The sequence below is a fragment of the Canis lupus genome, chromosome 26 (genome assembly GCF_011100685.1).
Source record: "Canis lupus familiaris isolate Mischka breed German Shepherd chromosome 26, alternate assembly UU_Cfam_GSD_1.0, whole genome shotgun sequence".
Taxonomy (NCBI): Eukaryota; Metazoa; Chordata; class Mammalia; order Carnivora; family Canidae; genus Canis; species Canis lupus.
This window is the reverse complement of record NC_049247.1, coordinates 18,652,082-18,711,465: the sequence shown is the minus strand read 5'-3', so window position 1 is coordinate 18,711,465 and position 59,384 is coordinate 18,652,082. Positions and strand designations below refer to the sequence as shown.

Here is a 59,384-nt window from a genome sequence, read left to right as displayed (position 1 = left end):
CTCACCCAGGTTCCCCTGGATGCAATACATTTTTTACAAACTAAATGTAGGCTAGAGCTGAGAAGCTGCTGCCCATTTTGGATAAGGCAGGTACTCTCACCTTCTCCACACTTCCCACCAACCCCTGTTGTCTCATAACCAGGCAATTTTACTCGTCAGTCGATGGTTCTGATGTAGCTTCTGGATTTGCTACCCATGGTTCTAAGCTCATTGAAGAGGTGACACTGGCATCTCAGAATATGGAAAGTGCCTTTATTGGTTTTTTAATTTTTAAAAAGATTTTTTAAATTTATTTGAGAGGAAGAGACAGAGAGCTAGCAGGAGCAGGTGGAGGGACAGAGGGAGAACAGGGAACCTGACACTGAGGCTCCATCCCAGGATCTTGAGATCATGACCTGAGCCAAAGGCAGATGCTTAACTGAGCCACCCAGGTGCCACTGTATGGTGCCTTTAGAAGCAGATGATGACATCACCTTATGCCTGGGAGGGGCAGAAGTCCACAAGCCCCATGATACCCAGTTCAGTGGGGTGACAGCTAATAAGAGGTAGCTACATTTGAACACATACCTGTCTGACCCCTGAGCCACACTGCTTTCTACTCCACTAACCATCTCTCATAATTAGCAGGTTGCATAGCAGGCCCTCCTCTGGGAAAAGTTTTTAGAACATTACTGCTTGAGTCATCAGAAGTGAAATTCACAGGACTTCAAGAGAACAATGTTTGAGACCTTTGTTCAAAAGACAGAAACAGAAGCCCCAGAAATAACCACTATCCTGATTTTGTTTCTTAAAAACACCATGATTTGTCCTGCTTCAGGTATTTATTTGAGTCAACAAAATTTCTTGAGCATTTACTGCGTGCCATTCTCCATGCCAAGGGCTGGGAGCTGGGGGAATGGGGAAGGGTTACAAGACACAAACAGGAAGCACAGCTAGCAAGGGCCAAAGCTGCTTGGTCCGTCCCCTTGCAATGCACCCTGGCCCCCATGGTGTCTTTTATGACAGCACACTTCTGGCTGTGGGTCAGCAGCTTGCCTAAACTGGTAGCAGATTAAGACCTATGAAAGGACGTGGAGTCTCTCCTCAGTGATTGGAGCCACCCCCAGGTCTGACAGTTTCTTCTGGGAATAACAGAAAGCAATGACTTTGTGTCTTGTCTAGGAATAAATGCAACAGCAGATATTTATCAAGTGTTTGCTTTGTGCGAGCCATGTTGGATCTCACTTTACCCTCACAGAAAACGCTATGAGGAGGAATCATCATCACTGTCCCCATTTTACAGAAAAGCAGACTGGACCAGTGAGATCAAGTCACTTGCTAAATGTAACTCAGTTTGCAAGTGGCAGAGCTGGTACTGGAACCCAGGGTTATGTGGCTCCAATGGTGACACCCACAACCTCTGCCTGACAGCAGCTCCCAGGGGGAATGTGTGTCACGGAGAAGGTCAGATCTTGAGGAGTCAGGCCTCAGTGGATCCTGAACTTGAGGCCAAAGGCATGGTAGGCTCTTTGTCCTCATTTTACAAATGGAAAATCTGAGACTTGGAGTAACTTGCCCAAGGTCACAGCTTAGATGACAAAGACTGAATTGAAGCCGGCGTCTCTCTGCCTCCAGAATCTATACGGCTAACATCTTGATGCTTAGCATTTCTGGGCACGTCCTGGATGTTAATTTTTTTTTAAGATTTTTATTTATTTATTCTTGAGAGAGACACAGAGAGAGGCAAGGGAGAAGCAGGCTCCCTGCAGGGAACCCAATGCGGGCCTCAATCCCAGGACCTGGGGATCACGACCTGAGCCAAAGGCAGATGCTTAACCGACTGAGCCACCCAGGTGCTCCCCGCCGCACCACCTAAGATTTTATTTATTTGAGAGAGAGAAAGGGAGCACAAGCAGGGAGAGGGGCAGAGAGGGAGAAGCAGGCACCGCACTGAGCGAGGAGCCCTACGCGGGACTCGATTCCAGGACCCCGAGATCATGACCTGAGCCAAAGGCAGATGCTTAACCAACTCAGCCCCCAGGCGCCCATGGATGTTGATTTTCAGTATCTGTGAACAAAGACGAGGCTTCAGCTCTCTGCTTCAAGGCAAAAATCCCAATCTCTCTGGGAAGCTAAATAAACCTGCCAGTTCCTCCTCGAGTGGATGCAAATTGAAAAGAGGAAAAGGTAAGGGGAGGTGCGAAAGGGGGCAGCTGGCTACCCTGGTACCCGGGGTCGAGGCTGGGGGCAGGTGCTCTGAGGTCAGACTACCAGGGCGGGGGGCACCCTCATTTACAGCTACGGAAACGCAGGCCCAGGCAGCGGCCCGGGACGCGGAGCAGGAGGCGGCGCTCCCAGGCAGGCGGACGGCGACCCCGGCCCCCGCGCGCGCTGCTCCCGCCTGCGGCCCCCGCCCCGGCCCCGGCCCCGCCCCCGGCTGCCTATTGGCTGCCGCCGGCACGAGGCCCACGCAGGAGCCAGCCAATGGGGGTGACCCACGGCGCGCCTTTCCCGGGGCGGCCGACCCAGACGCTAGAACCCGGAAGGGCGAGGGGCGGACGAGTCGGGGGAGCCAATCGGCCGCGACGAGGCTGGCCGGCCGGCCAATGGCGAGGGGGCGGGGGCGGGGCCAGAGGGCCGGCGGCGAGCGGGGCCTGGGAGCCGGCGGCTGCGGAGCCTCGGAGCGCCGGGAAGCCGCGGCGGGGTCGGGCCGCAGCGCGCGGTAGGAGGGGGCGAGCCCGGGCGCCTCGGAAGGAGCGAGCGGGGCAGGGGGCGGCGGGGAGGGGCGCCCTGGGCGGGATCCCGAGGGACCTCCGTCCAGCCGCTTCGCCCCGCGGGCCTCAGTTTCCCCCTTCCTAGGGGAGTAGGGGTGAGACGTTCGCATCTCTTGCCTGCCCCGCGCAGAGCCGGGTCCCTGGCGAGCTCCAGCCCTGCCGCGGATTCCGCCTCTCGGAGCCGCCCCGAGCACCGAGACGAGGCCGTGAACCCCCACAGCACGCCCAGCGTGCCCCGGTGAGAGCACAGGCCAGGCCGTTGCAGGTGTATCAAGGGGCCAGGCTCCCCGTTAGGCTGTAAGCCCTGGACCATCAGGAGCCTAATCAGCCCTGTCTGGGTCTTGGAGGCCCGGCACCAGAAGCAGGCCAGAGCACGGGCCCTGGTTGGAAATAAGGTAGAGATCGAGACCTGGGCACTCTTCCCAGATGCACTGGATTCACTCCTGATGCTTCTATCTACTCGCAGAGCCTTCTGGAGTTTGACTTACTCTCTCTGCTTCAGTTTCCCTTGCCTGTAAAATGAAGCCGGGGGTAGCTTTCCGTCATAGGGTGTTAGGGATTGAGATAAATGCATGGCTAGCACTCAGCCTAGTGCTCAGTACACCATAGTTGCTTAATAAATGCTTATTGTTAGCATAATGGTACTTGCACACCAGACCCCTCCATTCCCGCTGCCAGCCTGAAGCACATGCCCACTGCCAAGTGGAGGGTGAGTGGTCATCTACTCTGGCCCACAGCTTACGTTCCTCTTGAGATGCTTGGACTGCCCAGGCTCTAGGTGAGATCCTTGCTGCACAGGTAGGAAGGGAAGGCTGGAAGGGTAGCAGCACTGTGGCTAATACCAGGGTGTGGGCACAAAGAGGCGGGCACCCATGTGGCAGCAAATCAGGCCACCAAACAGTTGTGTGTATCAAAGAACAGACCTCAGAACCGCCTTGGCCAGTCTGGATATGCCTGTGGTCAGAGGTCTGTGGTCAAGGGGGGTGACTTTGGAGCCATGGGTTCCTGAATTCAAGTCCTAAGGCTGTCCCTTACTCAAAGGGCTTCATCTCTCTGAGCCTGTTTCCTCATCTGGAGAAGTGGGATGGACAGTAGCATCAGCTCCTGTTGAAGATTACAAGAGACAGTATGTGTGAGGTCTTTAGTGCTTAGCACAGGGCCTGGCACACAGTAAGCGCTCAATAAATGTTGAGTGCAGTGGCATTACTTTTCAGAGTTACAGTGCCTTTGAAGTGGTACCAGTCCTCCAGGATGGCCCCTTCCCATTTATATCCACTTCCTGCCTTGTCCACTCCCCCCTCTCCCTGAGTCATAGTGAAATAAGAGGTGTGGGGCCCTCCAAGCCCCAGCTGAACTCAGAAACCTATCCTGAATGTGTCCCCTTCCCCTGCTTCATCTACAACTCCTGTTTCCCTGCAGATCCTGCTCTCTGGCAACTGAGTATGTGTGGGGGGCCCACCCCGAAGTCCAGATGACACTCATGCCGATGGCTTCAGTGATGGCAGTGACTGAACCAAAGTGGGTGTCAGTCTGGGGTCGCTTCCTATGGGTGATACTGCTGAGCATGGTGTTGGGGTCCCTGCTGGCACTGCTGCTGCCGCTGGGGACCCTGGAAGAGCAGTGTTTGACCGTGCTTAAAGGCTTCTACCTGCTGAGGAGCAAGTTGGACAGGGTGCAGCATGCCGTCACCAAGTGCACCAGCCCATCCACAGAGCTCAGCGTCACCTCCAGGGATGCAGCACTGCGGGTGGTCAAGACCAGGGCCTCTCCAGGTAAGGCAGACTGGCCACCTCCCTTCAATCCTTAACTGGGTAGGTAATTAGATACCTACTGTGTCCCATGTGTCTGGTGAACAGGTCCGCCTTAAGCTCCCAGACTAGACAAGATGGCAAGTGGCTGATACAGCGTCACCAGTGTGGTGATGGGGAAGCAGGGGAGCATACCAGGCAGGCTCCCTGGAGGGAAGGCCTGAGCTGAGACCCCAGTGTAAATAGGAAAATGACCCAAAGGAAGAGGCATGAGGGGAAAGTGTACCAGGCAGAGAGCAGAGGGTAAGAGAGCCTGGGCATTTGAGAAAAAGAAGCCCACTGAGCTCCTTTTTCTCAGCAGGTGGAGGGGCTGGTGAGGGAGGGCTAGATCTAGAGCAGTTTCTTGCCCTCTGCACTGTCCGCTGTGGTGCATTGTAGGATACTGAGCAGCATCTCTGGGCTCTACCCACTGGATGCCAGTAGCACCGCCCCCCTCAACTGTGACAACTGCAACACGTCTTCAGGCACCACCAGCTCCCCCTGGGGGGCAAAATCACCCCTGACTGAGAACCACTGGGTTAAAAGATTGAAAGAACAGCCCAGGGAATGGGGAAGCCTCCAGAGTTAAGCACCAGGGGGGGCAGCTGTTAACAGCCTACGCCTAAAGGGACAGGGCTAGGGACCAGCATCACCAGGATTGATCCAGGATAGGAGAGAGCTGAGAATATAGGAAAACCAACCAACAGGAGCTGCGGCCACAGCCACTCACTTTGGTACTCAGAAGGCAGGGGGCCAGGGAGTCTAGGCAATACCTCCCAGGGGACACACAGACAATCACCAGCTGTGGGGCACAAATGTACCCATACATGTGAAGTGGTACCGTGAACAGAGTAGCCAAAATGAGCCCCCTGAAGGGTCAACACAGGGGATGGCTCCCCGAACATCCTCTGCCCTCTCTACCCTCTCTGCCAATGCTTCTCTGGCTCTTTTCTAGCTGGTAAGTTGGAAGCCAAAGCAGCTCTGAACCAGGCTCTGGAAATGAAACGCCAAGGCAAGCGGGAGAAAGCCCACAAGCTCTTCCTGCATGCCCTCAAAATGGACCCAGACTTTGTAGATGCACTCAACGAGTTCGGCATCTTTTCAGAAGAGGACAAGGACATCATCCAGGCAGATTACTTATACACCAGAGCGTTGACCATCTCGCCCTACCATGAGAAAGCGCTGGTCAACCGGGACCGGACACTGCCATTGGTAGAAGAGATCGACCAGAGGTATTTTAGCATCATCGACAGCAAAGTGAAGAAGGTCATGTCCATCCCCAAGGGCAACTCTGCGCTGCGCAGGGTCATGGAGGAAACCTACTACCATCACATCTACCACACGGTCGCAATCGAGGGCAACACCCTCACCCTCTCAGAAATCAGGCACATCCTCGAGACCCGCTATGCCGTGCCAGGGAAAAGCCTGGAGGAGCAGAACGAGGTCATTGGCATGCACGCAGCAATGACTTACATCAACACAACGCTAGTTTCCCGCATCGGGTCTGTCACCATCAGTGACGTGTTAGAGATCCACAGGCGGGTGCTGGGCTATGTGGATCCAGTGGAAGCTGGCAGGTTTCGGACGACACAGGTCCTTGTGGGACACCACATCCCTCCCCATCCTCAAGATGTTGAAAAGCAGATGCAGGAGTTCGTACAGTGGCTCAACTCTGAGGATGCCATGAATCTGCACCCAGTGGAGTTTGCAGCATTGGCCCATTATAAACTGGTTTACATTCACCCTTTCATCGATGGCAATGGAAGGACCTCACGCCTGCTGATGAACCTCATCCTGATGCAGGCGGGCTACCCGCCCATCACCATCCGCAAGGAGCAGAGGTCTGAGTACTACCATGTACTGGAAGTTGCCAACGAAGGCGATGTGAGGCCATTCATCCGCTTCATCGCCAAGTGTACAGAAACCACTCTGGACACTCTGCTCTTTGCCACAACGGAGTACCCGGTGGCACTGCCAGAGGCCAAACCCAACCACTCCGGGTTTAAGGAGACACTGCCTGTAAAGCCATAACCCTGGAAATCCTCCCTTGGTGACAAGGGTGTCCCGGAGAGAGGGAAATCTTAGCACTTCTAGAAACCGGACAGTCTCCCAAAGCAAAAGGAGACAGAAAAAGGACTTAAAACATTCTTTACCTCCAAATGTTTTAGTTAAAAAAAAGAGAAAACCTAAATTATTAAGCCCTATGTCTAAGGTAACTTATAATTCAGCCCAAGTTATTATTTATTTTCTCCTTTTGGGCTAGTAAATGTATGGTGTCCGTGCTGTCTGTGCTGGTGGCCCTAGGTAGGCTTTGGGGGCATCAGTGCTGTGTGTGTGACCAGAACACCGGTTCTGGAGCAGAATTTGCACTCACGTGGGGAGAGGCCAGAAGTGTGGAAGGAGGTCCAGAAGCCATAGGAGGAACTCCTCCAAGTGTTCTGTGATTTGACCTGAGAGGTCAGCACTCTTGGGGAGAACCTGGTTCCAGTTTTGAGAAATGACTGAAAGCTTGCTTTCTTAGAGAGTTTTGCTCTCCTACAAAGAGATTAGCGTTGTGACTAATTCTCATTAGTAGAGCAAACTTCTGAGAGGTGAAATAAACATGTTGACAACATTTCTAGTTAGATACCTTGCTTGTTTCAAGAAGTCCTGGAGTCATAGCTTGCACACCCTAGTACCAGAGGCTGTTATTTTTCCCTCATCAGACTATTTTTCTAATTAAGAATAGGGGAGTGGCCAGCTTGGTTTTCTCTGTATGCAATGTTTCTCACACTTCGTTTGCAGCAGCTCAGACCAGATGTTTTAGTCTGCAGATTCTCTGGGTTTGTCAACTGAATCCTACTGCAGATCAGGTACTGTGCGAGTGGCCAAGTTGGCCCTCACCCCTGACTCTTGAGTTGAACATCGTGTCGGTAGATATTCAAGAACACATCTGTAAAAACAGTTGCCACATCGACACCAAATAAGAATTTTTGATAATTAGATGAAGTTTCTACCAAACTATGAAAAACCTTTAAAAACAGCCAGGATGCGTCCCTTTTGTCATGCAGTTTTATCCACTTTCTGATTTGACCCCCACCTCCCACAGCCATGGTACTGTCCAGCATCCCATCGGGGAAGCAGAAGAGATTGCCTAGAGTAGCCTTATTTTTCTAGCAACTTGTAGAATGATAAAACATTCTATGTAATATGGCCAAGTTTCTAAGTCTTCGTTCTATGGAAGAATAATTTCCTGTACCGTTGATATATTGGCACAGGTGCCGATATGACTGCTGCTATGCTACTCAGAGTCCAAAGGGCCACGGGTTCCTCTCCCAGTGACACAGCCTGGGACATCTAACGCTGTCGTGCACTTTGTCAGGGTCAGAATGATGGTGAACACAAAGTGTGGTCTCTGACTTGGAAGTCACAGCCTGACAGTAAAGAGGTCACTGTTCTGAGGTAGCAGGTGCTTATAACTTACTTGTAGGATAGGCGCAGAGTCGCTTTCTGAAAGATTGAGAAAAAGATGTGTGAAGTGGCCCCAAGTGAGAATTATTCAAACCTTTATAAAAAATTATTTTCATACTTGTATGCTGCCATAAGGTATCTCTTCAACCTGAACTCTTCTGGCGTCTTGGTCTCAGCAGCACACCAAGGAAGCCTGACCAGAAGTGCGTAGTTTGTACTATATAGAGAAATGTGCACTTTAGCTTTATTGTGAAGGATGTTATTTTAACAGATTACTGACTCTAATAAAGTATTTTATTAATAAAGGCCTGAGACCTGCCGTCTTATTCAAGAGATGTTCCCATCTGTCATAAAGATGGAGGAGGAATTCTTTCAGAACTTTTAAGCCCTGTTTGTATAATGGCAGAAGAATAGATGCAAGATACTAATTTCAACAAGAAGGTGATACGGAACTATGTGGGTCAGCTACCTACCTGCACTGGCAGGGGTGATGTACTGGTTTTCCACTAACACGCCAGTAACTCAAATGGTGTTTCATGCTTCTGTTTACCATCAGTTCTTGATTTCCTGGGGAAAACACATAAACCCACTCACATGTTCCTGACACTCCATTTCTAGGACCATCGATACCCTGAGCTCAAGTCTGAGCAGCTCCAATTCCATGTTGACATGGGAAAGCACAAAGTGAGGGCAGAAGACTGGCCAACAGCAAGAGAGAATGGTGAGATGTGCAGCAACAGGAGTGAAGCCACATCAGCCTGGACTGGTCAGAAGATGCTCAGGGCTCTTCGGTGGCAGTCCCTGTGCAACCCCAGTCGCTTCCATGGGTGGGTGGCTGGGGTGGGGTGAGTGCCCATTCCAAAGAACACAGGAGGGACCAGCGTTACAGCACACGTTCTTCTGGCCACTATTTGAATTTAATTCACAAGTTAACACCTAACCAAAAATGTTTTGTGCAAAAGAGAAAGACATGGTAGAGAGGGACCTTCAGAGACTTCAGAGGTTTATTAACCAATCCTAACTTCCTAGGGGGTGGGGGGATGCACTTAAAAAACATCAGGAGAGCAACCCTGGTGGCTCAGCGGTTTAGCGTCCCCTTCAGCCCAGGGCCTGATCCTGGAGACCAGGGATTGAGTCCCACGTCGGGTTCACTGCGTGGAGCCTGCTTCTCCCTCTGCCTGTGTCTCTGCCTCCCCCCACCAAGAATAAATAAAATATTAAGAAAAAAAAAAAAAAAACCTCAGGAAACAGGGAATTTGGGCAGTTGAGGACACAAAAGCATTATTGCTAATGTTTCTAGGAGTAATGAAAAAACCGTGGCCCTCAGGGCCTGATCTCCTGGAGGCATGTGCTGCACTGTTACTGGGGCCGGGGGCTGAGTGGGGGTGTGTGGCAAAGATGAGGAACCCTGCTCTAGATGGGAATGCTTGCTGAAGCTCAAGAACAGGCGTGTAAGGAGTTCCTTTTGCTCTTCTGTCAACACTTCTGGATGGCGCTTCCAATTTCCCATTAAAAATGCAGTAAAGCCTGATGCACAAAAACTTAACAACCAGATAAAGTGGGCTGATTTCTCCCACACATGAAAGCATTTCCTGATTTCTTCTCTCAGTGTCTTTATGAAAAAAATCCGTCTCCCTACTGAACTGGCAAGGTAGCTTTTAAAGCAATAAATATTTGATAAGAAATGAAAGATTAAAAAAAAAAAAGCTTAGAAGCGAACGGGCCAAAATGCAGCAAAGTGAAGTTTAAAACTGAGGACCCATCACAACTGAAATGACTTAAATCAGAGGAACAAGAGGAGTTGACTTACAAATTTCTATTTACACGTTCAGTAACGCAAGTGCACCCATCTCAAAGTACAGCCGTGTCTGAATGCACATCTGAGTACCATTCGGCAAGACGTTTTTAAGAGAACTTCAGTTTAATAAACAAAGCTAAGTGGGGGGAATTTAAGTTTGCACTTGACATGATATTTAAACAAAACCAAAGGGCTGAAACTCAGTATTTAGACAAAGAACACAGTTCACTCATCACTAGGCAAAGAAAATGGTCCATAGCAGGTGGCACACAGAACTCCCATAGAAAACAAAGGTCACAAATATTTTGCTTTTAGGAAACATAAAACAATGGGTTGATGTGTCTTTTACAAATACATAATATAAAAACGCACAGCGCCCCCTCCCTTGAACAGAAAGCCATCACATTTTTTTTTATGTGACTTCCCTATTCCCACCACCCCTTTACTAAAATAGGCCATTCTGGTGAATTACTAACATCTGCCATTTTGTCTTTTAAAATTAAAAGAGTGATGGGCCCACGTGCTGTGCAGGCTGTAAGAGAAGTGTCTTATAAAAAGAGGGCCAGAGATGGCCGAAAACACCTGGACAAGTGGGTCTCAAAACGGGTTTGAGTTTCACTTCTGTTTCTCACCCTATAAGACACAAAAATATCTTAAGAAACTACACGCTGGGCCCAACCCACGGAGTGATCAATTTTCCTCCTACCGCCCTCAATATGAGGGAGCACTTCAAGCCTCTTTCCTTGGACACCCTCATCCTTTTTCTGTCTGACCCAGAGGAAAATATGCAGGAGGGGTGCTGTCCTAGGCCCTTCCATACCCAGAGTACAGCTGGGTGCCGGGTGCTCTTCCTGGACAGCATGAAGTAAGGCATTTCCCTTCTCCAGAGTCCCATTTCACTTTCTCAGAAGCAACTTGGCGAAGTCAGCATTGGACATCTTGGGTGCCTCGGTGGCTGCTGAAGTGGTGACCGCCGGCTGTGGGGCAGGGCCATTCTCAGCCTGAGCAGCTGTCATGCTTGGGCGCTGCAGGGCACGAGGCAGCAGGCAGAGCTGGGTTCTCCCCTTCCCCCGCCTAGAAGAGCAAACACTGGATGTACCCTTACAAAGCAACAATCCATGGCCCCTGATTTCTTTGTGCAAATAAGCCAGGATGGTCTTCAATTACCCAAAGTTACAAAGTGAAAACCATACTTTCTGGATTCATTTCTATTTAGTTACTACAGAAGTTTCTTGGAATGTGCAGAGTACCAAGTTAATAGGTAAAGAGTAAAAACCAGAAAGGAGAGATGATCCCTGTTCTCCGTGACTTTGACTAATATGCAAAAACCAGTTTAAACAAACTGCCTAAACAATTTTGGCAAAGACCAACCCTGTGTCATAGTTAGATGCAGAGTGGATAAAAACGCTATCTTCTTTCAGACCTCACCAAATAACCTCACAACTTTGTGGTCTCCTTCCTACCAGATGAAAGCTACCTCTTATCGGATTACAGCCAGAGCAGTAAGAATCTACATGATGGATTCTACTGACAAAGGAGACTTTAAAAATAATCACTGCCTAGAAACCAAATGATCTCAAGTAAATTCCAAGTGTAAACTGGCAAATATCAGGAAGGGTTCCACTTCCGGGCTTTTGCTCTGCATGGCCCTGCTCCAGACACCCTGCTCTGGTAAACCACCGTGAGCATCCCCAGGAACAGCAGGCCCTGGCTTTCTGCCCCAACTTGCTGTACTAGCAGGAAACGAATCCCCTGCAGTGCTGGCCAGGGCAGTTTGTGCATGCAAACACTTACGCTCCATAAATCTGTCGTGGCACCATGCCGCCACCTGGAGCTTTCTTTGTCTCTGGCTTCTCTGGAACCTTCCTCTGAGGAGGATTGCTGATGGCCACTTTGATGACATTCTCTTTGATAGTCATGCCGTCCATCTTTAGTACAGCCTGTGACGCCTGAGATTCATTTTCATACTCCACATAGGCCAGGCCCTGAAAGATGCAAGTTCCAGAGCCAGATCAGGACACAACTTTCTGCCTCAGCAGAGAAGCCAGTACAGACAGCTGCCCCGTCATCAGGTTCCCTTCCCCACCGCAACCATCCTTTGTCTACAGATTTATGCATTAGTCACACTCTTCCTCCCTGTTTCTGCAACAGACTGTAAACATCAGATAACCTTTGTGAGGTCAGTGTACCTTGTGCTTGCTGCAGAAAAAAAAAAAAAAAAAGATAGGGAGGGAGGGAGAGACAGACCAGTAAATCCAGCAAAAGCAAATGAATGAGGCGGCTGGATACAGGGTGAGCCTTCATGTGGGTCCCTTCTTACTTCATGCTCTTCAACTCTCCATCAACCCAGAGGGCTGGGGAAAGACAGGGAATCCAAACTCGTGCCTAGCCAACTACTCAGAACGTGGCACAAAAAGATTTCACAGGATGCTAAAGGGGCTAATAGGAAAATCTGGTGGGGTCTCTGGGGAAGAGACTGAAGGAGGCACCTGGAAACCTAGTGAAGAGGTGAGTCGGGGCAGGAGGGCACACACTACCAAAAAGGCCCCTCACAGCCAGGGGTCTGCACTGTGGCCCCTACTAATTCATGGTAAGTTTTCTTTTCCCTCAATGCCTTATTTCTTTAGTATGATTAGCTAGAAACAGGTTACTCTGACTCCAAATGCAAGTAGTGCCAAGTGTCCCTATTATTCTGTTCACTTATTTCTCAGCTAACAAGGAACCCACTCAGAAACTAAGAATGTGAACAGATGGAGAACTAGGTTTGCCAGAGCCTCGGGAGGCTGACACCGTCTGCACAGACACTGACCTTCGGTTTGCCTGCCCGGTTGGTAACCAGCCTGATGTCCTTCACGGTACCATGAGCTTTACAGATCTCTTCTAGTTCCTCTTTAGTGCAGGAAAAAGGCAGGCCCGAGACAAACAGCTTGTGTTTCTCCAGGGCAGTGCTGTATCTGAACACCTACAGGAAGGGAGGGAAAGAGAGTCAGGCACCCATGGCCCAACCCAACGTACAATACTGTAGCTAGTACCAGACTCAGCCACAGGCCTCACCCTAGCCAGAGACCACAGCCGACTCTGGGTGCTATGAACTATTAATGGGGTCACCCTGGCCAAGTCACTTAACCTCTCAAAGCCCCTGCTTCTGCCTCCGGAATGTGGCAGGCATGAAAGCCACTACTCTCAGAGTTTGGGTGAGGATCTGACAAGGTGACACAGTAAATCCTTCGCACAGCCATTGCCACTCCTCAACATTCAGTGGCAAGCAGCCGCTGTTAGAATTTCCAATTTTCTCATTATCTGTCAACTAGCGCAAGCTCGGTATCACTAAGCTGTGAGTCAGGCCTCACCTACCCAGCTCAGAACTAGACCCTGCATCTAGTTCTTCACAGACCACAAATATTCCACGCAGATTCTAACTGGTAGTTCCTTGCTGCAAGACAAAATGTTCAATCTGTCCACAGTAACCTGATGTGAAAGGCATTTTCTACAAAGACCCACCTTGAAGTCGGGATGTTTGCTCTTGTCCACACAGGGGGAGACAAACATTGGCCTCCCCTCTACAGTCTTCCGGTCCAACTCCAGTGCCTGCAAGGCTGACTTCTCCTCTTTAAACTCCACATAGCAGTAGCCTCGGAAATCTCCCCGGTTGCTGAAGATGGGGCGGATCTCCGTCACCTCCCCACAGGCCTCAAAGAGCGGCCTGAGCTTCACTTCAGGCTCGTCCATGCTATAGGGCAGGTTGCTGACAAAGACGGTGATGCTGTCCTTGCTACTGTCGTGGGGCACCTTGGGCATGTCCCTCTTCAGGGCGGCTGCCCTCTCCTTCTGCTTGGAGGGAGGGTCGACGTCTACAGGTGCACTTTTCCCAAAGAGTCCCATTTCTGCCTCTAGATCCTGTGCCTCACCAGCTGGAGGAGTGCTGTTCTCTACCTTTCTGCGTTTGGAAGGCTGCTCTACAGGGTGAAAGAAGAAAAGGAGCAATGATTAATGAACTTCTCTTAAGCGAGCTGCTCGATACAAGTCCTCCTCCCACTCTGGATGGTGCATCTGTGGCAGCTGCACAGGACATATAGCTGTCCTTCTCTGGAGCCAGGCCCATGCCACACCCTCCATCAAGTCTTATCTAACACATGCAACAAGTCCCACTAGCTGTTTGTCCCACACTCTGGGCCCCAGTTACATTCAAGTGAGTGGACTAAATCAAGTGAAGTGACAACATAAGTCCCCATTATCCACTCTTAATTACACTTGACCCTTGAACAGGTTTAAATTGCACAAGTGCACTTACATGCGGACTTTTTGGGATAAATACAATACATAAATGTATTTTCTCTTCCTTATGATCTTTGTATAATAATGTTTTCTTTACTCTAGCTTTATTGTAAGCAGACAATATATAATACATATAACATATAAAATCTGTTAGTAAACCATTTACATTATCCTGGTAAGGCTCACAGTCAACAGTAGGCTCTTAGTAGTTAAGTTTTTGGGGAATCCAAAGTTAAACATGGATTTTTGACTGTGTGGGGGGTTGGCACCCCTAACCTCCAAGGTTCAAGGGTCAAGTGCACAAAAGCTCAGGAGGGCCTCAAAGTTCTGATGACAAATTCTAGTACCCCTCTTCTAGAAAGCCTGGGGCGGCAAAGGAGGGATACGGCCCAGGGACTTGCATTTCTTTTTTAAAGATTTTGAGAGACCTAGTGCGCATGTGCCCATGTGTATGAGTGGAGGGAGAGGCAGAGTAAGAGAGAAAGAATCTCAAGTAGACTAGGCATTAAGCACACAGGGCTTGATCCCGCAACCCTGAGATCATGACCCAATTGAGCTGAAACCAAGAACTGGACGCTTAATCGACTGAACTCCCATGCGCCCCCGGGGACTTATATTTAAACAAGCACCTCAGGTGATTCTGACACATGCAGTCCACAGGCCACACTCTGCAAAGCACTATAATTCCTAAAGTGTTCACTGTTATGCTGTGTCCTTCAACACAGTTTAACATTTTATTCCAACCCATCTGCCCTATTGCCTCTGGAGGGGCAGTACTGAAAGCCAGTTGGCACTGGCCCCACTTCCAGGCCTATCAATTCCCCACTGCCTTCCTGAAATCTAACTACTACTCACTGCATTCAAGAGGGGCCCTGAGTGAGCAAACTGGCCCACTGTTCCAGCCTCACCTACCCCAGTACAGTCCTAGCATGCATCAGGGCTCAAACTGCTGCTTTTTTGATTATTAAAAAAGGTTATTTGCTGCTCAGATAAAATGCTAGGCTGTTCTGTGCTTCATGCCTTGCTGAGGCATGCGCTCTGTCTAGTTTACCCCTCTTCCTTTGCACTGGACAGTCACCCATTCTCGCCTCCAGACGCTATAGTGCATGAAGTCTTTCCTGCGGGGAGCTGACCCAGCAGAGCCTCATTTGGCCTTCACCATTAATCCAGACCGTCCTGTCCCACAGTCCCAATTACACACCACTGCAGTCACATGTCACATCTGCCTTCCCCCGCTAAGCCTGGGGTCCTCAAGGCCAGTGAGCTACCCAGCTACCCATCCGTGGTCATTTCTGACAGTCTCAAAAAGGTGCACAAGAAAGGTGAACAGAACTACTACTTCCCTCTAATTGACCCCTTTGTACCAGGAACACGTATGGAGTCCTTGGAAGTCTACAAGCAATTCTTTACCTTAGTGGACTCTGCCAAAATAAACCTGCCCCACATCTGCCTGCCCCTGAAATGGCAGGGGCCAGAGAAGCACTGCTTGGAAAACTCCACCAAGGCAAAACTGGCAGGCGAGCAAGGCAGGTGTCTGCATAAGCTGTGGTGCAGGATGCTTGAGTCCAAGGGGAAGAAGGGCAGGGACAGGTGGGCTGTGGGAGCCCAAACAGGGAAGGAAGATGACGCCCATGTGGACAGCGGGCAGGGACGGGAAGGGTGATGGGGCACCATGCCGACAACTTATTCTCAACTGGTTCAAGACAAAAAGTTCTATGTATGGTGCCTGTAACTTCTCTGGAAGTTAGAGATGTTCCCAAACAACAATTCCAGAAAGCTCTACCTTCTTCATCATCACCCCACTCCTTCTCATCATCCTCTTCTGCTTTGCGCTTGTCTGCACCTCTGGTCTTTTTCTTCTTTTTCAATGCTTTCTTCTCGGCCCGGGCCCTCTTCCGCTGTTCGGCCTTTTCTTCTTCTTGCTGGGCAAGGGCTGCTTCCTTCTCTGCAGCCTGGGAAGATGGGAACATGGACACATCACTAGGATGGAATAACTGTGGGAACTCTAGAGGCCCATAATGAGCAGAGAGGAAAGGGGACGCTGGGAAGAAAAATTTGCCACCCCAAGGAAAAGAAAGGTCATGAGGAGATGGCTTGGGAAGGGGTTCGGTGCTCACAATTTTCCCTACCAGGCTTCTTAGGGTTCCGTATCTCACATCTACAGGATGTTCTGCAACATCCCCAGTAATTACTCACCAACAGAAAGAAAACAAAATGTAAAATTGGAGCTCTAATGAATTTGGATGTGTTCACGTTTCAATCACAGGACTAAGTGAGGCTCCATTCTTAGCTTTTCCATCTGTATCCCAGGAAACTTTAGGTCCCAAACTCCCCTACTACATAAAGTTTTTATCATCAGGGCTAAAGTTCTAAGCCAATTCAAGAAAATTATACAAGACAGGCTTAAATACAGGTTCAAATATTTTACTAGTTAATATTCTGAGTAAAAGATACTTCTTCAGAAGACCTCAAAGGTTTTAACAAGAAATATTCACACCAAACACAGTCAAAATAGCCAGGAAAACTTCTAAAGGCTTTAAATAACATCCTTACCTTAATTCTCTGCTCATTAACACGAGCTAATCGAGTTTCGGTTTTCTGAACAGCTATATCCCAGTCTTCTAGGGTACCTAGATAGAAACAAACTGTCACTATTTAGAATTTTAAAGGATAGGATAATATAAAATGTTCTTAATTTCCCCACATCTCCACAAGAGAGTCAGTTCCCTATTTTCAGATTTCCTTATAGTAGGCCTGAACTTTTCAGAATTTGACCAGTTGTTCTTCCAAGTGTGTTTAAAACATCCCTTCTCTTGGGGCACCTGGGTGGTTCAGTCGGTTGAGCAACAACTCTTAATTTCGGCTCAGGTCATGACCTCAGGGTCCTGGGATCGAGCTCTGCCCCTCCCCCCTGCTAGAGAGTACACTGAATGCACAAACTCTTGAAAGTAAAAAATTAAGTCTTTAAAAAAATAAAACAAAAAACATAAAACCCTTCTCTCTTAGAAAAGACTTGAAAACCAGAATATGATCTATTACAGGTTCTCATTAGCAAACTAAAACGAAGACATTCTTAATGTAAAAGGTGTATGACATTTACATGAATACTGAAGGATTTTAAGAGCTGCTCAAACGATAAATTTTGGGGTGTTTTTTTATCTGTTGTTGCTTGGGTGTTTTACTCCCAGTTCTGAGGGGTTCACACCCAAAATCCAAATCAATGCCCATGGAAAAATTCACTATTTTCCTATTGACAACTTTTTTTCCCTATTGAGAACTTAATGCCAAGGCTCTAAAATTTAATGAGGGATGTGCATACGCCCAAAGCCCGTAGTTATTAGCCCTTTGACCCTAAGTGTGCCTCTGGTGTGCATGACACTGTGCTACAGCACAGATTCTCAACTAGAGTGCTCTGGATCCCCAGGGAACGAGTCTGGAGATGTTTCTGTCATGACTGAGGACAAGGGAGGAGTACTCCTAGTACCTAACAAGTAGACAGAACCACACCCACCACAAAAAATGAAGAGAACCCTATGCCAGAGCCATGTCTCAGCCTTCCTTTATTCCAAAACTCTGCAGAGACAGGCAAGGGGAATGTGGGCTCACCAGGCAGTCTAATCACAGAGCACCACCTGAGCAGCTATACTCATACACAGTCTGTCCTGAGACCAAACGGTGGATGAGACAGACTCCAAACCAGAATCAGAGAGCTGAGGGTCCCCACCTTCTGTCCTCTCCATGGTGAGCAACACTTCACAGACATGCTCTGGGTAATCACTGGTGCACTGGACGGCCCGGTGCAGGGCCTTCCTACAGTGCTGGGTGTCACCGTGTGCCCTAGGACAGAAAACAAAGCATTGCTGCCACAAGGACACAAAGCAGAAGGCACACAAAAGGAGGGGCCATCCTCTCACAGGTAGCGTCACAAGATCAAAAGCTCTGCAATGGCTCTAGCTTCCAGGAATATCCACAGCTATTTGTATTACTGCTACTTATAATGTTTTCTCCTTTTTCCTCTACTCAAAACTAAGGTTTTCGCCTAAGGTTTTCTCCTAAATCACTCTTTCTTTTAGCCAAGGAGATGCTACTGGAAAATGCACCTAGGACAATAGTCTGCTACCAGGTGTCCTGCCTTGATAGCACTGGCATATGCGACACAGGTGGGAGATCTAAGAATGCTATGTAACTTGATAAAGTCCTTACAGAAATTCTAGGATGCCACCCTACCCAAGGAGAGAAGCGCTAATCCAGAGAATGGTCAGATTTAAACCCCCGAGTTACACATTCTGATACTCACATGGGAAGATACACCATTAATCACAGTAATTATAATAATCTCTTATTAACAACAATTATGAAACACTATGCTCCCATTCCTATTTTTAAAAACTTAAAAATATATATAAATATTATAAATACATATAACAATAGTTAAAAAAAAAAAAACTTAAGAGCAGTAGTTCTCAAAGTATGATCCATGTAGTTCTGAGGGTCTCAAAGACCCTTTCAGGGGACGTGCAAAAGCTATGACTAACCCTAATCCTTAGCACAAATCTAGGCTGCATACATTATTTTATATACTGTGTGTGACAAAAGAAGATATACACATAAAGCACTTTTTCTGCATACCAACATAAAATGGTTGTCACAAAGAAAAGTGTTATCTTTTTGTTTGAGGTGCAAGTTGAACAGTTTTTTTCACAGAACACCTTTTTTACTTGAGGAAACAGTTGAGTGACAAAAACTGTGGTTAGATAGACCTGAATACCTGGCAGACATTTGTGAAAATTAATGAAGTGAGTCCATCACTTCAAGGAAAACCACTGGCTGTTTATTTGTTGCCATGATCAAACTGCAGCCTTTAAGTGAAAATCAGAATTTTGGAAAATCTGTATCCGCCACTTTTTAAAAAAAATATTTTATTTATTTATTCATAAGAGACACAGAGAGGCAAAGATATAGGCAGAGGGAGAAGCAGGCTCCCCCCAGGGATGTGGGACTCAATCCCCCAACTGGGAACATGCCCTGAGCCGAAGGCAGACACCCAACTCCTGAGCCACCCAGGTGTCCCTGTATCTGCTACTTTGAGTTTGACAGCTTCCTACTTAAAAGACTTTTCTACTGGGGAATCTGGGTGGTTCAGTTGAGTGCCCAACTCTTGGTTTCAGCTCCTGTGATCAAGCCCTGTGTCAGGCTCTGTGCTCTTGGGATTCTCTCTCTCTCTCCCCTTCTCTCTTTGCCCCTCCCCACTTGCATGTGCACTCGCTCTCTCTCAAATAAATAAATCTTTTTTAAAAAAAGACTTCTACTAAGATCACTGAGGATATGAACAAACAGGATTTTTTAAATGCTGTATAATGAAATGTGTCAATACTGGAAGAGCTGCATGACTTTGTGAATGAGTATTTTCCAAATGAACAATGCATGTCACAGAAGCACATATGGATAAAAGGTTTATTCAAAATACAAAACAGGGGCAGCCCCAGTGGCTCAGTGGTTTAGCGCCACCTTCAGCCCAGGAATGATCCTGGAGACCCGGGATCGAGTCCCATGTCGGGCTCCCTGCATGGAGCCTGCTTCTCCCTCTGCCTGTGTCTCTGCCTCTGTCTGTCTCTCATGAATAAGTAAATGAAATTTTTAAAAAAATACTTTTTTTCAGGCCAGTGAATATTAATATAACAAAGTCTGAAAAACTCGGTATGGTTTCAGATTCCACACTGAAACTATTTAAAAAACTACCACTTGCTGAATTTTGCCCTAGTGTGAAAAAATATCCACAATTATCTGAAAAGGTTAAAATACCCTTTTCTTTAATATCCTATCTGCAGGAAGCCAAATTTTCTTCATATTCTTCAATGAGAATTCACAACACAGTGAATGCATAAATAGACATCAGAATCCAACTGTCTTCCAAGCCAGACTAAAGATACTTGCCAAACTACAAAACTGTGCCACTTTTCTCACTAAATTATTTTGGAATTTGAAAAACACACAAAATATATTCTTTATGTTAAATGTAATGAATTTACTATTGTGACAATTTTTAATTTCTCAGTTTTCTAATATGGTAATATTACATACATACAACTCACATACACAAAAGCTCTCTACAGTTCTCAAACTTTTAAGAGTATAACAGGTCTTGAGAACAAAAAGCTTGAGAACTGCTGACCTAGAACAATATTCAAGAAGCTTTAATAGTGTCATCTCTGGGGGTGAGATGCTAAGGAACTTTCACTCTCTACCACATAGTTTGGCAAATGCTCTATTTTAATTTGAGCATGTTTTTTTTTTTTTTAAATGGGGGGTAAAACAAAATATTCCCCAAAAAAGTATACAGAAATACATTTACTGACATGCAATGTTCAAGATACAATAAGTAGAAAAGATGGTCTTATTCTTTACATCTTCCCCATGTTAACAACAGTTGGTCATGTCTCATTTATTTAAAATAACTTTTAAAATTTGTAACATGTACTCTGTCATTGCATTTTCTTTTAAAAAAAATTAAGCATAGAAAAATCTCAAAAACCATTAGCTAACAGGGGTTACATCTCTGGATTTATAGATGCAGATAATTTGGGGTTTTTCTCTGTTTTTTAATATCTTCTACTTTTACATACAAAACCAATATAAAAAAATAGTTCTCCAAAAATTCAAATAAAATATTCAGGTCCAAAAATCAAAACAAACCAAAATAACAAACTAAAAGAAATGTTTGGCTGTACAACAAGCCTGGACACAAAATATTAGGTTTAGTTTCCTAACCTCGCCCAGTACACATATAGCCACTAATGAAGGACAGGCGGATAAAGGCCCAAGGCCTGTGGGGAGGAGCAAGCCCAGGCTGGCAGGAGGCAGCCAGGACCCACAACAGCTGACCCCTGATAAGCACCACCAACCCCGCCCCCAGGTTGGTTACCTCTCCAGGTTGTAATACTCGAGCCACATGTTGGCATACTTGGCGTTTCCTTTGGTCATGATGCTGTCCCAGAGTTCCCGAGCTTTCTGCATATTATTGCACAGTCGAGCCTAAAATGCATAAATAGGCTCCACTAGGAAAGACTCAAAACTTGCAACGTTGGCACCTATTACAAAACATACTTTGAACAGAAGTGCCTTAAAACCCCCCACTGATGATCAGTGTTCTGTAACTCCCTGGATATTCCCCAGCCGCACTGCACAGCAACAGGCCCAGCTCAACCACTTCCGGCTTTTAGAGGTGACAAGTCTCAAGCTGTTGGCCTATACTATATGAGAGCTAAGAGCAGGAGCCCACAGGTTTTTATTTTTATCAAGCTTACTACAAAAGTTTAATCCAAGAGGCAATGCAGAGAAAGACTGATCTAGGAGTAGGTAGGTCCTAGCTCTGCCATTTAAGTGACTTGGACAAGTGAACCTCTCTGAACCTGATAGATATTTGTTTTTTTGACCTGACTCCCCCTCAGAAAATAAAACATGATTAGAATTTCACAGTTCTGTGAGCTGATCAAGAGCAGGTTCCATACCTTAGTCACTTGGGGTCCTTGCTCCAACAATAATATCTATTCCCTAATTATTTGTCAAATTTCTGACTCCCACACAACATTCAAGACTTAGGAGCACAGAGCAGGTCTACCTCATTTCCCCAGCACACAGTATAATGCCTGCCAGATAGTACACATCCAGTATACTCTCACAAACCACGCACCAGGGTGGGGCGGTCCACAAGTGAACACCTGGATTTCCGATGTCTGCTGCATAAGTTCTTACCCAAGTACTGGTGTTTCTCTTAAGAAACAGCTGAATGCTCATCAAGCTAGATATAGAACACAAACTCTTAGAGACCCTAGACCATCACCTAGGATTCTGACTCAATGTTAGCCACATTATTACACAAATGTCCTTCAAAGGTGGATGTCACAGACAGATGTGTCAAACACACTTACCTCGATCCTAGCCCAGTTCTGCATGATCATGCAGCTTGGATCTCCACTCTCATTGAAACCTGGAAGAACAGAATTAGTCACAATTAGAAATGAATTTAGAGACAAACAGCCTCTGAGAAGGCATATCCACCAAGAGGAAAGACAAGTGGATCAAGGAGTGAGTGAAGCCACACTTACGCTCCTCTACCTCCTGTTTGAGATACTCCAAGGCGCGAGTGAATGCAGACCTCAGCTCTTCCAGCTCTTTACTGGAGTCTGTTAGAAGTTGCAAGAGAGGATTGGCTTCAGGAAACCGCATACCATGTCTTTTTTGTTTGTTTGTTTAATCCTACAGTGAAACTCCTGGGAGCCTGCTATGCACCTGGCATCATGCTGGGGACACAGAAATAGAATTGCCAGTCCCTGCCCTCATCACATAGTTGGGGAGAAAGACACTAGAACAGAAAGCACAGTATGGAAAATGCTGGCAGGAGCCAGGATAAAATATAAGGACCCTAACTCTTCCTTTACAATTCACAGCAAGACTGGTTAAGGATTTATGTAGCTAAAAGTTCTGGGGGAAAACAGTTGTCAATGGCTGGTCTACATCATTTGCCTAATCATAATGTATTTGGGCAACTAGGACTCTCACCAAAACATGTTAGGAAAAAACTAAGAACTGAATTTGACATGTGAATATAAATACCTTGTTTGAAATCAACCCTTCTCCTCAGATAATCAAGGTACGCCTGCCAAATCTCCACATAATCAGTGGCCTGAATGAAGCCAGCACTCAAAGCTTTCTCGAAGGTCACTAGAATTGAAGAAAAAGCCAGGATTTGTTACCAATTCAAAAGGAAGTTATCAAGAGTTATCAAGATTGTTACAAAAGCCTCCACTGACTATCAAATACTATATGACTTAATAATAATGACAAGATGCAATAAAGTGAAATGGGCTAGAGAGAAAGGTTCAACAGAAAAGCTCCTACAGGATTTGCATGAACTGTGTTCTAGAAAGGGCACGTTCCACAAGATGCCCTGCACTAAAAGAATTCCAGGTCAAGTAAGTTTGGAGAAAAGACTCCCACTTCCTGGAAAATCACAATAAGTGTTAGCATGATAAAAGCTTATAACCAGTTTATTTCCCACTTAGGGCCTTTTTTGTCACTAATACCCAATATCCCAAACCAGCCAGGGAAGGCTGATTTAATGACTATCACAGCACTATGTGTCTGGCCTGGAACAGAAAGCCTAAGACTCTTCCCACAAAAACATTCGCACCAGAAATCACTCGATGGTCAACTCCATGTCTTTCCATGGCCAAGAGGTAACGAGTCCACAGGGCAACTGTCCAGGGGCAGTTTCTAACAGCACGATTATGTACAGATAAAACCAAATCCTTCACTTTCAGCTGCCGATCCTACGATAAAGAAGTCCACAGTTAGGAGATCAAATGCTATCGTTACAGGTTTCACCATCCATGAGACATTTCCAGCACAATCAGCTAACAAAAGAAATCTCCTTAGAAATGCCTCTCATAGGACTGGTTTCCTCAAGAAAGAAATTGTAAGAAGGAATGGGGCAAGAAAAGATGCAATGAGGGGAATGTATAGATGAAAACACCTTAAGAGACATCAACCAATCCGAATGGATGGACCTAGTTTGGATCCTGATTCAAATCTTTTATATCGGGGATCCCTGAGTGGCTCCGTGGTTTAGCGCCTGCCTTTGGCCCAGGGTGTGATCCTGGAGACCCGGGATCGAGTCCCGCATCGGGCTCCTTGCAGGGAGCCTGCTTCTCCCTCTGCCTGTGTCTCTGCCTCTCTTTCTCTTTCTCTCTCTCTCTCTCTGTATCTATCATAAACAAATAAATAAATCTTAAAAAAAAAAAAAACATAAAAAAAATATTTTATATCCACATATTGAAATATTTACAAAGAAATGTGATTTCTGGCTCTGCTTCAAAAATCACACGAAAGGGGGAAGAGGGTTAATGATATAAACGAAACAGACTAGTGCCATGAGTTAACTGTTGGAGCTAGGAGACGGGTCCAGGAGCTTTTCACCCTATAATCTGTGTTCTAATGCTTATGTTTTTTATATACTGAAAAGTTACAAGAAAAAAGTTAATCTGTCAGAAAGTCCTCAGTAACAAGACTGTGCAAGTTTTTTTCACAGTTAGCGATCAATTTGAAATGACTTGAAACACTGGAAAAACTGAGCTGGCAGAGGTGAGAGGAGGATGAGAGGAAAGGGGGAAGCAGAGGGGGTGGCACACAACTAACTCTGGGCACTCCTGCTACTTTTCTTTGAACAGATTCTCAATCAGCAAGGAGGTAAGTTAGAACAGTCAAGTCGTCTTACTAGGTACTGACTGTAGCGGATCCACAGGTCTGGGACGAGGCAGTTCTCAACCAGGGCACGCTCGAAGATCAACTGCACACGAGCAGGGTCACCAATTTTCATCTCAAAATCGATGTATGCTTGATATTCAGCCAGCCTGGGCGCCTCTGCTTGCAACTGAGGCAAAGTATAATGAGGTTGAAATGAGCTACTTGACACTGTCGGGAAACACAACATATCTTCATACTCAATTCTGGCAAAACTGGCTACATCAGTAAGAATCCCCAATCCCAACTGTCAGAACCTCTGGCATGCTGGGGTCTACAACATGATGGGCAGAGTAAGAGTTCACAGTGCCTCTTCACAGCAACAGTTACAAAGGCTCCAGAGACCCTTTTCTACACCTACCCCTAGGCCACAGAGGGTTTCTGATGGGAGCATCCAACAGAAACTGAATGAAAGAAAAAAACCTTTGCCAGTGACCATGGCTAGCCACCCCTCCAAAACAGAAGTCACTTTCTTGGCCCACTGAATGAAGTGAACACAACCACACTGGAGTGATTTTCAGCCTTCATTCCAAGGCTTCTCGTTCCAAATATCAGTTCCTGCCAATGTGCAGGTACATGCAGAACATGAAAGAGACTAGGCTGAATGTGTACTGATCCAAAGACCCACAATCAAAATGCTTTTCAAGCAAAATCCTTACTCAGCTTTTCTCTTCAGCCACATTCTACTAACGGTCGTAACAAAATGAACTAGCCGAGGATTTCATTAATGAGGCTTTGAGAAATCCAACCACATACCAATCATCTACATGTGGAAAAGGGAGGGAGCACAGGCAGGCCAGCAGGAGAGCACACGTGCTCTGAACATGGAAAGATGATGTTTTAGTCTCAGTTTCTCCTTATAATGACAAACCGGTTACCCAGACTGCCATTGAAAACAACCAAAACTGCTAGATTCAATATGAAGAACATCTTTGAAAATCATCAGCAAACTAGCAAAGACACAAGAAATACTAAGGACAAAATCTAGGTGCAGATTAAGCTTTTGCTGGTGAATGATGTACTAAGGATCTGATCTTCACACTGAGGTGTCGTTATCCCCATCCTACATTTGAAGCAACTGATACACACAGAGGCTAAGCATGAGCTCAAAGTCAAAGAGCTAGAAACTAACTGGCAGAGCTAACATTCAAACTTGACGCAGCCCGGCTCTCAAAGTCTCTGTTCCTACTACACCACAAGATACCTAAAAACAGAGCCAAGAAGCCCAACCAACCACAAAAAAAGATATATAAAAAGATATCCAACCCTGGACCTATTGCAATGATATTACAGGACATCAAACAAAACCATTAAGAAAAAAAAAAAAAAAAACCATTAAGATTTTAAAATGGGCCAGAGAGAAAACAAGGATTGCCATCAAGGAAGTTGACTTCTCAGCAGCAACAACAGAAGCCACAAAGAAAGACAGGAGACATAACTCTCAGTCTAGAATTCTACATCCTGAGAAATGAACTTTTAAAGAGCAAATTGAAGACCTTTTCAAATTAAAACCGAAAAAATCTGTTACCAGCAAATATCCAGTGCAGGAGACTCTACTGGGTGTACCTGAAGCAAAATAAAAATGATTCCAGACAACTACGCCAGGATGCAAGGAAAGAAGAGCAAAAGGTAGTGGGAAATGCGCATTGTGAATGTAAGCAGGCTGTATGATGCCAGATTAACTTAATGATGATGCCTTTCAGGTCAAGCAGAAAGGTAAGAAATACAAGAAAACACGAGAATAAGTCTGAGGCATGAAGTTGAAAGTATTTTCTAAGACCAAGACAGGGAGAAAAACACCACTTAAAATGTTGTAGTCAAACACCAAATATTATGGTCAACACAGAAAATCCAAAAAAATCTATAAATCTTTATAAGAATTCAGAAAGTTCAATAGACAAAAAATTAGTATAAAAAACAAATTACAATTTATATACCAAGGACAACAAGAAAAACAAATCTTTTAAAAAGTCAGCATTTTCAATAGGAATCAAAAATAACTTAAAAGGGAGACAGAACATGAAAGACTCCTAAGTCTGGGGAAACAAACTAGGGGTGGTGGAAGGGGAGGTAGATGGGGGGTGGGGTGACTGGGTGACGGGCACTGAGGTGGGCACTTGACGGGATGAGCACTGGGTGTTATTCTATATGTTGGCAAATTGAACACTAATAAAAAATAAATTTATAATAAAAAATAATAATAAAATTAAATATAGACTTAAAAAAATAGCTGACTACTGAGGGAAAAAAAAAAAAACTTAGAAATAGATCTTTAAAAAATGTATTCAAGGAACCAGAAGAAATTACGAATTTATAAAACTTTACAGAAAGATAGGGCCTAAATAGCAACGGCCTATACCATGTTCATAGGTTGGAAGACTCAACATTTAAAAGATGTATATTCAGGGACACCTGGGTGCCTCAGTGGTTGAGCGCCTCCCTTCAGCCCAGGGCATGATCCTGGAGTCCCAGGATCGAGTCCCATATCAGGCTCCCTGCATGGAGCCTGCTTCTCCTTCTGCCTGTGCCTCTGCCTCTCTGTGTGTCTCTCATGAATAAATAAATAAAATCCTTAATAAATAAATAAATAAAAGATGTATATTCTTCCCCAAATCAATCAATGCAATTCCAATAAAAAATTCAACAGGTTTTTAAATAAAATCTGAAAAGCTGATTCTAAATTTAATAGAAATATTAAAAGCTAAACAAAGACAAGACATTCTTGAAGAGGAACAACGTGGATGGGATTCATGTTACCTAAGAGCAAAACTTATGAAACTATCATTATTAGGACAGTGTAATATAAGCCACTGGGGCAGAACAGAAAGCCCAGAAATAGATCCACACCCAAATGGACAGCTAATCTATGACAGATGTGGGCCAGCACATCAATGAGGAAAGGATGGAATTATCAGAATCAGTGCTGGAACAACTGGTTTTCATATGGAAAAATGAAACTGGACCCCACCTCAGGCCATACACAAAAATCAATTCCATATGAAGATCTAAACGTGAAATATACGCCTATAAACTTTCAGAAGAAAACAGAGCTAAGAATATTCACGAGTTTGGAACATGGAGAGATTTCTTAAGCATAACAAAAGCACAAACCCTAAGAGGAAGAATGACAAATCCAGTTAGAGGAAGATTGAGAACTGGTCATCAAAAGATGCCATTAAAGAGACTGAAATGACAAACCACACACTTGGAGGAAACTTTTGCAATACATACTACCAAAAAGTAAGCATTACAGATCCAGGATTCCTACAAATTAATTAGAAAAAAATACAAATGAAAGAAAAATGAGTCAAAGACTTCAAAAGGCATCTCCCAGAAACAGAAATCTCAATGGCCAACAGATGTGCAAAAATGCTCCACTTCGTTAGTGGTCAGAGAAATGCAGATTAAAACAGCAACTTCAGATCCATGAGAGTGGCTATAATTTACATCAATATCCAAGGCTGGTGAGAACAAGCAGAACCCTCAGGTCAGTGAGAACTGCAGGGCAGGAGTGTCAACCGATAACTTGGAGAAACAGTTCAGCACAAGCTTCTGATCTGGCAATTCCATTCCTAAGAACACAGTCTGGAGAAACCCTTTTTGTACGTACACCAAGAGACACTTGCAAGAACAGCCAGAAACCTGTGTCTCTGCCTCTCTGTGTGTCTCCAAGCAACAAACCAGAAAGTGACCCAGCTAGGAACCTGGGTAAGTACACTGTGGCACATGCCTACCACCTCACTGCTGTCAAAGCAGACTATGCTTATCAAATGAGTACAACCCAAAAACAAGTTCAGTGAAATACACAGCACGATTCCGTTATACCAAAGCTCAAAGACAGGCAAAATTAAACAATAATATTAATCAAGGATACGTTTATAGATTGTAAAACTATAAAGAAAAGCAAGGGAATGAGTATCACAAAAGTCAGGAAAGTGATTACCTCTCGGGAGAGGGAAGAGGAGGCAATCGGAGAGGGGCACATAGGAGACTTCTAAGGTACTGGCAATGTTCTATTTCTTAACCTGGGTGGTGGGTACATGGACGTTCACTTTATTATTAGTATGTAAACTGTACGTACACATTTATACACTCTACAGATTTGACAACAAAACAAATTTTAAAGATACGGTTTTACTTGCAACTATTGATTAGGGAAAAATTTGCAGGGAGAAGTTTACCATAAAGGAGGCCAACACTTACCAGTGCTTCTTCATATGGTTTGTATCTCTCCAACTGCTGTAGTGCTTTGTTGTAGTTCTGAATTACCGACTCTGGGATTGGGTCTTCTGACCATTCTTCATACTCTGCAAATGTGGCCTCCATATCTATTGAAAGATGGATTCAGCCCCGTAGGTCTTGCCATTGGGTTTTATCAACCCAGAGATGTAACCACGAGACTCAAATGTTGCAGCCCCTCCCAAATCAGTGGCCACAGCAACTCTTATGATCAAATCTTCTACTGGGCCCAGACTTGACCTTATATTCTGTCTCAAAGCAATTCCCCAGGAAGCCCTACCAACTAATTAATCAGCTAATTAAATAATAGCAACACTTACCTAGTGCTTCCTATGTTCTAACACTGTCTATCCACTAACTCATTCTATTTTTCCAACTCTATGGAGTAGGTTCTATTGTGATCCCCATGTTGCACTTGAAGAAACACCAAGTAGAAGGTTACATCAATTGTCTGCAGTTCACAGTAGAGCAAGGCCTTCAACCAGGCAGTCTGGCTTAAGTTCATGCTCTACTCACTGTACTATGGCGTGGCACACTGGTATATGAGATGAAACCTACAGGCTGCTCAGTTCTAGCCTTTTCTGAATGTCACCCAAGGATTCAACTGGAAAGTCACTTTATAATTTGTTAAATCAAATCCAAATAAACGGGGATCCCTGGGTGGCTCAGTGGTTTAGCGCCTGCTTTCAGCCCAGGACATGATCCTGGAATCCCAGGATCAAGTCCTGCATCAGGCTCCCTGCATGTAACCTGCTTCTCCCTCTGCCTGTGTCTCTGCCTCTCTCTCTCTCTCTCTCTCTCTCTCTCTGTATCTCTCATGAATAAATAAATATAATCTTAAAAAAAATCCAAATAAACCACAAAGTAAAAAGAGAAATTACATCTGGGTTCAAGTAGTTGTCCAGAGGTGCCAAGGGTGTTACAATGTGTAAGTATGCCTAGGGAACAAACAAGATGACAGCACCAAATTCTTCCCATAACCAGAAAAATCCCCCAGGCACTGCTCATGCCTAAGCTCCAGAGCTTCAAAGGCTTGGCTTACCAAAATACATTCACCCAAACAGGAAAATCCTTCCCAAACCCCCAAGAAATTCAGATGTAAACACTTCCAATCAACAGAGCTCCTGAACCAAATCACCCCCACAGAAGAATGATACAAGCCCATTGAAAATCTCCATTCTGATACAAAGAGGTTATTGCTAAGAAGAAAATGCTCACAATGGAACTCTTACTCAATAAAGTTTCCCCAGAAAATACAGGGGGTCAGTTGTCAGTTTCCCTCTTCCTTATAGTGACTCTACCTCTCCAACAGTGTCTTAATGGAGGAAATGAGTCAGGAAGTCTGGCTTCTAGTTCTGTTGGCTGACCCTCAATCCTCTTCAGCATTAACAATTCAAGGTTATGTTTTTACCAAGGACCTCGTACACGGTGACACTGTCCAGTGAGAGTTAGAACACCAGCAACATCTGCCTCACAAGATGCTGGGAAAACCTAGTAGTAATAGGACATACCCCAAAGCATTTTAAAAACCATGGAGGAAAAAAAAATAATAAAATAAAATAAAAACCATGGAGGGCCAGATGTTGACAGGTCAGTTTCTCTTACCATAGAGTGGGATCGCCAGCTGTCGCCGGAAGAGATTGTGGACTTTCTCCAGCTGTGAATCAAAGGTTTGTTCCCGGTCAAAAGGGGAAAGGAAGCCAGCTATGGGCTAAAGAAGCAAATTTATAGTAAATGACAAACTTTGTGGTCCTCCCTACTTCAAAAAATATTTCAACAAATTTTTTAGTTCAAACTAAAAAAAAAAGTGACACCTGCTATATGAGGTATTGTGTCAAATGCTGCAAGTGGCATAAAAACGGTTGTCTCTGCTACCCCATTTATGATGGGGTGAAAAGTAAAAATACAAAAAATGTATATATTGACTACATATGCACATTACGTATATGAGTACAATGAAGCAGAATGTAAACATCACAAGGCAAGTATCACAAGTAGCAAAGTACTGGGACTTGCTTTCAGCTGGTTTTTAAGGCTGAGTTTTGTTATGAAGGGAGGAAATCAGGAAAGACTCCTGGAGGAGCTGGCATTTGGGATACATCTGCAGGCTCTCCTGAAGTAGTTCAAGAAGGAAATGGACTCCCAGTCAAAGGATCAGTGTAAGTACAGTAGAGAGCAAAGGTACGACTGTCGAGGAGGGTGTGGGAGGAAGGCAGGGTCATGTCTGATGCTAGAGGGCCACATATGTCAGCCAAAGGAGTTAGCCCTGATGCCTCAGGCAGGATAAGCCGAAGGTATCACTGCAGACTTTTCAATAGGAATGTAATCAACAAGGGACTGGGCTACTTTAATAATGGTCTAACTACTAGGGGGCTCCACAAGGTACCAAGGGTAACTGCATGCATGCACACCAACACAGGGGAAGGGGACACGGAGAACTGTAAAATCCTTAAATCAGAGTTTAAAAAACCCAATTATGATGGGATCAAATCTCTTGCAGTTACTATTATATATGATTGATAAGTATACAGATATATATTTTTGGAGTGACATGGTTTTTCTTGTATATTCACCTGGAACCAGTAACTGAAACAGTATTTTTAAATATCAGAAAAAATATAGAGTCCTCTGCTTTTCAGTCAAAGAAATCATCCTTGCTGTTCCATAAAGACTACCAATTTTACCTTTCTGCCCACCCACACCAAGGGATTTGCAAAGACCATTTGGTTATCTGTGTTCTTCCAAAGCTATGTACAAAGATAGCCCCCACTATTCAAAAGCAAACAGTGGTTAGAGACAGGGGCACTCACCCGAGCAGCTTCCACAATCGCACTTTCAAACTCCCGGTAAGCCTCCCAGATGGCAAGTCCTTTGGTCATATGTAAGCCAACTGATGAGAGTGCCCTTTCAAACACAGAGCGGACTTTCTCAAGGCCACCCTTCTGACCAATTCCACCGACTGAGTATTGGCCATATTCTAGCCAAATGTTAGGACCTAAGGAGGAGAAGTGCTCTATTAATTCAGGATATGAAATAAATATCCAAATATCAAAACTTTTGTTCTGATGCATCAGAAATGAAAATGTCCATCAAAAGAGTACTCATTCAGGCAGAAAGGCAAGAGCATATCAACAAGCATCCCAATTTATGTATATTACTAATACTGCAGCTAGAAAAGAAAGTAGATCTTAAACACTGTTCCTACTAGGTTACAATAATTGAGATTTTACTGCATAAACAGAACATGTCAGCAGGTAGTATGTAATACACTCATGATTATAAAGCCTATTTGTTAAAATGGAAGGAATTCAATGAAAATTCAATGAAAAAACTTGATGAAAACAGTTACAAATCTGAGACAATTTTCAGAAAAATTTCAAAGCCTAGAATTCTTTAACTTTTGAAATTTTTTAACTCTCTGGTCAAAGTCAAAGAACAAATTAAAACCACCAATCCTGGGATCCCTGGGTGGCGCAGCGGTTTAGCGCCTGCCTTTGGCCCAGGGCGCGATCCTGGAGACCCGGGATCGAATCCCACGTCGGGCCTGCTTCTCCCTCTGCCTATGTCTCTGCCTCTCTCTCTCTGTGTGACTATCATAAATTTAAAAAAAAAAAAAAATTAAAAAAAAAAAATTTAAAACCACCAATCCTGTAACCAGAAGTCTTTATGTTAGGTCTCTTATTTGTAATGTTTAAACAGCAACAACAGAAAAGACCCAATTGCCTTGTTTTTTGTCACTTTCTTCTTAAACTTAATATACTCATCCCTGCGGCTTTAAGAGCAGACTAATGAATTAAACTCTTTAGGAATGCAGTGGTTCCCACTGTACACTTTTTGCCTATTAAGTCACTTTTCAGAGATCTGAAAATAATCTCATAGGCCTATCCACTAACCTTGTAAAATAAAAATACATAAAGGATAAAGAAGCCAATTTGAGAATCACTGTATGTTTCCCCAAGGCTTGCTTTTTCATTGAAACAGGTTTATTTCAGAGAACTTAGACAGCGTTTGTTAGCTATTTCGTTTTAGCTCACCAGTACAGAGTTGCCATATGGGTTGCAAACAAAAAAGAAAGTGAGGGGCGACTGCTGGTTCAATTAGTAGAGCATGCAACTTGATCTCAGGGTTGTGAGTTCGAGCCCCATGTTGGGTGTGAAGATTACTTAAAAATCTTAAAAAGGAAAAGAACTAGATAGATAACTCTTGGAGCTGAAGCCCTTGGAGATGATAAGTAACATTTACATATCATCTATGAAACAGCTCCTCCTGGGAAAGAAGGCAATTTTCAATGGGTTACCTCACAGCTCCTCCCAATATCTAAATAATCTAGAAAGGGGTAAATATTATGAACGGTATTTTAAATTCAGAAAACCCAAGGATGCAGAGTCCATGACGACTATAAGGCAAATAAAGAACACAACACTAGACCACAGGCTCCAAAGCAGGCATGAAGCTTCTGCATGAGGCTGCCTCCAGAGTCTAAGGAACCCAGTTTTCAAGACTGTTGAAGAGCCAAAAGACCACAGGCATATAATTATTAATGGTACAATGAATACCTCCTGCGCAGTTTGAAATCACTGATGAAATCACTGAGTACCTGCTCAGGAAAAACAGTCTATATTGAGCATCTTCAATGTGCTAAACATAATTAAAACCTAAGAAACAGGGGATCCCTGGGTGGCTCAGTGGTTTAGCGCTGCCTTCAGCCCAGGGCGTGCTCCTGGAGTCCCAGGATCGAGTCCCACGTCAGGCTCCCGGCATGGAGCCTGCTTCTCCCTCTGTCTGTGTCTCTGCACCCCCCACTCTCTCTATGTCTATCATGAATAAATAAATAAAATATTTAAAAAAAAAAAAAAAAAAAACCTAAGAAACAGGCCAAAGTGGCTTCCGAACATTCAAAGAACAAGTGACACAATTTCCATGATCCACGGCTCCTGAAATTAACACAAGAACCCCAAGGGCCCCAAATCAAAACTGCTTCAAGATGGGGCATCTGGGTGGCTCAGCAGTTGAGCGTCTGCCTTTGGCCCAGGGTGTGATCCTGGGGTCCCGGGAGAGAGTCCCGCATCGGGCTCCTTGCGTGGAGCCTGCTTCTCCCTCTGCCTATGTTCTCTGTCTCTCTCTTTCGTGAATAAATAAAATCTTTAAAAAGCAAAAAAACAAAAAAAGAGAAAGATCTAATCTAAATGGTACAGTCATCAGACTTCCTGACCACCGGCAGCCCTGAATCCGTTGGGGGAAAGGCAGGCATCCTGACATCAACACTGAAAGTGAGGTCCGAAGGCAGGGTGACCGCAAACCATCAAGGACCAAAAGGACCGAAAAGCATTACAGTCTGTGGAAGAACAAAAGATCCTTGGAGAAAAAGAACTGGTGCTGTTAATGACTCTGAGACCTTCACAAAGAGGTGACTGGATCATCCCAACACATGGGAACATCACCTTCAGAACGGTCAAGAGGTTCTAAGCAGCCACACGGGCAGATCAGAGGAGAGACGAAGTATAGCTTCTAACAGCACATATGGTGTAATTTCACATTCACAAAACACCTGTAATTTTCAGTATCTGGATTATATAAACTCAAAAATTGATCAATTCTTTTGGGTAGTAAATTTGAAAAATTCTCTTCCTCAGGGCAGTCTATCTTCCAAGTTCCAGGGATTCTCACAAGGTGAAATTCCCCCAGTGGGGAGTGGGGAGAACCAGATATGGAAGAAGGATGTTTAATTTAAAAGGAGAAAACATTGGCGGGGGGGGCGCCTGGGTGGCTCAGTTGGTTGGGCATCTGACTCTTGATTTCAGCTCAGGTCATGATCTCAGGATTGGGCTCCGTGCTCAGCATGGAGTTTACTTGTCCCTCTCCCTCTGCTCTTCCCCTCCCAACTCCCCCAGCTTGCATGCACACCCTCTCAAATAAATAAAACCTTTAAAAAATAAATAAATAAAAGGAGTGCTTTTTAAAAAATATTTTTAAAAAACATTTTGCCCACAGCATTCTCTGATGTGTCCTAAATGTACATACAGAGAATAAAGAACCGGGGACGCCTGGGTGGCTCAGCAGCTGAGCATCTGCCTTTGGCCCAGGGTGTGATCCCAGGATGCAGGATCGAGTCCCACATCAGGATCCTTGCAGGTAGCTTGCTTCTCCCTCAATGTCTCTGCCTCTCTCTCCTCTGTCACTCACAAATAAATAAAATCTTAAAAAAAAAAAAAGAGAGAGAGAGAGAGAGAATAGAGAATCATGCTACCAACAGGGGAGGGTAAAGAAACTTAAAGGGAGAGGGGTCTACCCTCCACCTGTGCTAGCAAAACATCAACTCAAGCAGACAACACAGACATCTGTGGGGATAGAGGGTTATGTATCTCAACTACAGTGGTGGTTACTAGAATCTCCATGTTTGATAAAATCTCAGAGGTAGATACACACATTGTACACTAAGATTAATTCCCTGGTTTTGATTTTGTGCAATAGTTACAAGATATTGGGAAAAGCAGGATGAAGTAAGTATAGAACCTTTCTGCACTATTTTCCCGTAAATCTGTAATTATTTTAAAATAAAAAGGTTTTAATAACTTTTTAATATCAAAAAAACAAACAAACAAACAAAAAACAAAAACAGTTTTCTGTCCAAAACTTCTAAAAACCCATTCAACATGTAAAAGGCAACCTTTAGTCATCTGGAAATACTATGTAAGTTCTCCCCGCCAGAAAGATACTAGGTGTGAATTTATTCACTCCTTTACTACAAAGGTTTCTTCTATGTATTTTAAAACCAAATATTCTCAAATGAAAACCACAGAAAAATAAGTAAACTCAAATCTTTTTAACTGCCAGACTAACCCCCTCCTTTCTGAATTGGGGGCACACCTCACAGTACAACCCAGGGCAGCAGAGATGGATGCATTCACAGACACTTAGAAAAAGTGAATGGGGAACTTACAAATGTAATCCTTCACAGCTTTCTCAAAGAGTTCGTACACGTGCTCTCTGTCCAGGCCGTCCAGAGCCATGCTGATCTCATCATGCAGCCACTCCAGCCAGAGCTCTGCAAGACAACAGCACCTCCTGCATCACCATCTCCTTCCCCGAAGGGCAGGATGAAAGCAGGGACTTTACTCTGAGTCACGAGCACACAAGCATTTTACCCACCATATACAACTTGCTACGGTTCACAGAAATTCAATTCTTAAAACCTGTACCAAGCACATAGAAGGTTTATGCTTCCAATAAGATCAAACAACTAAAATCATAATACCCTACACCTGTTGGGCATTTTATTATTTTTGTGAAATACTTACACATATATATTTCTCATTCAATCTTTGTTAAATTCCTGTAGATGATAGTCATAATAATGAATACTAATGGCATTTATCAAAGCATTTACGATATTCTAGAGTATTTGTTACATGTTGTACATAGGATATCTCATCCAATCCATGTACTATAAGGCAGAAGATATTGTTAGCCCATTTTACTGCTGGGAAAACTGAGTCTTACAATGTTTACATAATTTGCTTAAGGTCATACAGCTAGTAAAATAATAAAACCAGGAATGAATCTGGGCAATCTGATTTCATACTCAGCAGTTATGCTTTTGGGCAGAGAGAGGGGGACAGAGCTGGATCTGGGACCAGCATTCTCCAAAGCCTCCCTAAAAGATCAATTATAATAAACATTCCTGAACACTCTTCTACAAGATGCATGGTGTAATTATGTTTCAAATAAGCAAGTAAGTATAAATAACCTAAATGCCCAAATACTGTGTAACAAACAAGGTATAAAACATTTGCATTAAAAATTGTTTATAAAACCTTAACTAGGGGTGCCTGTGTGACTTAGCTAACCATCTGCCTTCATCTCTGGTCATGATCCCAGGGTCCTGGGATCGAGCCCCATGTCAGGCTCCCTGCTCAGTGGGCAGCCTGCCTCTCCTTCTCCCTCTGCCTGCTGCTCCCCTTGCTTGTTCTCTCTCTCTCTCTCTCTCTCTCTCTCTGAAGATCTTAAAAAAAAAAAAAGGAAAACAACAGTTTAATTATAATACAATTATGTGGTGCTGAGAGAATGGATTAAATATATAAACACTGGAATGGAAAATAGACACGGGAAAAGTTTAATCACATAAAAAGTTTTCATCATGACATAGGATTAAAAAAAACAACAACAGAATCCAAAATATGAATCAAGATTATATGATCACAACTAAGTTTTGCAAAAAAAACTAGAGGATGAAAAACTAGAAATCATGGACAATGGATGATGGGTTTTCTTCTTTGCATTCTATTTATATGTTCCAGATTTCTGTAAGTAACACGTCCCAGTTTCAGCTCTGAAAACAGAATATATACTCTTCAGTTCTCTGTTTATTAAAGCAGCCTCGCTGCTGATATGTTACCTTCAGTCAAAGGAAAGATCTCACTCATCTTCTGGCGAGCCATCCTCACTTTGGTAAGCTCCCCTTCCAGGCGGAGCAGCCGGATCAAATCCACATGGCAGTTGTAGTCATAGACGTTAATAGATAGCTAAAAGGAAAAGAACACCAGGTGAAATTTAAAATGCCACCATCAAAATAACCTAGCACCTTTTAACCACCGGGAACAATGCACATGTCTGCAACAAACAAATGTGCTATCTGGGAGAGCCACTGAGACAGTGATACAACATTTACCTCCAGGAAGAGAAAGAAAATCTCTTTTTCTCTAATAAATGCATATCTCTTCCAATCTGTTCTAGCTGGAGGAGAACGTAGTTAGGTTTCTTTGAAATACAGGAAACATCCCGATGAAACAAACACACACACAGTGTGACCTTAGGTTATTAACTTTGCCAAGCCTCTATTTCCTCATCTGTAAAATGGGAATACCACTAGGGTCTAGTCCATAAGGTTCTTGTGAGGGTTTCAAAAGGTGATTAATAACATGCTTTAGCACCTGCCAGCTCTATAAGAGCTTTCTTCTTTTACTAAACAAACACACACAAAAGTGAAAATCCCTACTGGGAGAAACAAGAATGGCAGTACCTGTTGAAGCTGAGTGATAGGTATACAGATTTATAGATTTGAAACTTTTCAAACTAAAAGTTAAAACAAGTTAAAATAACTGTTTAAAAAGCTATCAGACGTCTGAAACAACAGAAAACAAAGAATCTGTCACTAGCAGACTTTCTCTTAAAGACAGAGAAAGGAAGAAAAAAGAATGATAAAAGACATCATGTAGCATCAGGAAGGAAGAACTGAAAGAGCACCAAATACAGACAAGTATCCTGGAATGGTCCTTCTCATGAGTTTTCTAAGTTTTATGTGGTAACTGACACAAAAGTTTTAAGACCATCTGATACTCAAAACAATAATATTTACAAGTGGGGATGGTAAAGGGACTTAAATGGAACTAAGTTTCCACACTTCACTCAGTGGTAGAACACAGATACCATGTAAGTCAAATACACCATTAATACCCAAGGCAACCACTAAGAAACTATACAAAGCGCTACACCAAAACTCATTATAAATAAATCAAGATGAAATCCTAAAAAATGTTCAAGTAACTCGTAGGAAGGCAAAGAAAGAGAAACAGAACATTTAGAAACAGAGGAAATAGAAAATAATAAAATGTTAGGCTTTAGACCTAACATAGCAGGATTTATCTTAAATGTTTCTGGTCTCAATAAACTAAGAGGGCACCTGGGTAGCTCAATGAGTTAAGCATCCAACTCTTGATTTCGTCTCAGGTCAAGATCTCAGGATCATTGGATCAGGCCCCACATGGGGTTCTGTGCTTACCAGGGAGTCTGCTTCTCTCATTCTCCCTCTCCCTCTGCCTCTCCCCCTTGCACGTGCGCATTTTCTAAAATAAATAAATCTATACTAACTAAAAGACAGAGAACGACAGAGTGGATAAAAACCATATGCTAGTTGCAAGAAACTCACTTCAAATTCAAGGACACAGGCAAGATTAAAAAAAAAAAAAGGGTATACTATGTAAACATTAGTCCAAAAAAAAAAGCCAAAGTGACTATATTAATATCACATAAAGCAGACTTTGGAGAGAATAAAATTACCAAGGATAAAAAGAGACATTACAAAATGATGGAAGAACCAAACCACCAGGAAGACAAAGCAATTCTAAACATGTATGCAACAAGCAACAGACCCTCAAAATAGATTAAGCAAGACTGTTCAACCTAAAAGAAGAGACACATTCACGCTTATGATGGGGACTTCAACATCCTCCACTTCAGCAACTAAAAGAACTACTAAATGGATAATACAGCAAGGATACATTATCAATCAACAGGATCTAATTCACATATAAAGAACACTCCATCCAATAGTAACAGAACACACCTTTTTTTTTTCTCAGGGGCCCATGGAAGATTTACTGAAACCAAATTATGGGCCCTAAGACCAATCTCGACATTTTTTTTTTAATGATTCATGATGCTATCTTAACATTTTTTTAAATTTTTTATTTATTTATGATAGTCACACAGAGAGAGAGAGAGAGAGAGGCAGAGACACAGGTAGAGGGAGAAGCAGGCTCCATGCACCAGGAGCCCAACGTGGGATTCGATCCCGGGTCTCCAGGATCACGCCCTGGGCCAAAGGCAGGTGCCAAACTGCTGCGCCACCCAGGGATACCTCGACACATTTTTTAAAAGTGAAATCATAAAAAAAAAAAAAAAAAAAAAAAAAAGTGAAATCATAGAGTATGTTTTCTGATCACAACAGAATTAAATTAGAAATCAGTTAACGGTAGGGAAATCTTTAAACATTTGGAAATTAAGTGACGCACTTCTAAATAATCCATGGGTCAAAGAGAAAGTCTCGAGGAAAACTTAAAAATCTGCAGAACTGAATGAAAATGAAAATACAGCAAGTCAAAATAAGGATATAATTAACGCAGTATGGAGAGGAAAACTTACAGAACGAAAAAATTCAATGTATAAAAAGAATCATACAGCATGAGTAAGTGGAATCTGTTTCAGGTATATAAGGCTCATTCAGAGTTCAGTCTTTGAAAATCAACCACTGTAACCCACTAGATCAACAACCTAAACCAAAACTCATGGTATCAACTGATACAGAAAATGCATTTGACAAAATCCAACAACCGTTCATGATAAAAATTCTAGACCAGTTGAGACCTTATTAAAATTTAATTTTGCTCTATAAAAGACTCTAGTAAGAGGATGCAAAGACAAGCTAAGGACTTAAAAAAATATATATATATGTACAAAGCCACATATTCAGCAAAGGACTAGTATTTAAAAGATACAACTCCATGGGATCCCTGGGTGGTGCAGCGGTTTGGCGCCTGCCTTTGGCCCTGGCCCGGGGCGGGATCCTGGTGACCCGAGATCGAGTCCCACGTCGGGCTCCCAGTGCATGGAGCCTGCTTCTCCCTCTGCCTGTGTCTCTGCCTCTCTCTCTCTCTCTCTCTCTGTGTGTGGCTATCATAAATAAATAAAAATTAAAAATAAAAAAAATAAAAATAAATAAAAATAAAAGATACAACTCCAAACTCAATAAAAAAAAGTCCATTTAGAAAAATGGGTAGGGCAGCCCTGGTGACGCAGAGGTTTAGTGCCGCCTGCAACCCAGGGTGTGATCCTGGAGACTCGGGATCGAGTCCCACGTCCGGCTCCCTGCATGGAGCCTGCTTCTCCCTCTGCCTGTGTCTCTGCCTCTCTCTCTCTCTCATGAATAAATAAATAAAATCGAACGAACGAAAGGAAAGGAAAGGAAAGGAAAGGAAAGGAAAGGAAAGGAAAGGAAAGGAAAGGAAAGGAAAATGGTTTAGGAAAAGACATGAACCAACAAGTATATGCAAAGAGGACATGGCAAATAAATACACATAATCATAATCAGCATCATTAGCTATCAGGGAAATGCAAATTAAAGCCATAATGAGCAGGGTGCCTGGGTAGCTCAGTTGGTTAAGCATCTGCCTTCGGCTCAGGTCATGATCCCAAGGTTCTAGGATGGAGCTCCACACAGGGCTCCCTGTTCAGCAAGGAAACTGCTTCTCCCTCTCCCTCTGCCTGCTGCTCCCCTGCTTGTGTGAGCAAGTGCCCACTCTCCGTCTCAAATAAATAAATAAATAAAATCTTTAAAACACACACACAATTAGATATTACACACCTAACAAAATGACTAAAATAAAAAATAGTGACAACATCACACTGGAGAAGATGCAGGAAAAAAAACTATAAAAAAAACCAACTAGCTCACTCAAACATTGCTGATGGGGAAGTAAAATATGTATGGCAGCTCCAGAAAACAGTTGGGCTGTTTCTTATAAAATTCAATGCACAATCACCACATCACCCAGCAAGTGCACCCTTGGGTCCTTTTCCAGAGAAATAAAACCCCTGTTCATACAAAACCTGTATGTGAATATTCATAACAGCTTTATTCCTAGTAGCCAAAACTAGAAACAACCCAGATGTCCTTCAGCAGTGAATCATTAAAGTAACCATGGGACACCCACACTGTGGAACACTACTCAGCCAGAAAGAAAAAATGAACAATATACACCCAACTCAGATGAGTCTTAAGGGAATTTTGCTGAATTGGAGAAGCTAATCCAAAAGATTATACACTACATGACTTCATTTATAGAATATCCTTGAAATGACAAAATTGTAGAAATGGAGAACAAGTTAGTGGTTGCCAAAGGTCAGGAATTGTAGCTATAAAAAGACAATAGGAAGGACCCTTGTGATGACAAAACTGATCTGTGTATGGACTGTATCAATGTCAACAGCTGGGTTGTCTGGTTGTCTTATTATATTGTAGTTTTACAAAAGGTTATCATTGGGAGAAACTAGCAAAGGGTACACAGGCTCTCTGTAGTATTTCTTACAATTGCAGGGAAATCTACAACTATCTCAAAATGAAAAGTCTAATTTTTTCAAAAAACTTCCATGTAAGTTGGGGTACGAGGTTACTTGAAGTCTGTACACAAACACTAGCCTCTACTCTTCCAACATCTGCCACAACATTTCAGCAGTATCTCCCTCTCCTTCATTCAACTGACACTCTGACAAGGTACTTAATAATCTAGACACTAGCTATTGCAATAAAATACACAGAGGATTTGTCTCACCAGGTAGCAAGCCTTAGTAAGAATGAGTTAGATCTTGGAACTGACACAGGATTGACAAACTGAACAAAAAAGAACTCCCAGAAACAGACCCACACAGACAAAAAACACATGACAGAGTGGCACTGGTTGAGTCTATTAAAATGAATTCACAACCCATGACCATGACCCCCATTTGAACACTGATTCAAAAACACTGACTGGAGAAATTCTTATACATATTCAGTAATAGAACACTTCAACAGTAACAACATTCCTTGGGATCCCTGGGTGGCGCAGCGGTTTGGCGCCTGCCTTTGGCCCAGGGCGCAATCCTGGAGACCTGGGATCGAATCCCACATCGGGCTCCAGGTGCATGGAGCCTGCTTCTCCCTCTGCCTGTGTCTCTGCCTCTCTCTCTCTATCATAAATAAATAAAAATTAAAAAAAAAAAAAACATTCCTTGTAGCTTGTTGGTAATGAGACCAAAAAAAACAAACAAACAACAAAAACGGAGCAATGTCAGAAGAACTAATAAACTGTGGGACACCCACCCAATGGTGTACTAAATGTAAGTCGTCAAAATGAACAAACTGCAGCCACAAGCAACATGGATAAATCCTAGGAACACACTGTTGAGTGGAAAGTAGTCCCAAAAGATTACACATATAGCATGATACACTTTTCAAAAGCTCAAAAGTGAACAAAAGTGGGCAATGTATTACTTAGGGACAACATACATAGGTGATAAAACTATCCATGTTTTAAAGAAGGAAGCACACCAGATTCAAGAAAATAGTTACCTAGGTTTTAGGAGGGGAGGAAGGGCCATAGAGTAGGAAAAAAGCCCGTAGTACGTGCAACAGCACTGATGAAGTTCTAACTCTTAGCAGTTTGATTGTCACATTTCACAATTTACAAAAAAAAAAAAAAAAAATCATTTTACGGATGTGAACTGCTTTGTATGCAAATTACATGCAAAAAAGACAATAAAGACTCAATAACAGAGAAGAGTCTGACCTATAAATTTTTTTTTAAATCTTAAGACTGTTAGCAATGTTCTCCTGCTCATGATATATAAAATAAGCTGAGCCCATCCCAAGATTACATGATGGGTTGAAGAAGGACTGGACTAGGGCAGGCATCAGCAGTGTAATCTCCCCGAGTTCTCAGTTTCTGTATTTGTACCAGGAAGGAGCCGGAATAAACCCCCACTTCTCAAGTGGGCTGCCATGACACACGTTTCAAAACCACCTGTCAAGTGTGCACTCAAGTAACATAAAGAAGTGAAGTTTGCCCAAAATGTACTTTCCTTGTTAAAGAAGAGGCAAAGGCTCTCCCTGTCACCCACTGCTCTCAACTTACTTGGATCTGAATGGGTTTTGGAGCATGAAGCAGGGTGAACAGTCCTTGCTAGTTAGCGGGATTAATGTCTACACAAATGCCCCTTACATGAATACCACACATAGGTCAGGAAAAAAGGTATAAAAGTCAATGAAGTAGAGAAACTGCCACCAGGATGGCTTTTGGTCTAAGTTTCTGATTTTTAGGCCCAAATAATAAAGACACTATATACGAAGAGGCGTTCTGAAAGTATCTTATTAAATGCATATGAAGATGCATTTAAAAGACATTTCCACAGAGTTCGCTTAGTACCAACAAATAAGCACACATACTAGTCTATTCTGGTCCCAGAACATCATTAAAAAAGGATTATTTAAAGAAAGAAGGAGGGGTACCTGGGTGGCTCAGTGGTTGAGCATCTATCTGCCTTTGGCTCAAGCCTTGATCCCAGGGTCCTGGGATTGCTTCCCGCATCAGGCTCCCTGCAGGGAGACTGCTTCTTCCTCTGCCTATGTCTCTCCCTCTCTGTGTCTCTCATGAATGAATAAGTAAAATCTTTAAAGAAAGAATGGCTTGGCCAATGCATAAAATGATGTGTTGATTTCCTGACCCCCTGACAGCACAACCCGGGCCTGGAATATTGGTAGAGAAATAACCAAAGGCCCGGTCCAAAAGATAGAACAACCACTGCCATCATGGGAAGGGCAGGGAAAGAACAGAGCAGGTCTTGGCACAGCACCTACTGTGTCAAATTTGCCAGGAGCTTCCTAAGTGGCGGTTCACTGAAGCTCCCCCCAACAGTCCAGTGAGGGAGGCACTGTCCCAACCCTTGTCTTAACCATCTAGGACATCACAGACTCAGAGAGCTGGAATAAGGGACCATGAGGCGCCATTTTTAGTTTCAGGACACAAACACAGCTAACAGGAAACCTTCGCTTTTGTTACATGGACAGATACCACAACTAACTTCAAGCTTTCACAAAATACATTCAGGGATGTGGACTGGAATTCACAAAATATGACAAGGTTGAGTTTTTCGCAGGCCTGTCTAGAAGTTCTTCATCATTATGCTTCCCCATAAGAGCCGTTACAGCAGGAACTATAGGCTCTGGGATCAGGATGAGGGGTGAGGGAGGTTTGGAAAAGCTGGAAAAATCAATCTCTAGACCCCATCGTGACAAAGAGCTTGATAGAGCCAGAAGCTCTTCAATTCACATCACTTGGCAGATCTCATCCTGTGTGGTCCCCGTCTGGGCTCCATTCCACGTTCTGTGGCCTGAGATAGGGCAGGTGACTGCAGGACACCAGGAGCCAGGAGCCCTCTGCTTTGACTCATCCTCCTTTCTCGCTAGCTGGTTATCCTCATCAAGGACTTAATCTTTCTGCTTCCAAGCCTCCGCTTCCGCTCAAACAGCTAATCCTATTTCCCCTGCCTCACAGAAGAGTGAGCTAATGGCTTGTGGCAAAGCCCAAGGCTAGAAGTCAGAGACACAAATTTTCATCAGGACAGGGACATAGCCTGGCACCCTATATTACTGCATTTTCTGAATGAATAAAAGACTGAACAAACACGGGTGTACTTATTTATAAAAAGTAGAAAAGGTAACCACTTGCCTACCCCAACTGGGTTCCTTTGACATTCGAATATAATGACAAATAAAACAAGTGCTGCCAATAGATATCATCATCGGGGACACCTGTGCCTGCCTTTGGCTCAGGGTGTGATCCCGCTGCGCCGTCCCTAGATGGTGTCCTGCACTGGGCTCCTGGTGGGGGAGCCTGCTTCCCCTCTGCCTTTGTCTCTGCCTCTCTCTGTGTGTGTCTCTCATGAATAAATAAAATCTTTAAAAAGAAAATAGATATCATCACTATTTCACACCACAAGTATCACTGCCAAAAAGGACATTATATGGAATCTCATACCCAGCAAGGTTAAATGAGAAACATAGGTTAACAACTTCACATCACTAAGTGATTTCATATCAGTGTGGCTCTTGGTCCACAGAAAACCCCGACCAATTCAATTCCCCTTGTGACTGAGCAAATAATTTCATCATCCATTCCGAGCCTGTTTCCTCATTGCTGAGACGAGAATGCGCTTGATTTGTTTGCCCTTCCGATTCTACTCCCCACCCTCTTCCCTGTCCTGTGCCCTCCTGTGTGAACCACATCCGTGGCGCCTCGGCTCTCTTGCCTCCAGCAGGGTTTGCCCAGCAAAAGGCACCAACAGATGTTGGGAGAGGAAGAGAGGTCACGGCATTCCTTTCCCCAACCCCAAACCCCGATGAGAAGCTGGGACTTCCCTGACTAAAGGTCTCACCTGCTCTCAGGTGCCCTCTCCATACAACTTATTCGGAAAACTGGTCAGTTTTCTCCCCTAAACTCTTCAGGTCGAAAGGTGGACACAAAGTCCTGCTGTCACTAGCCCTGAGGTACTGCACCTCCACTCCTGATTTGTCTGCCCACACTCTAATACACACAACAGTCCCTATATTAACCTTCTCTCGAACTACCCTAATCTTAATGTATCGCCTATTTCCTGCTGGGACCTCGGATTAGACAGGAGTTACCAATCAGACACCATGTCACCAAGGTGCCGGGCACTGGGCTATTCATTGCTGTTAGGACAACCACATGATGGAGAAATGCTCCCCATTGACGGGGGGAGCGGGCATGCCCAGGGCCGGCAGACCCAGGTTTGAGGCCCGCCCGGTTCTGCCCCCCGTTACTGGGGTCTCCAGGCAGGGCTTCCCTCCTCTCCGGGCCTTGATTTCCCCAAGGAGACCACAGGGGAAAGCGGAGGCTCAGAGAACTTAAGAAATGTGCCTGCACTCACACGAGCACAGAAGAGCTACGACCGGGACCTTAGCCCCCAGAAGCTGAAATCCCTCCCGTCCCATTTCCGTTATCGTGGTCATCGTCGTGGGCACTGCTACAGAAAAGAAACGGAACAAGCCACGCCCTCACGAATACAACTTCACTGCGGCTGCTGACCACGGCTCGACGGCGCGGAGACGAGCGGCAGCTCTGGAGTCGCCTCAAAGGTCAAGGCCCGGCCCGCCTCTTCGGCCAGAGACCTCCCTCCACGGCGAGCCTCAACCTCCTCCCGCGAGAAGGGGCATACTCCACTTCCTCCCCCGGGCTCAGCGAGACAATGCTTGCAGGGCACGCGGCAAGCACTAAGGGCTCAAAGGACGGGAGCCGCGGTGATTAAGAGCGGCTTTACTCCCGCCGGGGACCGACCGAGGGGTAGGGCGGGGGCCTGGGAACCGGAGGGAAGGAGCCGGCCGCCGCCCGGCCCCGGACGCACCTGCTCCTCCAGCCGCTCGATCTCCAGCTGGTTCTTCTCCTCCTCCTCGTCGTACTCCCATTCGTACTCCCCGGGGGAGCTCTCCGCCGAGGAAGCCATGGCGTACTCCTCGTCCCCATCGCTCTCACTCACGCCCTCCTCCTGCTGGTCCCACCCCGGCCCCACGGCCTTGTATGCCGCAGCGGCCACGGCCCGCGGTAAAACCTTCCTCCTCGTCCTAGCCGTCTTAACGCCGTCCTCCTCGCCCTCCGCCGTGGGCCCGGCCTTCGGCTCAGGCTCCGCTTCGGAAGCCGAAGCTGCGGCCGCCGTCGCCATCTTGCGCTTCCAGTGACTCCCGGGTCTTCTCGCGGCCGCCGAAGACCCGCTGAAGTAGAGGCTGCCCGCGGCGGGCGCCTGACCAAAATTCCGCTCTCCCGGCCACCGAAAGGGAAACCGTGAACCTCGAGTGACGGGAAAACCTCGGAATGCATGGAATTTCGTGTTGCTTTCACATGGGTGTAAAGGTGCTCGCAGAGAAAAAGCTCCCCAACACGGCATGTGTTCCGTTGCAACTTCGGGCAGAAGTTGGGTCTTTGCACCGGAAGTGGGGGCCGTAGAGGAAGTCGCGGGGCGATGATTGAAGTCAACGGTTTGGCGCCATCTTGAGAAGGTCAAAAGGAATCTTGGCATAAACGCCCGTCTTCCCGCCTAACCCGACCCGGAGCTTGGTTCAGCGTCCCCAGCATCTGAGCCTCAAACGAGGAAAAAAGCCTCCAAGTCTTCAGGGAAGGATCGATCACACCCCTCACGAGAAAACCCGTTTCCCAAAGAGATTCCTCCCCTTTACGTAATACCTGGTGCCTAAGTAAGCATTAAATACACGTGTGAGGTTTCTGGTCTTATAGGATCCTATTCTGCAAACCGGTATTAATAAATTTCATGACTAAGCGTTTCTTTGGAAACCCTTCATTTCCAGGCATTGTCACCTAAGTAGGTCAGTTTGCTGCCTTATGAGAAGAGAAATAGATGCAGGCATATACATATACAATCAGGGTATGGCGTGTTCGTTTCCTCAATTAAGCTCCATTTTTGAGGTAGGAAAATACTGTTTGCTCGTTGCATTTCTCCCTCGTTAGTGAGGTTCATTATGTCGGGAACTCATGTGTTTTTCTTTTTCTTGCATGCCCGAAGCCTAGTACAGCGCCTTGACACACGGTAGGTAGGTACTCAAGTCGTACTTGCTCAATGCATGAATTGTCCTTGAATTAGTACAAAAGCGGGGATCGAAGCTTGAAGAGATGATGTCATAAGCCTAGGGCCACGCAGTGGAGAAGGTGCAGAATCAGGATTTTTAACCCAGGATTGCCCTTCTTTGAATCCCAACGGAGTCTGTCTGGGCAACCTTGGACAAGTTACTAAACCGGTCTGACCCTCAACTTCCCAAGCTGCACATGAGGTTCAAAGTAGACTGGCTGATCCGCCGCGCCGGACGCTGGCGACAGGGCTCCGCGAACACAGACCTGGGCCCCCACGCCCGCCGGCGGACACCGCCGCCCCACGCCGGGTCGACAACGCCGCACTCGCGAGCCCTCCAGCTTCAGGCTTTTAGTTCGGCGTCCCGCCCACCCCGGGGGCGTGGTCCAGACGCGGCCAGAGGCGGACACGTGCACCGAGCGCGAGGACGCAGGCGCGAAGTCGCGGTGACGTAACGGGCGCGCGCTCCAAGCCGGAGCCGACTCGCGGGCGCGCTCCCCCCCTCCGCCTCGCACTCGGCCTGCGCAGGCGCAAGCCCGGAAGATGGCGGCGGCTGGGGCTGGCCGTCTGAGGCGGGCGGCGTCGGCCTTGCTGCTCCGGAGCCCGCGCCTGCCTGCCCGGGAACTGTCGGCTCCCGCCCGGCTCTACCACAAGAAGGTAGGGACGGCTGACGGGATGCGCGAGGCCCGCGATGGCAGTGGGGCGGGAGGGCGAGGACCGCCGAGGGGGCCCGGGGACGCCGGCGCTCCGCGGAGGCCCGGCCTGAGGAGGCGCGGCCGCGGGGGCCTCCTCCTGCGGCCGGGCTACGGGCCTCCCTCTCGCGAGACTCGGACCGGACGAGGCTTCCCTCGCTGCGCCGTGACTGCCCGCGCCGCGGCCGGCGGGCGGCGCCCCGGGGAGGGCGACCCTCTGGGACCCGCCACCGACGCCCCCCGGCGCGGGCTGCGGCTTCAGCGGGGGCCGCCGCTACCCGGATGGCCTCGGGCAAGTCCGTGCCCTGCGTCGGGCCTGTTTTCCCCGTCGGTAAAATGGGGACTCAGGCAGCAGCCCCCTCAACGGGAGCCCGCCCGGTGGAAATCACTTAGGGTGCAGTTACTGGTGGAGGAGTTCGTAGGATGCATAATCAGCAGGCATAAGGTTCTAAATTCTTTTTTTTTTTTATTTTTTTCTGGCGGGGGGCGTCGGGGAGTGGAGGTAGGTGCGTAGTTCGCAGCCCTGGCCTTCCGAGGCCGTCGAGTCCCCTAGACCTGAAACGTCCCCGCTCGGGAAACGACTAAGGAACGCGGTGAATCCGCGTGAGGCCGACAGTCCGGACGGGGTCCTGTCCTACAGGTCCTCGCGCTTGGAGTCGAAATCCGTGGTCAGATGGGAAAAGAGACGGGAAGATGGGGTCACTTAGGGCCGCTGGGACACAAGCTCCGAGGCTCCCTTAAAGCCTTTGCGTGCCGTGCGGGTCAGCTGTGCCGGTCGCGGCTTCGGCGGGACCCCGCCCCTCCCCTACCGGGGGGTGTGTTCTGTTGACGGTACACGCGCTCCACGCCCGGGCGCTGCGAGCCTCGCAGCCTGCAGGGCGCGCTGCTCCCCCCGACGGATGGCCCGGCCCTGAAGCTGGCGGGAGGACGGGTCTCGTTGTAGCCTAACAAATAGACACCTTCCGTAGCACTGCTCCTCGTGTGACGTTCTCCTCGAGGCTTCTGGGAAGCCCTTTGATTGCTGGACCGTACTTATTTTTTGGATCCCAAATCTGGTGACTTAGGCGGTGAAGATCAGGTAATTATTTGTGACTAAAAACCCTATGGAGTTAAGGCATGATTTTTGCCGATTTTTTTCTCCAGGAACTCCTTATCTCTGAAGGTAACTGGAGAAGAGGTACGAAAAAGATTGGTTCATAAAGTCTCATTGACAGGAGCGTAAGCCTTCCTCCCCAGGTGACATTTGCTATTTAGGGACAGCCTGACAGGTTCAGCCTGCTGACTTAACATCGAGTTGGGGAGACCCGTAACAAAAAAAAGAGGGATGGTGCATTTCTCTTAACCTTCTCGTTGCAGGTTGTTGATCATTATGAAAATCCTAGAAACGTGGGGTCCCTTGACAAGACATCAAAAAATGTTGGAACTGGATTGGTGGGGGCTCCAGCATGTGGTGACGTAATGAAATTGCAGGTACCGCTGGTTTTCATCCTTAGTGGTAATGACAGCAATCCCTTTGCTCACACAGTGCTTCGCTGTTGACAAAGCATTTGCAAGCACAGCTCTCCATTTGGTCTCTGTCTGGATTCCTGTGAGATGGTGGGATGGGTCAATGTTATTGATTATTAGGGTAGGGACTAAATCTTAGTTCTCCTTTCCCGCACACTGTGCTGACCCTTTAGGTGTCACTTTTCTACTCTATCAGTTTAAATTCCAACTCCAGCTAAGAAGAAAGTTTTGTGAATTTTACTGGTGAAAGGAAAACCACAACCATTCAGTTAGCAGTCCCCAGTGAGACAGGAAATACCACATATCAAGCTCCCCCCCCCAAAGTGGAAACAACACAAAGATAGTAACTGGCACTTTGAGTAAACCTGTACCTTTGTCCACATCTTCATCATGGTGAGGGGACAGCTTGCTGGAGGTCTTCATGCCTGCCTTGGAAAACAGAAGGCAGGAGGGAACCACTAGATGTCATTTCATGCCAGACTATAAAGCACTCACCAGAGACGGTTATTGCAGACTCCCCCCAGTGTGTAAAGATGCAGACGGAATGAGTAGCCAGGAGCAGAACTTCATAGCCAAAAAGCAGACTAGGGTTGCAAAACAAAAAAATGGGTAGGGGCATATTTTTTGTCTTATCTTTACCAGATTAGGCCTGTATCATTTTGGTGATCGTTCCTACATTTGATTCTTCATCACTGAGCCCTTTTGACAAAGCAAATTCAGTAATTAATGTCAAAACTTAAGGTGTGGAAAGCAAGACCAAAGCCCTTGAGGAGAGCCCCCAGTGAACCCCCGTAAATGCAGGATCTATGAGGTGGCATCAGGAACCACTGCTTAACACCTGTCTTTTTTCTAGATTCAAGTGGATGAAAAGGGGAAGATTGTGGATGCCAGGTTTAAAACATTTGGCTGTGGGTCTGCAATTGCCTCCAGCTCTTTAGCCACTGAATGGGTAAAAGGCAAGACGGTAAGGTTGCTTGTAGATGGACAGAATTAAATCATATTCTCAACAAACCTGCCTCTGAGTTAAGGGAGGGTCTAGTTATGGGGGGGCGGCAGGTTTTTGTTTTTGTTTATAAAATATTCTAAGTTTTTTTTTTAATTTCTCCTACTTCGGCTTTGATTAAATTCTCCCTTTGGGGATTATGGATAATTTTGTTGTGTGTTTTGTTTTGAGGGGGGTTTGTTGATCATTTGTTTGGGGGTTTTGGTGGTATTTTGTTTACTTTTGAGAGGGGCAGAGGAAGAGAGAGGGTATTAAGCAGGCTCCACACCCAGCACAGAGACTGAGGCAGGCCTCAGTCTCATAACCCTTAGATCGTGACTTGAGCCAAAATCAAGAGTCAGACATTTAACTGACTAAACCACCCAGGCACACCTGTTTTGTTTTGTTTTTAGTTAAATAGAAAAAAATCTTCACTTCCACCTCTAACAACAACAACAAACTATAAAGAAATCTGTGGCTTTCTCCGAGGTTGTTGATTATTATTTCTTAGGAGTCTAAAGGTGAGAGAGGTTGTATTGTCGTTGGTATTCTTATTCATTACCTTCTATCATGTTTCAGGAAGGATTGCAGGTGGCTTATAATGATTCATGAAATAATGGACAAGCCTGTGCTAAAAGAGAGATTAAAGAATTAAAAACTGCAAAGATTAGGGGCAAAGTGATCAAATCAGGTGTTTGGTCAGCAGGCCCTCTGACGATGGAAATGAGAGAGGCTGGAATGCCTTTTTTGTTTTCTCTGCCAAAGCCTCTTTCCCAGCAGCTGCAGAGGTAGAAGGTCCCAAACCCACTGAAGAGCTAGAGCTTCTAAAATCCAGTCATTAAAACCTCTCAGAAAAGCCAAACTATAGGGCTGCTTATCTTTGCAGCCCCGAGGGACAAGTTCAGGGAGCTGAGTCATGGAGGTGTGTGCTTGGGGAGCTGGGCAGCTCTACTGCAATGCAGTATGCCAGGTCATGTGCTGCCTGCTTCCTGTGGCTCAGGGCCTTCTGGCTGGCAAGCTCCTTTGGCAAGCATAGACCTGACCTGTTCTGGAGGAGGTGGCTTTGAAGTGATTTGTTAAGAACTGTCCTCAGGGAAAGGGGAAGTGAGACAAGGCACCTTTGCTCCCAGGATCTGGCCTTTGAATTGTAATCAGAAAGTGAAGGAAGAGAGCCTTTCTTTGACCTTGAGGTCCTCCTATCTTGAGTTACCAGGAACAGAACGTAAAGCAGAATTATCCTTGAAGTCAGCAGAACTGAGAAACTGGGGAGCAGGTGGGCAAATCTGGCTTTCCTTAAGGCAGCAGGGCTCCATTCCCCATGGGCCTGCCTCATGCCCTTGGGCACTCAAGCAAACTCAAGCATCCTTTTCAGTCTGTTTTGAAGGCATAGATTGTCTTAGGTAGAAGATGATCACAAGACTGGTCTGTGCCACTGCCAAGTGCTGGAGTGCCACTGGCCTATTTGCCATCTCTCAGAGCCCCCTAACACCATTCAAACTTCTAGTTGAAGGGATTTATTTTAAACATTTGGTATAAGACATCAGTGAAGCTGATATTCACAAAACCAGAATAGGAAATCACTGCGCTAAAACAAAAAGACTCCTATCACTGGCCTCAAGCAGACTTCTAAGAGATGTCTCACTGGCTGGCTTGTAGAAAAGGGTCTTTGCCGGCCCTGCTTACCCCAGCCAAGCAGTAGGGTGTGTATATTCCATACTGGAGAGTCCTGGCTGTAGCCTTGATGCACAGTGAGTATCCTTCGGGGTTGGTAAATGGAAATCATCCCCCACCACCCTGTCCTGATGGCCTCTTTGGCCTTCCTTTTTTTTAATTTTTTTTTATTTTTATTTATTTATGATAGTCACAGAGAGAGAGAGAGGCAGAGACATAGGCAGAGGGAGAAGCAGGCTCCATGCACCGGGAGCCTGACGTGGGATTCGATCCCGGGTCTCCAGGATCGCGCCCTGGGCCAAAGGCAGGCGCTAAACCGCTGCGCCACCCAGGAATCCCCTGGCCTTCCATTTTTATTGCTTGTTCCTCAAGCTAGAGCAGTGCTAAAACTGTTAACTCTCACATACGCATCTCAGGTGGAGGAAGCCTTGACCATCAAGAACACGGACATCGCCAAGGAGCTCTGCCTTCCCCCCGTGAAACTGCACTGCTCCAGTAAGTCTCTGCTCCAAAATGCCGACGAGCTTGCACAGTTGGGAGTAATTTTGTCATGGCATCAGCTGGCATTTGTGACAAAGTAATGGCGAGCCCGTTTTGGTTGTGGAGTTCATAATTTTTGGAATGGTTTAAGTCCCCAGGTCTCACAGCCATCTCAAGAGAGTCTTACAGGAAGGAGTGTGTGCTGGGCATCATGCCATGCTTATGGCATCACTTCTAAGACTCAGAAACGTTCTCTAGTCCACAGATAGTGTCATTACCCTTCCTTCTTACAGACAGGGAAGCAGGGCTTAGCTTAAAGTGCCTCAGTTACATGGCTTTTAAGTGGGAAAGTGAGGCCCTAAGCCCCAGTCTTTGATTCCAGAATCTGTGCTATTCCCACCCCATTGGAATCAAATTAGGACCAATGAAGGAGAAAATTCAGCTTCTGCCATAATCCTGTCTGGTGCGTGTAACATGTAACATGTTACTGTGTCCGGTCTGCATCTGTGTGTACGGGATGACTAAGCCCAGTTGTGCAACAGCCCCCTGTACACTGTTCTGAGAGAAAGCCCAGATGCCTAAAGACTTACACTTGGCTTTGCAGTTCAGTCTCTGTCTTAAATCTAAAGCTTTCTCATCTTCTCTCAACCTTCTAGGGGAAGGAGGGAATGAGAAACAGTAGCCTTACTTACTCATGGAGGTTTACTGACCAAATTAGTCAAAAACCAGCATTGAGCCAGGCCTCTTGCCAGCATAAGACTCATAGGGGAACTGAGTGCTGGGGCAGGGACATGCTAAAACAGTCGTCAGGAAGTCTGAGACGAGTTCTTTCCACCTGAGCTGGAATTTGAAGCACCCAGGAGCCAAGGCATAGCTTGTAAACATTTTCAGAAAACCCCCAGCTATTTCATTTGGCCTTCTTGGGTACTGCAACTGTCAGCTACTGCTCTCTGCCACTTGCTTGCTCTCTCTTGTCATTCCAACATTCTTAATTTCTGACACCCCCCCCCCCCCCGCCCACAAAGCCTCATTTTTAATATTGACTCCAAAGCCAACGTTTTCAAACTTGGGATCACTAGAGAGTTGTTATATGGCAGATGCCTCCTATCAACGGGGGCATGGCCTAAGTTACGCCAGCTCACTCACCAGCATCCACTACACTTAGTCCTGACTTCATGTGAGCAGATGAGAACTAACATCTCTGGTGGCCCTCCGATACGTCAGAGGCTTTATTAAGTCCCACACTATCCCAGCAAGGAAAGAACGCCCCAGTGTGATAGGACAGAGGGGGATTCCAGGAGACTGAGGGACCAGTCTTGAATCCCAGGTATTTTAAACACCAGCCTTTCTCCGAAGCCACCAGGCAAGAGTAATCAGGCTTAGGAAACAGATGGCTGGCTCTCCTGGCTTGCCCCAGGCCTCCAGCCCTGCCCAGCACCGCTGCCCTCCAGCTTTTAAAGATGCGTTCCCAGACCTTCTGTGTACAGTCTACACACTTAGGCTGTCTTTCCTTGTGCTCCTTCCAGTGCTGGCCGAAGATGCAATCAAGGCTGCCCTGGCTGATTACAAACTGAAACAAGAACCTAAGAAAGAAGAGGCAGAGAAGAAATGAGTGCTCAATGAAGTGTCCAGCAGTGTCTGACACCCGCCACGCGGTCACTGTAGGCATTCAGAAGCCCCTCACACTACAGTAAAACAGCTCTGAGACGCACAAAGCATTTGCTGGTCACATGGTGGCTCCAATGCAAGCAAAATACAGTTTATTCGTTCCAAGTCCTGTGCTTTCTTTCAGCCCACTTTATCGCCTTAATCCAGTTTGTGTATATTTTGAATTGTGTGCATGGCCTCAAAACTGAAATCAATCACGAAGTCTCAAGTGTGGTTAATCCACAAAGTGCGCAAATACCTAATCTCACCTGAATCTATCTTGAGGAAGATTACCAGTAGAAGGCCTTGGTATGATTATTTGATAGAACCAATTATTGTACATAAAACATTTACATATATAATATATATAATAAAGGAATGTAAGATCATGTTTTTCTCTGATAAGCCTTGTCTCTTGGATCCCTCGCTCAACCCAGGGTCCTGCCCAGGGCCCCTTGGGGCTCCCAGGTACTAACCCGTGATGACCTCTGCACCTTTCTGAGCAAACTGGACAGGAAAGACCATGGACAGATGGCTAGATGGGTGTCACATTTTATGAAACGGCGAAGGTGAAAGGAAAGAGCCATTTCTTTTCATTATGCTTTGCGGTTTGTAAATTGACAAATCAACATGAGTCCAGGAGATTCTTTTTATAATTTCACTGGCTTGTGAAATGCCGAAAGCTGAGAAAAACTGGCTTTGACAATCCCCTAAAGCTGCAGACCAAATACAGAGCAACTGGAGGGTGGGGTGAGGAGGGAGAACCTATGTCTGGGCAGCACCTGTCTGCCAGGTGGTGGCCTTGTCACTTTGCCTTAGAGGTGTGGAGCTGGTGGCTGCAGCCTCCAGGCTGGGATGCCAAGCCAGAGCCATGGCTAGTACCGTGGTAGTGGTTGGACTGCCCTCTGGTGCTGTGGGATTTGCAGGTCCTTACATCTTCTACAAGCCATGAAGCATGTGGAGCCTCAGACAAAACAAGCTTTTCAGAGTCTACCAAAATCTGCCTTCAATGGTGGCTACTACAGAGGTGACTTAGAACCCAAAATGACTAAACGGGAAAAAGCATTAACACAGGCATAAGCCACTAAAGGTGAAAGAAGAGCTGCCCATCTATGCATGACGCTTTTAAAATCACCCAGATGGGGGGATCTCTGTAGATAGCAGCCAGAATGAATGAAGCTGAAGATTTTCTAAAAGGTGAAACGAAAGAAATGAATATATGGTGAATTTTAAGTTCTTAGGAGTTTATGTATAGAGGCACCAACTTTTTATAATAAAATGCCTCAGTATGGGGAGAGAGAGAAAGCAGGAGCAGGGGTGGGAGGAAAGAAGCAGACTGCTGAGCAGGGAGCCCAATGTGGGGCTTGATCCAGGATGCCAAGATCACCCGAGCTGTAGGCAGACACAACTGACTGAGCTACCCAGATGCCCCTCAGCTACAAATTTTAAAAATGATTTAGCACAAGCTACATCAAAAACTTGGGTATGTTTCTTTGTATCTGAGGATTTTAAGTCAGATTAAAGAATATTTTTGGAGGCTAATAATTGTGGATACAATTTGAATAGAAACGTATTTTACTCATTTAACAAACTGAGTAATACCTATTTTGCAGCAAAGTGAACATGCCCATCTGTTCTCAAGGGGCCCCCAATCTAGTGGGAGAGTGACAAACGTAATTAAAATCTAATGTGATTAATACTGTGATGGAATTAGCACAGGTCCTTGTTCTCTCATCGGGAGAAAAGGCTGTCCAAGTTTCAGAGAACTGACCCAGCAGCTTGGAACCTTGAATTTAAAAGTGAATTTAGCCACAACTTTGACCCAAGGTGTGTGTATGTGTATATACATACATACATACACCTAGATCAACTTCTTAGGTTATATGTATCACTGACAGAATTCAGATTTCATACATTAAAGGCTGTAAGAGTATGATTTTAAAAACAACACCTGGAGGATGAATTGAAAATGGAGATTTCTAGACCCAACGTTTGGCTTTAGGTTCCTGCCTGTGACTTCTGATGGCCTCCAACATGGTTCTGGGTGGTGGAGGAGCCAGGTCACAGGGAAGACACTGCTTTTGTCCATTCTCTGTCCTGCTGCACGCAGGTGTGATAGTCAAGTAGTTCATTGAGAACTGTCGCATGTACAGCGACCTGAGGCTTAAAAAAATCTCCATCCCCCCCAGCATGAATAACATCCTGCCTGCCATCCCTTCTGACCCTCTTCTGCACCCACCCCTAAGGTTGTGTCTTTCATTCCGAGGTACCCACAGTCCTGCATCAGCCAAAATCCCACTAAAGGAGGCCCAATTTTCTAGCAAAAACATGAACTTAAAGTACCAGCTAACCAGGGCATCTGGATGGCTCAGGTCATGGTCCTGAGATTGAGTCCCACATTGGGCTCCCTGCAGGGAGCCTGTTTCTTCCTCTGCCTATGTCTTATGAATAAATAAAATCTTTTATAAATAAAGTACCAGCTAACCATCTCAAATTTTCAACTTTTCAAAAGTAGAATAGTTGTTTTTTCCAATGGTGGTTTTTTCGTTCAGGCATGGGCTAGCTATCTCTTCTCTTTTGTTTAAAAACAGAAAAGAAGAAAAAAAAAAAAAAAACAAGAAGACCTCTGAGTCCTGAAGAAGGGCACAGAACTTCAAAGGCCATTCCCTCCACAGCCTGTGGAGAGGGCCACAGAGCAAGGCCTTTATAAGAATCTCAAATTAGGGCCGCTGGGAGGAGCCATGTCAAATTGTCCTGTGTGGTGCATTCTACTATTTAATTCACAATCCCTCTAGGCTAAGCTGGTCTTGTTCCCTTCTTCATTATATGTGGCAACACTGCAATTCCCCACCGCTTTTCTTTGTAATTTAAAAAATGAGACCTTTCTGTCCCAGTTTGCATCCTCTGAGAGTTGAACCAGAATTCTACACATCACAGGCCGCGCACAAACAACTTGGGCAATGTTACCAGAACAGCCCAAACCTCAAAATAGGTGGTTGTGCAGCTCAAAGAAATGAATTTTTTTGGACTTATAGTCAAGACCGCCTCCCCCCTTTGCCCAGACAAATCTAGTTTTCACCACACGAGGGCATCGCGTACTCCTCAATGAGCCTAAAGCTAGGTCTGAGCACCCCTGAGTAAAACTTCCCCTCCCCCAGGGAGATGGGGACACAGAAGTTACCAGTGTATCTGGCATCCATGCCCTATACCAACCCCTTACATGGGTAATCTGTTCCTTCTCATTGACAACCCTCTAAGGGGCAAATTATTTAAACGGACTCAAGCCAAAGCCCATGCTTCTTCCTGGCTTCCTTCTTACAGGACACACCAAAGGTTCCGACTGACCACGCATCAGAGGCTCCCCAGGGCCTTCAGCCCTCACACAAAGAAGATAAACCAACACAGGATATGCCCCAATCCATTTATCTGGCCACCTCGCCACCAAGCACTATGGCCCTTAGCTAGCTGTGCGTCAGAGTCATCTGGGAACCCGGTTTAACCCCGATGCCCCCATTAAATCTGACGTCCTGGAGGTGGAGTGTGGGCGCTGGTATGCTTTTAAGGCTCCCCAGGAGTTTCCAGTGTATACTCTGCAAATCAATTTGCTACAATTATTTCAGTGGATGCTCACAGTCCTGTGAGGAGTTGTCACTTCCCATCTCCAAAAGACCTCCTGAGTCCCTTCCACTCTGCCGCTCAGTGTCTGCCTCCATCTAGAACTTCATTGCCTCTCCACTGGTCTCCCTGCCTCCAGCCTCACTGCTGGGATTGACTTTGCACATGACTGCCAGGGGGTCTTCCTAAATCAAAGTGACCCTGTCCATGGCTCCCTGGTGAGCTTTACACAAATTCAAAACTTCCTACCACATTGATGGATTTGCTCCAGGATGCCGAATCTTACCATTAGGCCTTTCTCTTGCTGTTTCTTCTGCCAGGAATGCCCTTGCCAGACCTCTTCTCTTAACCTCCGTTCAGCCTGGGAGCTTCATCTCCGGCATTACCTCCTCTGAGAAGCCTTCCAGGTTGTCCCAGGCTGAGCTAGGTGCCATTCTCTGTTCCCACAATCCCCTATACTTCTTAATCACATGTGCCAGGGACAGCATTGTAATTTGCTGTTCTCTTGTCTTTCCATATCATGATACAGACACTGAGTCTTTTTTTTTTTCAATTTTAAATAGGTAGCATGCCTCAAGAAAAAAATTCAAACAGCCTGAAACGAAAGAGTGCTACATAAATTTCCTTGCCATCCCTAATCTTTCAGCCTCCTTCCCCAGAGGCAATCTCTGATACTCGTTTCTTAGATATCCTTCCAGAAATTCTCTCTGCAAATCAAAGTATACATGTGTTTAAATAGACTGTCCTCATTTCTTTTTTTACACAGGTGGTAACATGCTATACATATTTCCGCCATGTTTATTTTCCTCTTGACCATATTTCTGAAGACCATTCCCTATCTGTTCCTATAGACTTGCCACATTCTAAACAGCTGCACAGCATTCCATGTTTGAAGGTCCATAGTTTAGTTTTCTGTTGATGATTGTGTAATTATTTTCATAGCAATGTCCCAATTAGGGGACCCAGCGTCTGGTATAGTTCTTAATCTACTAGAGGACTCCCTGAATGCTAATTGAGTGGATGCATGCATGCATGCATGCATGGATGGATGGATTGGGTGGGTGGGTGGGTGGATGGATGGATGGATGGATGGATGGATGGATGGATGGATTGGTGGGTGGGTGGGTCGATAGGTGAATGGATGGATGGATTCATGGGTAAGTAGATGGATGGGTGGGTTAGTGGATGAATAGGTCAATGGATGCGTGGATGGATAGAAGA

At 45.5% G+C, this 59,384-nt stretch overlaps 3 protein-coding genes and 1 pseudogene across 10 annotated transcripts; 3 read left to right on the top strand and 1 right to left on the bottom strand.

Annotated features, from left to right (window-relative positions):
• Nucleotides 1-2,622: 2,622 nt before the first annotated feature.
• FICD (FIC domain protein adenylyltransferase) lies at nucleotides 2,623-8,302 on the top strand. Of its 7 annotated transcripts, XM_038575440.1 has the most exons (4): nucleotides 2,684-2,701; nucleotides 2,884-2,991; nucleotides 4,173-4,525; nucleotides 5,496-8,302. In XM_038575440.1, exons 3-4 carry the CDS (start codon nucleotides 4,225-4,227, stop codon nucleotides 6,569-6,571), a joined length of 1,377 nt encoding a protein of 458 aa, XP_038431368.1. In that variant the 5' UTR covers nucleotides 2,684-2,701; nucleotides 2,884-2,991; nucleotides 4,173-4,224; the 3' UTR covers nucleotides 6,572-8,302. The 7 variants fall into 7 exon arrangements, with proteins under 7 accessions (XP_038431365.1, XP_038431366.1, XP_038431368.1 ...); XM_038575437.1 differs by lacking the exon at nucleotides 2,884-2,991 and having other exon boundaries at nucleotides 2,623-2,701; XM_038575438.1 differs by lacking the exon at nucleotides 2,884-2,991 and having other exon boundaries at nucleotides 2,625-2,711.
• Nucleotides 8,303-9,791: 1,489 nt separating this feature from the next.
• On the bottom strand, nucleotides 9,792-47,734 carry SART3 (spliceosome associated factor 3, U4/U6 recycling protein). Of its 2 annotated transcripts, none has more exons than XM_038575435.1 (19): nucleotides 46,338-47,734; nucleotides 36,997-37,123; nucleotides 35,542-35,646; nucleotides 31,412-31,596; nucleotides 30,207-30,312; nucleotides 28,566-28,690; nucleotides 24,337-24,492; nucleotides 23,254-23,392; nucleotides 22,677-22,784; nucleotides 22,169-22,246; nucleotides 21,992-22,050; nucleotides 20,986-21,095; nucleotides 17,788-17,900; nucleotides 16,617-16,693; nucleotides 15,847-16,015; nucleotides 13,290-13,744; nucleotides 12,598-12,750; nucleotides 11,583-11,773; nucleotides 9,792-10,862 (listed from the first exon to the last, which is right to left on the bottom strand). In XM_038575435.1, exons 1-19 carry the CDS (start codon nucleotides 47,004-47,006, stop codon nucleotides 10,685-10,687), a joined length of 3,303 nt encoding a protein of 1,100 aa, XP_038431363.1. In that variant the 5' UTR covers nucleotides 47,007-47,734; the 3' UTR covers nucleotides 9,792-10,684. The 2 variants fall into 2 exon arrangements, with proteins under 2 accessions (XP_038431363.1, XP_038431364.1); XM_038575436.1 differs by having other exon boundaries at nucleotides 30,207-30,258; nucleotides 46,338-47,730.
• A 331-nt stretch (nucleotides 47,735-48,065) lies between these two features.
• ISCU (iron-sulfur cluster assembly enzyme) lies at nucleotides 48,066-54,939 on the top strand. Its single transcript, XM_038575445.1, has 5 exons — nucleotides 48,066-48,227; nucleotides 49,619-49,732; nucleotides 50,622-50,732; nucleotides 52,838-52,916; nucleotides 54,428-54,939. Exons 1-5 carry the CDS (start codon nucleotides 48,114-48,116, stop codon nucleotides 54,511-54,513), a joined length of 504 nt encoding a protein of 167 aa, XP_038431373.1. The 5' UTR covers nucleotides 48,066-48,113; the 3' UTR covers nucleotides 54,514-54,939.
• A 386-nt stretch (nucleotides 54,940-55,325) lies between these two features.
• On the top strand, nucleotides 55,326-56,927 carry LOC111092667 (annotated as a pseudogene).
• Nucleotides 56,928-59,384: the final 2,457 nt, after the last annotated feature.

What these genes read in the sequence shown, in the direction of transcription:
- FICD (XM_038575437.1), top strand. Translation starts at nt 4,225, where the DNA reads ATGACACTCATGCCGATGGCTTCAGTGATGGCAGTGACTGAACCAAAG. An exon ending in CAAGACCAGGGCCTCTCCAG is followed by an intron (nt 4,526 to 5,495) that starts GTAAGGCAGACT and finishes GCTCTTTTCTAG; the next exon opens with CTGGTAAGTTGGAAGCCAAA.
- SART3 (XM_038575435.1), bottom strand. Translation starts at nt 47,006, where the DNA reads ATGCCAAGATTCCTTTTGACCTTCTCAAGATGGCGCCAAACCGTTGAC. An exon ending in CAAACAGGAGGTAGAGGAGC is followed by an intron (nt 22,051 to 22,168) that starts GTAAGTGTGGCT and finishes CTGTTCTTCCAG; the next exon opens with GTTTCAATGAGAGTGGAGAT. An exon ending in CCACGACAGATTTATGGAGC is followed by an intron (nt 10,863 to 11,582) that starts GTAAGTGTTTGC and finishes TTGCTCTTCTAG; the next exon opens with GCGGGGGAAGGGGAGAACCC.
- ISCU (XM_038575445.1), top strand. Translation starts at nt 48,114, where the DNA reads ATGGCGGCGGCTGGGGCTGGCCGTCTGAGGCGGGCGGCGTCGGCCTTG. An exon ending in CCCGGCTCTACCACAAGAAG is followed by an intron (nt 48,228 to 49,618) that starts GTAGGGACGGCT and finishes TTCTCGTTGCAG; the next exon opens with GTTGTTGATCATTATGAAAA. An exon ending in AATGGGTAAAAGGCAAGACG is followed by an intron (nt 50,733 to 52,837) that starts GTAAGGTTGCTT and finishes TACGCATCTCAG; the next exon opens with GTGGAGGAAGCCTTGACCAT.